Source organism: Dama dama, chromosome 12, assembly GCF_033118175.1.
Source record: "Dama dama isolate Ldn47 chromosome 12, ASM3311817v1, whole genome shotgun sequence".
Taxonomy (NCBI): Eukaryota; Metazoa; Chordata; class Mammalia; order Artiodactyla; family Cervidae; genus Dama; species Dama dama.
Genome location: NC_083692.1, coordinates 94,764,192 through 94,836,280, shown reverse-complemented (window position 1 = coordinate 94,836,280; position 72,089 = coordinate 94,764,192). Strand labels below are relative to the sequence as shown.

Sequence of the window (72,089 nt, the reverse complement as noted above, 5' to 3'; positions counted from 1 at the left end):
CTGGTGGATCAGTTCCAGCCCTTTCCCAGCCTCCAAGCACCCACTGACCACTGAGCCTGGCTCCAAGCCTTGGTTTCTGATCTCTTCTCCCTTCCTTAGCTCACTGCCCCCTGATAACCTTCTGGCTCAGGAACCCCCACCAGGAGCATCGCCCCGGGGGGTAGCCCTGAGTGGGCACTATGTGACCTCATGCATGAGACCCTGGCAAAACATACGGGCAGAGATCTCTGCTCTTCCGTAGCCCTATAGCAATTCCTGTGGTCTTTCCAATCATAATTAGCTGTATTTCCAGCTAAATAATAATAAGAGCTAACATTTGTTGTCCTCTCTCTATTAAAAAGGCATTATACTTTGTATTTTGTATTCCTTCTCTTTTTCAGTTCATTAATGAGGGAGAAGCCATTTTATTCTCCACCTTACAGACAAGAAAACAAAGGTGCACAGTTTTTCTATCTGCATGCAGAACAAAAGCTCTAGGGCAGTAGGACCCTGGCTGATCCTTTGTGCCCTTATCAGCATCTGTCACAGGACCTGACACAGATGCTCAATATGTAATTTATGACTTATCCGTTTATTGATTACCAGAAGAAACATATACCCCCCAAGGCAAATCATGAACGCCTCCCCAGTGGGGTGAGTTAGGTCATGGAGCTCTGAACCAGATGAGTTTAACTCTGCTGAAGGCCTCTCCAGCCTACAGGACTGATGGCTTTAATGTGACACTGGTCAGAGAGGTGTGTCAGTGGAGGTCAGCTGGGGCGGAGTCCTGACTCCGAGCTGGGCTGCACAACTCTGGAATTCCCAGGCAGGGTGCAGAGTCTTGCTGGGGCCCACCTCCCTCTACAGTAGGTCTTAGCACCCTCTATCATAATTTTCTCTCACTCTCTGTTCCCTCTGGAAGACTATGGGTACCTCAGAGGACCGTCTTAGAGTAGAAGTCAACAACAGGAAGGGAGGGTGGGGAGGAGGGAGGGGAGAAAGAAAAAAGGAAGGAAAAAAAAAAAGAAAAAAGGAAGGAAGAAAAGCGGGGAGGGAGGGGGCAGGTGGGTGGTTGTGTGAGTTATGAGAGGGTTCACATATCTGCCTCCAACACTTTGCTCAAAGAACAAGAATCCTGGGACAAATGAGCATAAGGAAACTTCAGGACAGGAGAACTAAGAGAGCTAAAACCATGTTGGGGGAGGGAAGGCAGGCTGGCAGAGACCAACCTGGGGACCCCACCCCAAAGCCACAATCAGTCCTCAGGTCCGGAATGCACCCTGTGTTGAAGTGAGATTTTTCACATTGCTGCTTTACACTCTTCCTAGATTTGGGGCTGATTAACTCCAATAAAAAGCACTGCCAGCTGGTGAAAACTTAAAACAAAGGGTCTATACAAAAGCACCGTGTTCCCCCTCCCTTTCATTTATTTGAAGCAATTTTACCCTCTGTAGTCTCCTATGGTTCCTGCATAAATTACTCTGCAAGACCAGCCTGCTGTGAGCATGCTTGCCTGACTGCCTCTGCTCCCCTTCAAATCTGTCAGTAAATCTTTAAGCATCTTGAAAACGTATTGTCTGGAATGAAACAACCAATTATGCTTTCAGGTTTTGTGGCATAATATCGCAGAAACTAGCAATTACAGAATCAGAGTGGCATCAAATGGGGTAGAAGGGAGTTAGCACGGATTATTCTTTAAATAGCAGTTACATGAACTCATAATAAATAGGTATTAAGTGTTAAATGTATGATAAGTAATTCTTGACAATGCAATTATCCAAACAGAAGAGGGGAAAGTGGCAAGATGGCATTGTCAAAGTCTTTTGTGCATGGCATGTTCAGTTAGACTGAGATGGGGAGGAAATTTGTCTCTGTTCCAACTAGCAATGGAAGCAAGAGTACAGATGTGGGCACTGAAAGGTATTTAGCTGGGTCCTAAGAGCTGGTATGTTTTCAAAAGAGCAAAGCCCTTTCTGCTAGGGCAGGATATGGTTGACCAGAAAACTCTATGGCAATGAGCTCTGCTTAATGCACAACCAGGTAACCAAACATATATATTTAGGAAGCTCTTGTTATGAAATGACATGCAGGTAAGTATATAGACTGGTTCTTAGCAGAAAACAGGTGTATAGGAAATGTTGGTTGAACTTATCTGGCACTCAGAAACAGGGCTGCTATGGAAGGTTGTATAGGTTGTGCACTGCACAATTCCAGGGAGGAACATTTATATAGATGTGATGTGAACAGCTCCCCCTTGGACTGGGACATGCTGTGGCCTTGTTTCAAGTTTCAACTCAATGGTCTTCAACAGTATGATTAAATTATTAAAATGGAGGGCTTGTGACCAGACTGTGTGTGTGCATGCTAAGTTGCTTAGTATGCAACTCTGTGAGACCCTCTGGACTATAGCTCACCAGGCTCCTCTGTCCATGGGATTCTCCAAGCAAAATACTGGAATGGGTTGCTGTGCCCACCTCCAGGGGATCTTCCCAACCCAGGGATTGAACTTGCGCCTCTTACTCCTCCTGCATTGGCAAGCAGATTCTTTAACACTAATGCCAACTAGGAAGCCACTTGCTTACCATTCAGTGCAGTTCAGTTCAGTTCAGTCACTCAGTCGAGTCCGACTCTTTGTGACCCCATGAATCGCAGCACGCCAGGCCTCCCTGTCCATTACCAATTCCCGGAGTTTACCCAAACTCATGCCCATCAAGTCGGTGATGCCATCCAGCCATCTCATCCTCTGTCATCCCCTTCTCCTCCTGCCCCCAATCCCTCCCAGCATCAGGGTCTTTTCCAATGAGTCAACTCTTCGCATGAGGTGGCCAAAGTACTGGAGCTTCAACTTCAGCATCAGTCCTTCCAATGAACACCCAGGACTGATCTCTTTTAGGATGGATTGGTTGGGTCTCCTTGCAGTCCAAGGGACTCTCAAGAGTTTTCTCCAACACCACCGTTCAAAAGCATCAATTTTTCGGCGCTCAGCTTTCTTTATAGTCCAACTCTCACATCCATACATGACCACTGGAAAAACCATAGCCTTGACCAGATGGACCTTTGTTGGCAAAGTAATGTCTCTGCTTTTTAATATGCTGTCTAGGTTGGTCATAACTTTCCTTCCAAGGATTAAGCGTCTTTTCATTTCATGGCTGCAGTCACCATCCGCAGTGAATTTGGAGCCCATAAAAATAAAGTCTGACGCTGTTTCCACTGTCTCCCCATCTATTTCCCATGAGGTGATGGGACCAGATGCCATGATCTTAGTTTTCTGAATGTTAAGCTTTAAGCCAACTTCACCCTCCTCTTTCACTTTCATCAAGAGGCTTTTTAGTTCCTCTTCACTTTCTGCCATAAGGGTGGTGTCATCTGCATATCTGAGGTTATTGATATTTCTCCCAACAATCTTGATTCCAGCTTGTGCTTCTTCCAGCCCAGCGTTTCTCATGGTGTATTCTGCATATAAGTTAAATAAGCAGGGTGACAATATACAGCCTTGATGTACTCCTTTTCCTGTTTGGAACCAGTCTATTTATCATCTACCTATCCCTTATTCTTTACTCTCAAGTCATACCAACCTCCTTGCTTTTCCTTGAACATAGCAAGAATTTATTGTATCAAAGATTTCATGCTTGATGTTTCCACTGTCTGGGATCCACCACCTTTGATATCTGCCCTATGCATCTCTCCTTTCATTCAGGTCCATGATCAAATGCTACCGATCCTCTCATATCTAGAGTATCAAGGTCCTTCACTTTCTACCATCTTATCCGTAGTTTATGTTTACTTCTGCTTTTGTTCATAACATTTGTTGCTATTGAAATTATCACACACACACATACACACACACACACACACACACACACACTGTGCATTTATTGTCTTTCTCCTTTATTAGAAGGTAACTTCAAAGAGGTAGGACACATTGTCTGCACCACTGTAACAGCAGTACCTAGAAGACAGGTGCCCTGAAAAATACTTGTTGAGTGGCCCTTGATAGGTTAATATTAGATGTTGCTGTTTTGTTAAAGTTGTTGTTGTTGTCATTGTCACACTCTGTACTGTGCCTTTTCTCTCCAGAACTAAAATCCCGCCACTCTCCTCCTTCACAAATCTTTCTTGAAATGTCTCTGGTATCCTCTTTTCAGAGGAAATAAACCTCCATATGCACTTCCCAGATAGCACTAATGGTAAAGAACCCGTCTGCCAATTCAGGAGATATAAGGGACAGGGGTTTGATCCCTGGGTCGGGAAGATCCCCTCGAGGAGAGCATGGCAACCACCCCCAATATTCTTGCCTGGAAAAGCACATGGACAGAGGAGCTTGGCAGACGCCAGTTCTGCAAAGTCGACCACCAGTTCTGGGGTTGCAGAGTTGGACAGGACTGAAACGACTTGTTATTCTTTGGAACTCTGCGTTCAAATGAGTATATCTTTCCTTTTCTCCTTTGCGTTTTGCTTCTCTTCTTTTCATAGCTCTTTGTACACCATCCTCAGACAACCACTTTGCCTTTTTACATTTCTTTTTCTTGGGGATGGTTTTGATCCCTGCCTCCTGTACTATGTCACAAACCTCTGTCCATACTTCTTCAGGCACTCTATCAGATCCAATCCCTTGAATCTATTTCTCACTTCCACTGTATAATCAAAAGGGATTTGATTTAGGTCATACCTGAATGGTCTAGTGGTTTTCCCCCCACTTTCTTCAATTTACGTCTGAATTCGGCAATAAGGAGTTCATGATCTGAGCCACAGTCAGCTCCCGGTCTTGTTTTTGCTGACTGTATAGAGCTTCTCCATTTTTGACTGCAAGGAATATAATCAATCTGATTTCGGTATTGACCATCTGGTGATGTCCATGTGTAGAGTCTTCTCTTGTGTTGTTGGAAGAGGGAGTTTTCTATGACTAGTGCATTCTCTTGGCAAAAGTCTGTTAGCTTTTGCCCTGCTTCCTTTTGTACTCCAAGACCAAATATGCCTGTTACTCCAGGTATCTCTTGACTTCCTACTTTTGCTTTCCAGTCCCCTATAATGAAAAGGACATCTTTTTTGGGTGTTTAATTCCAAAAAGTCTTATAGGTCTTCATAGGACCATTCAACTTCAGCTTCTTCAGCATTACTTGTTGGGGCATAGACTTGGATTACTGTGATATTGAATGTTTTGCCTTGGAAACAAAGAAAGATCATTCCGTCGCTTTTGAGACTGAACCTGAGTACTGCATTTCAGACTCTTTTGTTGACTATGATAGATATTCCATTTCTTTTAAGGGATTCTTGCCGACAGTAGTAGATATAATGGTCATCTGAGCTAAATTCACCCATTCTGGTCCATTTTAGTTCACTAGTTCTTAAAACGTTGACATTCACTCTTGCCATTTCCATTTGACCACTTCCAATTTGCCATGATTCATGAACCTAACATTCCAGGTTCCTATCCAATACTGCTCTTTATAGGATTGGACTTTACTTCCATCACCAGTCACATCCACAACTGGATTGTTGTTTTTGCTTTGGTTCCATCTCTTCAAGCTTTCTGGAGTTATTTCTCCACTGATCTCTAGTAGCATATTGGGCACCTACCGACCTGGGGAGTTCATCTTTCAGTGTCCTATCTTTTTGCCTTTTCGTACTATTCATGGGGTTCTCAAGGCAAGAATACTGAAGTGGTTTGCCCTTCCCTTCTCCAGTGGACCACGTTTTGTCAGAACTCTCCGCCATGACCTCTCCATCTTGGGTGGCCCTACATGGCATGACTCATAATTTCAATGAGTTAGCCAAGGGTGTGGTCCATGTGATCAGATTGGTTAGTTCTCTGTGATTGTGGTTTTCAGTCTGTCTGCCCTGTGATGGAGAAGGGTAAGAGACTTATGGGAGCTTCCTGGTGGGAGAGACTCACTGAGGGGGAAACTGGGTCTTCTGATGGGCAGGGCCATGCTCAGTAAATGTTTAGTACAATTTTCTCTTGAAGGGCAGGGTTTTGATTTGACTTGAGACCAAACTATGGTGGAGGTAATGAAGATAATGATGACCTCCTTCAAAAGGTCCCATGCACACACCACTAAGTGCTCTGGACCCTGCAGCAGGCCACCCCCAACCCACACCTCTGCTAGAGACTCGTGAACAGTCATGGGCGAGTCTGGGTCAGTCTCTCGTGGGGTCACTGCTCCTTTCTCCTGGGTCCTGGTGCACACAAGGTTCTGTTTGTGCCCTCCAAGGGTCAGTTTCCCCAGTCCTGTGTAAGTTCTGGAGGCTCTATGGTGGGGTTAATGGCGACCTCCTCTAAGAGGATTTGTGTCATACCCAGGTCTACTGCACCCAGAGCCCCTGCCCCTGCAGCAGTCCACCTCTGACCTGTACCTCCACAGGAGACACTCAAACACAGTTCTCTCTCAGTCTCTGTGGGGTCTCTGGGTCCTGGTGCGATAAGCTATATTTGAATATACCTTCAAGGTCCCAAAGAATAGCAAGGAGAGATAAGTAAGCCTTCCTCAGTGATCAATGCAAGAGGAAAACAATAGAATGGGAAAGACAATGGCAACCCACTCCAGTACTCTTGCCTGGAAAATCCCATGGACACAGGAGCCTGGTAGGCCGCAGTCCATGGGGTCGCTAAGAGTCGGACACGACTGAGCGACTTCACTTTCACTTTTCAGTTTCATGCATTAGAGAAGGAAAATGCAGCCCACTCCAGTGTTCTTGCCTGGAGAATCCCAGGGACGGGGGAGCCTGATGGGCTGCTGTCTATGGGGTCACACAGAGTCGGACACGACTGAAGTGACTTAGCAGCAGCAGCAGAGATCTCTTCAAGAAAATTAGAGATGCCAAGGGAAATTTTCATAGAAAGACGGGAAAAATAAAGGACAGAAATGGTACGGACCTAACAGAAGCAGAAGATATTAAGAAGAGGTGGCAAGAATGCACAGAAGAACTGTACAAAAAAAATCTTCACAAGCGAAATAATCACAATGGTGTGATCACTCACCTAGAGCCAGACTGGAATGTGAAGTCAAGTGGGCCTTAGAAAGCATCACTACGATCAAAGCTAGTGGAGGTGATGGAATTCCAGTTGAGCTATTTCAAATCCTCAAAGATGATGCTGTGAAAGTCCTGCACTCAATATGCCAGGAAATCTGGAAAACTCAGCAGTGGCCACAGGACTGGGAAAGGTCAGTTTTCACCCCAATCCCAAAGAAAGGCAATGCCAAAGAATGCTCAAACTACTGCACAATTGCACTCATCTCACACGCTAGCAAAGTAATACTCAAAATTCTCTAAGCTAGGCTTCAACAGTATATGAACCATGAACTTCCAGATATTCAAGCTGGTTTTAGAAAAGGCAGAGGAACCAGAGGTCAAATTGCCAATGTCCTTGGATCATTGATAAAGCCAAAGTTCCAGAAAAACATCTATTTCTGCTTTATTGATATGCCAAAGCCTTGGATTGTATGGATCAGAACAAACTGTGGAAAATTATTAAAGAGATGGGAATACCAGACCACCTGACCTGCCTTCTGAGAAATCTGTATGCAGGTCAGGAAGCAACAGTTAGAACTGGACATGGAACAACAGACTGGTTCTAAATCGGGAAAGGAATACGTCAAGGCTGTATATTGCCACCCTGCTTTTTTAACACATATGCAGAGTACATAATGCCAAATGTTGGACTGAATGAAACACAAGCTGGAATCAAGATTGCTGGGAGAAATATCAGTAACCTCAGATACGCAGATGACACCACTATAATGGCAGAAAGTGAAGAAGGACTAAAGAGCCTCTTGATGAATGTGAAAGAGGAGAGTGAAAATGTGGGCTTAAAACTCAACATTCAGAAAACTAAGATCATGGCATCTGGTCCCATCACTTCATGACAAATAGATTGGGAAACAGTGGCTGACTATTTTTGGGGTCTCCAAAATCACCGCAGATGGTGACTGAAGCCATGAAATTAAAAGACTCTTGCTCCTTGGTAGAAGAGTTATGACCAACCTAGACAGCATATTAAAAAGCAGAAACATTACTTTACCGACAAAGGTCCATTTAGTCAAAGCTATGGTTTTCCTAGTAGTCATGTATGGATGTGAGAGTTGGACTATAAAGAAAGCTGAGCACTGAAGAATTAATGCTTTTGAACTGTGGTGTTGGAGAAGACTCTTGAGAGTCCCTTAGACTGCAAGGAGTTCCAACCAGTCCATCCTAAAGGAAACCAGTCCTGAATATTCATTTGAAGAACTGATGCTGAAGCTGAAACTCCAATACTTTGGCCACCTGATGTGAAGAACTGACTCATTTGAAAAGACCCTGATGCTGGAAAAGATTGAGGGTGGGAAGAGAAGGGAATGACAGAGGAGGAGATGGTTTGATGGCATCACTGACTCCATGAATGTTGAGTTTGGGTAAACTCCGGGTGTTGGTGATGGACAGGGAGGCCTGGTGTGCTGCAGTACATGGGGTCAGAAAGAGTCGGACATGACTGAGTGACTGAACTGAACTGAATCGACTTAGCACATATGGAAACCCCCATATATACACAGCCTCTTTGATGAATCTCTGTTCCATCTTCCTCTTTAGTGGAGAATTCAGTTTCTCCTGAAGCCACCACTTTCCCAGCAGCCCTCGAAGTGAAGATGGCTCACCCTCCTAGATGTCCATTCCATAGGTGGGAACCAAGCTGAGCATTTCTCCATCCCCCTTTCTTCCACTTTTAGATTACAGCTCTTCAACCTTACATGAAACTCCTGTCCTTCATGGTCTTTTACTCCTCCTCACTGCTGGTCTCTCACCCATCATTCTCTCTCTGCCTAAAGACTCAGATTCCTGGTTCCCACTTTCCCGCTCCCCTCCCCCAGTCCTACCAGTGTCAAATTGATTCCAGCATCTTCATGGGCACCAACTGATCCAACTCCTTGGTTTCACCTCAGATACTCTTTTTGCCAGTGATGTCTACCTTCTCTCCCCTTGACTCACTCACTCCCAAGGTGAGTTTCTGATCTCTGCATGACCTAGAGCTCTTTTTCTTAGGAAGTATTCAGCTCAGGCTTCTAACCTTCTGAACACAACCTCTTATCTTTCCAAGACTCTCAGGTGATTTCTTCTACCACATCTGATCTTTAGGGTTAGAGAGACCTCAAATCCCTCAACGTCTTGGCTTCCTTCTCGTCATCCTTCTTTCTTGTCTCCACTTCTATCTCCACAAGGCTGGACCTTAAAACTCATGACTTTTACATCCCTCATTAGCCTCAACTCACTGAACCGAGTGTGCTTCTGTCACACTTGCCAGACAAGTTCTAACCTTTCCTGAACCCCACCATTTGACTTCTCCCTGCCCACACCCAGGCTGCTGAGTCCTGTGGGAGGAAACTCCACCACATCAAAGATAAGCGCCATGAAAATCCAATGTCTTCAGCCCCACCTGAGGTCTCAGAGCTTCCAGCTTTCTGAGTAAGCTCTCTCCCACCCTCTAGGACAGTTATTTCAAATTTCTCCACACTTTTTAAATTTCTTACCCCACTACCTCCCACTCATTCAAGGCAGATAACGTCACCTCCTACTGCACAGGGGAAAAATAGAAGGCTTTAGATAGGAACTTGCCAAAAGCTCTGATTCTAGACCTGCATCTATACCCTTCCTCTTTCCCTCCCTTGATAGTGAAGGGTGATACCTTCTTCCTTACCTATGCTCTGGATTTCCTCTTCTTTTTCCCCCTCCAGGACCATACCTGACTATCCTTACTCTCTCCCACAACTTTAATTTCTCCCTTTCTTCTTAATTCTTTAGTACATAGCTTAATTTTCAAAGTCTTTCTGATTAAAAACAAACCCACCACCCAACCCTCCAAACCCACACCAGCTGCAGCTTCACTCCCTTACACAGCTAAGATCTTGAAGAAGGTGCTTGCTCTTGCATCCTCATTCCCTCACCTCCTTCTCCTTCCTGAGCCCAGCACAACCCAACATCTACGCCCACCATCCTGCACAGACTGACCTCATCAAGGGTCCAACAACATCCTTAGCAACAGTTTGAATCCACCAAAACTCCTTTGTGCTTCCATACTTGACCTTTCTACTGTTGACAGTATAACTTTGATCCATCACCCCTCCTAGTCTTCCATGGCAATTCACAAGCTGAGTATTCCTCCCACCCCTCTGGTCACTCCATCTTATTTTTCTTCATGAGGACTCATTCCATCTGTCCCTTAAATGTTGAGGTTCCTCAGAATTCTGTTCTGGCTACTCTTAAGTGGGATACAGTGCATCCCTCTGGCCCATTTTGTACATCCCTCTAGCTTCAATGCTTTCTCTATGCTGATGCCTCCAAAGTGAATGTCCCTGGCCCAGCTCTGTCTCAGACTTCCTGTACAAAAGCTTACTGGGCACCTCTGTCTAGATGTCCCATAAGTCTATAAGCCCACCTTAAAACTGCCACTGTCCAGGTATTCCTATGTCAGCTGCCCCAAGGTGTCCAAACAGAACACCTGATATTTCTTTGGTTTACATTTCCCCCTTCATTTCTATGAAAGTTAAAAAGTGTTAGTCACCCAGTCCTGCCCAACTCTTTGTGATCCCATGGACTGTAGCCCACCAGGCTTCTCTGCCCATGGAATTCTCCAGGCAAGAATACTGGAGTGGGTAGCCATTCCCTTCTCCAGGGGATCTTCCAGGCTCAAGGATCATCTCTATACTCATCCTCAGTTCATCTAATCTGTGTCACTACATATTTTGTAAATTTATCCATACCTCTTGAATCCCATTCCTCTTTCCCTATTTCACTAACATCTCTCTCATATACTCCTGGTCTCCCTCTAATTCTTGCTATGGCCTAAGGGATTTTTCTAAAGTGTAAATCTGGCCATGTCGGCCCATTATGTGATGCCCTTCCACAGTTCCTTGTTGCTCTTAGGAAAAAATCTGAATCCATTTAGTGGCTCCTGAGACCAGTCATAGCTTGTGTGGTTCCAAGAAACCTTTTCTAGCCTGACTCTTGCCACTCCAAGTGCATGTTCTAGGTTCTGACCACATAGCACCATTTTCAGATCCTTGAACAAGCCTCGAGTGTCTTGCCTCTGAGAATGTCACCCTCTGCTATTCTTTTATCAGGAAGAGTTGTGTTTGTTTTTTTTTTTAATATAACATTATGTATCTATTTATTTATTGTTTTTGGCTGTGCTGGGTCTTCATGGCTGTGCAGGCTTTTCTCTAGTTGTGGGGAGCTGGGGCTAGCCTCGAGTTGTGGTGTGCAGTCTTCTCATTGCAGTGGCTTCTCTTGTTGTGGAGCATGGCTCTAGGGCATGCAGGCTTCGGTACTTACAGCACATGGGCTGAGTAGTTCTGGCTCCTGAGCTCTAGAGCACAGGCTCAGTAGTTGTGCTGCATGGGCTTAGCTTCACTGCAGCATGTGGGATCTTCCCAGACCAGGGATTGAATCCCATCAGTATCTCCCACACTGACAGGTAGATTCTTTACCACTGAGCCACCAGAGAAGCCTGGAATACTTCTTTGGTACCATCTTTCTCCAGTAATTCCCATTTGTCTTTCTGACCTTGGTCCACAGGCCCCGTCCTCCAGGAAGCTCTCTCTGTTTTGCCAGACTAGATTAAAGGCCTCTCCTCTGTATCCTCACAGCTCTCTTCACTTATCCTATCCTAACAATTGGCACAGGGCTTTGTAAAAGACTCCCTATTCATCAAAATTTTCTATGGGACTGCATCTTCATGAGGTCAACACTTTGACTTCCCACTCCAGAATCCCAGGCACCCAGCACCAGGCCTGAATTGGATAAGGCTGAGTGAGCATTTAGTATAAAAATTAAATCAAGGGAAAAAAGCAAATTAAGAGGGATCCATGGTTATGGAAGGGGCTTCCCTTGTGGCTCAGTCATAAAGGATCCGCCTGCCAATGCAGGATCCCTGGTCTGGGAACATCCTCTGGAGAAGGAAATCGCAAACCACTCCAGTATTCTTGCCTGGGAAATCCCATGGACAGAGGAGCCTGGGTAGGCTACAGTCCATGGGGTCACAAAGAGTCAAACACATTTTAGCAACTGAACAATGAACATGTTTATGGAAAGACTGGACATCGTCAATTTATTCTAGGATTTTCCTTCAGTTCTGTTCACCATCACCAAGAAGGGCTATAAATTGACTATCTTATCCAAACTATCCTTTGGCTTTCACATCACCAAAAGTATAGGGTAGTTTGACCAGTAGTTTTGTGAAAGGGACAAAGCCTTGGAGTCATTTTAGGTACCCCAAATTATTTGTGACATTTAGTGTAATTTTTTTCCTAATTTCAAACACAATATATGCATAAAGTACAATAAAAACTTGCTGAACACAGGGAAATAACAATACAATGAAATCACCCATGTGACACCATACAGTGGAACTTGTTATTAAAATTTCAATGTGTATTCTTTTAATATTTTTTACATTCACTTATATTCACTTTTTTAAGAAAAACATAGGACCTATGGCACACACTGTGTGTAGCCTACATTTTTAAAATTAGCACTGTCAGAGTGAACATCTTTCAATGTCAGTTCATGTTCTTCTTTTTGTCTGTGGTTTTAGCAAACAGGTGAGTTTGTCTCATTAAAAATATATATATCCAATAGGTCCTTGTTGGTTACCTATTTTATATATAGTCATGTATGTATTTTAATCCCAAACTCCTAATTTATCCCTCCCCAAGTCCCTTTTTGGAGAAGGAAATGGCAATCCACTCCAGTACTCTTGCCTGGAGAATCCCATGGACAGAGGAACCTGGTGGGCTACAGTCCATGGGGTCACAAAGAGTCAGAAACGACTTAGCAGCTAAACCACTACCACCACCACCACCACCAAGTCCCTTTTGGTAACCATAAGTTTGTTTTCTATGTCCGTGAGCTCTCTATTTCTGTTGGAAATCATACTCAATATCTAGTAACAGCCTATAATGAAAAAGAATCTAAGAAAGAATATAAATTGTATATAAATGTGTGTGTGTGTGTGTGTGTGTGTGTGTGTGTGTGTGTGTGCTAGTCATTCAGTTGTGTCTGACTCTTTGAGATCCCATGGACTGTAGCTCCCCCAGGCTCCCCTGTCCATGAAATTCTCCAGACAAGAATATTGGAGTGGGTTGCCATTTCCTACTCCAGGGGATCTTCCCAGCCCAGGGATTGAACCCAGGTCTTGCCCTGTGGGCAGATTCTTTACCATCTGAATCACCTGGGAAGCCTATATATACAACTGAATTACTTTGCTATACACCTGAAATTAAGACATTGTAAATCAATTACATTTCAATAAAAATTAAATATATATAAACACATAGCTATTTGCCCACCAACAGGTCATGATTATCATTAAAATTTATTTCTTTTATTACTAGACAGACAAAATACATTAAAATATATTTACCAGGCACACAATGATTCTATACTCTTGACTGTTACAATCACTTTAGCTTAATATTCAGTTGGAGAAAACTGAATTTCCACCACCCAACCTGACTTTCATGAAATTAGGTTTCTGTGTGCAGGTTCTATAAACATCTTTTTCCATAACATGGAAGGGACAACAAGATGGTCCTTTGGCGATAAATTCACTCCACACTCATTCCTAGAGATCTGCCTGGTTCCAGGCCCCACTTGTGACAGGATCACAGCAGTGAATAGAAAGCCAAGGTCCTCATTCACAAGATACTTACCTTGCAGTATAGGACACAGGCAATAGAAAGTCAACAAATAAAGAAAATAAGATTATTTCATCAGTGATAAATAGAGATAAGAAACAAAAGATGTGTTGTGACAGAATGGTTGTGGGTGAGTCTGGAACATTCAGATGATGCCTCTCTGAGAAGGGGACATTTGAGCTGAACCTCAATGCCAAGAGATACCTCTACTTGGGTGTGTGTGTCCCAGACAAAGAGAACAGAAATCACACAAGCTTGGCATATTTGAACATCAGAAAGGCGTCTTTAAAATAGAGAGGGTAGAAGGGAGAGAACGCTAGAAAATCAGTTCTGAGAGGTTAGAAGGGGCTGGAAAACAGAGGGTTTTGGGGTCATGGAAGGGAATTTTGAAAGCCTAGTAAATAACCAGGAGATTTCAGGTTGCTAATTTCATGTTCTTTTCACAAGCCCCTGGAAGTTTAGTATTTATGTACCCACTTTATATGTTCCCTAACAAAATCAAGCACTTGGTCCCTAACACAAATCACTCACTTGGTCAATACTTGTTGAGAGAGGGGGCGGTCCTAAGATGGCAGAGGAATAGGACGGGGAGGCCACTTTCTCCCCCACATTCATTGAAAGATCATTTGAACACTGAGCAAATGCCACAAATCAACTTGTGAACACTGGTGGAGGACACCGGGCACCCAGAAAGGCAGCCCATTGTCTTCAAAAGGAGGTAGGGGAAAATATAAAAGATAAAAAGAGAGACAAAAGAGTTAGGGACAGAGACCTGTCCCAGGGAGGGAGTCGTGAAGGAGGAGAAGTTTCCACACACCAGGAAACCCTCTCACTGGCAGGTCTATGGGGAATTTTGGAAACTCGGAAGGCAACATAACGGGGAGGAAAAAGTAAACAAAACCCACAGATTACACGCCTAACCACAACTCCCAGTGGAGAAGTAGCCCGGACGCTCGTGTCTGCCACCAGCAAGTGGGGGCTGAACAGGGAGTCGTGGGCTGCATTCCTTAGGGTAAGGATCAAGCCTGAATGCCCTGAGGGCAATCTGAGGGAGCCAACGTGAGATAGCAACCCAAACTGTGGGCTAGCCAGAGAGAGAGAAAAGAAAAAAAGAGAGAGAGAGATTGAGAAATTTCCCGTGAAAATCTCTAACCTAAGGCGCTGCCGGCTGGCTCACAGAACAAAGGACTGAGTGAATACCAGAGGAGAGCTAGCCGGCTGCAGACCGGCCCATCCATCGCCAGAGGCAGGGAGGCAGGCGGGAGGCAGCCAGAGCCAGAGAGGGGCAATCTCGCCCCAGAGAGGCACCCTCTACCAAACTGCGAGCAGGCTCCCAGTTACTAACCAAGTCTTCCTGGGATCCTGGCCGGTTGACATCTGCCAGGAGGGTCACAGCTAGAGGTCAGCTCCCCAGAGGAGACACGCGGCACACCTGAGACGGTGCTCCCATGGCGCACCCGGGAAACCCAGCGGCTGGGACCAGGGAGGTGATAAGACGCACCACCCACCCGGGGAGAGTGCGCTCACCAAGCACCTGGTTGCCTGAGCTGCTCAGACCTGGGAAGGGCACAAAACGCAGGCCCTACTGAGTCTGTGACTTTGTGGAGTACCCGAGAACCTGAACCTGAGCGGCTTAAACCTGGGAAATGCTTGCAACTTTAGATAGTTCCCTTGCAGAGCCACCTGGAGCCTGAGCAGTGTAGACTGGGAAAGCACACAGGCCGTGAGCGGGGGCAAACCCAGTGTGGCTGAGACACTGCGAGCACTTCCCACACACACCAGTGAGATTTGCAGTGTTCCTCCCTCCCCACAGCACAGCTGAACAAGCGAGCCTGAATAGGTGACCACCTTTGCCCCCTGTGTCAGGGCGGAAATTAGACACTGAAGAGACCTGCAAACAGAAGAAGCCAAAATGAACAGAGGGAACCGCTTTGGAAGTGAGAGGTGCAACAGATTAAAACCCTACAGTTAGCACCAACTACACTGGAAGGGGCCTATCGACCTCAAGAAGTATAAGCTGGAACAAGGAACTATCTGACACTAAACTGACCCCACACTGCCCACACAGCTCCAGAGAAATTCCTAGATCTATTTTACTATTACTATTTTTTTAATTTTTAAATCTTTTTTATTTTTAAGTCCTTTATTACTCCTTTAATTTTCATTTTTATAACCTACTATTACCTTGCAAAAAAAAAAAAAAAGACCCTATTTTTAAAGCGAATCTCATATATACTTTTTATAATTTTTGTGATTTTGTTTTGTTTTTTAATATTGTATTTTTGAGAGTCTAACCTCTACTCTAGATTTTTAATCTTTCCTTTTTGGTATTTGTTATCAATTTTGTACCTTTAAGAATCCAATCTTCAGTGTCCATTTTTACTTAGGAGTGTGATTTCTGGCTTGATTGCCCTCTCCCCCTTTCGACTCTCCCTTTCCCCCGCAGGTCACCTCTATCTCCTCCCTCCCCCTTCCCTTCTCTACCCAGCGCTGTGAATCTCTGGGCATTGCAGGCTGCAGAGGACACTTAGGGAACTGATTACTGACTAGATCTGTCTCTCTCCTTTTGACTCCCCTCTTCTCCTCCTGGTCACCTCTATCTCCTCCTCCCTCTTCTCTTCTCCATGTACTCTGCAAACCTCCCTGGGTGTCCCTCACTATGGAGAATCTCTTCTCCATTAACCTAGATGTTTTATCATCAGTGGATGTTTTAGCACCCTCAAGAAGTTTTGAGGCTACTGTAAGATTAAGACTGAAAACCAGAGGCAGGAGGCTTAAATCCAAAACTTGAGAACACCAGAAAACTCCTGACTCCAGGGAACATTAATCAACAATAGCTCATCCAAAAGCCTCCATATCTACACTGAAACCAAGCTCAACCTAAGAGCCAAAAAGTTCCAGAGCAAGACATATCATGCTAATTCTCCAGCAACACAGGCACATAGCCCTGAGCATTAATATTCAGGCTGCCCAGAGTCACACCAAACCCATAGACAACTCAAAACTCACTACTGGACACTTCATTGCACTCCAGAGAGAAGAGATCCAGCTCCACCCACCAGAACACCAACACAAGCATCCCTAACCAGGAAACCTTGACAAGCTTCTCGTCCAACCCCACCCACAGGGAGGAATCTCCACAATAAAGAGGAACCACAAACTTCCAGCATACAGAAAGGCCACCCCAAATACAGCAACCTAAACAAGATGAAAAGGCAGAAAAATACTCAGCAGGTAAAGGAACATGATAAAGGCCCACCAAACCAAACAAAAGAGGAGGAGATAGGGAGTCTACTTGAAAAAGAATTCAGAACAATGATAGTAAAAATGATCCAAAATCTTGAAAACAAAATGGAGTTACAGATAAATAGTGTGGAGACAAGGATTGAGAAGATGCAAGAAATGTTTAGCAAGGACACAGAAGAAATAAAAAAAGAGTCAATCAATAATGAATAATGCAATAACTGAGATCAAAAACACGCTGGAGGGAACCAACAGTAGAATAACTGAGGCAGAAGATAGGATAAGCGAGGTGGAAGATAGAATGGTGGAAATAAATGAAGTAGAGAGGAAAAAAGAAAAAAGAATTATAAGAAATGAGAACAACCTCAGAGACCTCTGGGACAATGTCAAACACCCCAACATTCAAATCATAGGAGCCCCAGAAGAAGAAGACAAAAAGAAAGACCATGAAAAAATACTTGAGGAGATAATAGTTGAAAACTTCCCTAAAAGAAGGAAAGAGCCACCCAAGTCCAAGAAACCCAGAGAGTCCCAAACAGGATAAACCCAAGGCAAAACACCCCAAGACACATATTAATCAAATTAATGAAGATCAAACACAAAGAACAAATATTAAAAGCAGCAAGGGAAAAATAATAAATAATACACAAGAGGATTCCCATAAGGATAACCACTGATCTTTCAATGGAAACTCTTCAGGCCAGAAGGGAACAGCAAGACATACTTAAACTGATGAAAGAGAAAACCTACAAACGAGATTACTGTACCCAGCAAGGATCTCATTCAAATATGAAGGAGAAATCAAAAGCTTTACAGACAAGCAAAAGCAAAAGCTGAGCACCACCAAACCAGCTCTCCAACAAATGCTAAAGATTTTCTCTAGACAGGAAACACAGAAAAGGTTTATAAACTCAACCCAAAACACCAAAGTAAATGGCAATGGGATCATACTTATCAATAATTGCCTTAAATGTAAATGGGTTGAATGCCCCAACCAAAAGACAAGGACTGGCTGAATGGATACAAAAACAAGACCCCTATATATGCTGCCTACAAAAGACCCATCTCAAAACAAGGGACCATACAGACTGAAAGTGAAGATATTTCACACAAATGGAGACCAAAAGAAAGCAGGAGTAGCAATACTCATATCAGATAAAACAGACTTTGAAATAAAGGTCATGAAAAGAGACAAAGATGGACACTACATAATGATCAAAGGGTCAATCCAAGAAGAAGATATAATAATTATAAATATATATGCACCCAACATAAGAGCACCGTAATATGTAAGGCAAATGCTAACAAGTATGAAAGGGGAAATTAACAGTACCACAATAATAGTGGGAGACTTCTCACACCTATGGATAGATCAACTAAACAGAAAATTAGCAAGGAAACACAAACTTTAAATGATACAATGGACCAGTTAGACCTCATTGATATCTATAGGACATTTCACCCCGAAACAATGAACTTCACCTTTTTCTCAAGTGCACACAGAACCTTCTCCAGGATAGATCACATCCTGGCCCATAAATATAGCCTTGGTAAATTCAAAAAAAAAAAAATTGAAATCATTCCGAGCATCATTTCTGATCACAATGTGGTGAGATTAGATGTCAATAACAGGAAAAAGCTATTAAAAATACAAACATATGGAGGATAAACAACATGCTTCTGAATAACCAACAAATCACAGAAGAAATCAAAATAAGCATAGAAACAAATAAAAATGAAAACACAACAACCAAAAACCTATGGGACTCAGTAAAAGCAGTGCTAAGGGGAAGGTTCATAGCAATTCAAGCTTACCTCAAGAAACAGAGAAAAGTCAAATAAATAACCTAACTCTACACCTAAAGCAACTAGAAAAGGAATAAATGAAGAACCCCAGGATTAGTAGAAGGAAAGAAATCATAAAAAATAGGATAGAAATAACTGAAAAAAGAAATAAAGGAGACCATAGCAAAAATCAACAAAGCTAAAAGCTGGTTCTTTGAGAAGATAAATACAATAGACAAACCATTAGCCAGACTCATCAAGAAAAAAGAAAAAAGGAGAAGAATCAAATCAACAAAACTAGAAATGAAAACGGAGAAATCACAACAGACAACACAGAAATAGAAAAGATCATAAGAGAGTACTACAAGCAACTCTATGCCAATAAAATGGACAACTTGGATGAAATGGACAAATTCTTAGAAAACTATAAATTTCCAAAACTGAACCAGGAAGAAATAGAAAATCTTAAGAGACCCATCACAAGCACAGAAATCGAAAATGTAATCAGAAATCTTCCAGCAAACATAAGCCCAGGACCAGATGGCTTCACAGCTGAATTCTACCAAAAAGTTAGAGGAAAGCTAACACCTATCCTACTCAAACTCTTCCAGAAAATTGCAGAGGAAGGTAAACTTCCAAACTCATTCTGTGAGACCACCATCACCCTAATACCAAAACCAGACAAAGATGCCACAGAAAAAGAAAACTACAGGCCAATATCACTGATGAACATAGATACAAAAATCCTTAACAAAATTTTAGCAAACAGAATCCAACAACATATTAAAAAGATCATACATCATGACCAAGTGGGCTTTATCCCAGGGATGCAAGGATTCTTTAATATCCACAAATCAATCAATGTGATATAATCAGTCAATGTGATACACCACATTAACAAATTGAAAGATAAAAACCATATGAATATCTCAATAGATGCAGAGAAAGCCTTTGACAAAATTCAACATCTATTTATGATTAAAACCCTCCAGAAAGCAGGAATAGAAGGAACATACTTCAACATAATAAAAGCCATATATGATAAACCCTCAGCAAACATTATCTTCAATGGTGAAAAATTGAAAGCATTTCCCCTAAAGTCAGGAATAAGACAAGGGTGCCCACTCTCACCACTACTACTCAACACGGTTTTGGAAGTTTTAGCCACAACAATCAAAGAAGAAAAAGAAATAAAAGGGATCTAGATTGGAAAAGAAGTAAAACTCTCACTGTTTTCAGATGACAAGATCCTTTACATAGAAAACCCTAAAGACTCCACCAGAAAATTACTGGAGCTAATCAATGAATATAGTAAAGTTGCAGGATATAAAATTAACACACAGAAATCCCTTGCATTCCTATATGCTAACAATGAGAAAACAGAAAGAAAAATTAAAGAAACTATTTTATTCCCCATTGCAATGAAAAGAATAAAATACTTAGGAATAAATCTACCTAAAGAAACAAAAGATCTATATATAGAAAACTATAAAACACTGATGAAAGAAATCAAAGATGACACAAATTGATGGGTAAATATACCGTGTTCATGGATCAAAAAGATCAATATAGTGAAAATGAGTATAGTATCCAAAGCAATCTATAGATTCAATGCAATCCCCTTCAAGCTACCAATGGTATTTTTCAGAGAACTATGACAAATAATTTCACAATTTGTATGGAAATACAAAAAGCCTCGAATAGCCAAAACAATCTTGAGAAAGAAGAATGGAACTGGAGGAATCAAGTTGCCTGACTTCAGACTATACTACAAAGCTACAGTCATCAAGACAGTATGGTACTGGCACAAAGACCGAAATATAGTCAATGGGACAAAATAGAAAACCCAGAGATAAATCCACACACCTATGGACATCTTATCTCTGACAAAGGAGGTAAGAATATACAATGGAGAAAAGACAATCTCTTTAACAAGTGGTGCTGGGAAAACTGGTCAAGCACTTGTAAAACAATGAAACTAGAACACTTTCTAATACCAAAAATACACAAAATAAACTTTCTAATACACAAAAATAAACTCAAAATGGATTAAAGATATAAATGTAAGACAAGAAACTATAAAACTCCTAGAGGAAAACATAGGCAAAACACTTTCTGTCATAAATCACAGCAGGATTCTCTCTGACCCACCTGCCTATTTTTGCTTGGAAATAAAAGCAAAAATAAACAAATGGGACCTCATTAAACTTAAAAGCTTTTGCCCAACAAAGGAAACTATAAGCAAGGTGAAAAGACAGCCTTCAGAATGGGAGAAAATAATAGCAAATGAAGCAACTGACAAAGAATTAATCTAAAAATATACAAGCAGCTCCTGCAGCTCAATTCCAGAAAAATAACAATGCAATCAAAAAATGGGCCAAAGAATTAAACAAACATTTCTCCAAAGAAGACATCCAGATGGCTAACAAACACATGAAAAGATACTCAACATCACTCATTATCAGAGAAATGCAAATCAAAACCACAATGAGGTACCATCTCATGCCAGTCAGAATGGCTGCTATCAAAAAGTCTACAAACAATAAATGCTGGACAGGGTGCAGAGAAAAAGTTGGTGGGAATGCAAACTAGTACAGCCACTATGGAGATTAGTGTAGAGATTCCTTTAAAAACTGGAAATAGAACTGTGATACGACCCAGCAATCCCACTGCTGGGCATACACACTGAGGAAACCAGATCTGAAAGAGACACGTGCACCCCAGTGTTCATTGCAGCACTGTTTACAGTGCCAGGACATGGAAGCAACCTAGATGCCCATCAGCAGACAAATGGATAAGAAAGCTGTAGTACATATACACAATGGAATATTACTCAGCAATTAAAAAGAATACATTTGAATCAGTTCTAATGAGATGGAGGAAACTGGAGCCTATTATACAGAGTGAAGTAAGCCAGACAGAAAAACACCAATACAGTATACTAATGTATATATATGAAATTTAGAAAGATGGTAATGATGACCCTATATGTGAGACAGCAAAAGAGACACAGATGTAAAGAACAGTCTTTGGACTCTGTGGTAGAAGGCGAGGGTAGGATGATTTGAGAGGGTAGAGTTGAAACGTGTATATTATCATATGTGAAGCAGGTCACCGGTCCAGGTTCAATGTATGAGACAGGGGCACATGTGCACCCATGGCTGATTCATATCAATGTATGGCAAAAAAAAAAAAAAAACACTACAATATTGTAAAGTAATTAGCCTTCAATTAAAATAAATAAATTATTTTTAAAAAATACTTGTTGAGAGAAAGAATGAAAGACAAAATGAATAAAGTGGATGAACTGAGGTGGTCCCAGCCCAGCACTTGCTCTGCAACCCCCGTTGTTGGCATTGAAGAAAGTGACACTATAGTTACCCAACTACTGAAAGAACTTTTCAGGCTTTCAGAAATTGCAAGTTTCTTTATTCAAAACGATAACCTGACAGCAACAATTCTGAGAGAAAGAGAAGTCATAGCAAAACATAGGATTTGATAGACTGAGTTAAATACAGCACAGCACAGCACCCCCAGTGCACTCATTTGGTTAATTGTGGGCGGAATTATTTGAGCAAAACATTTTGTGCCTACAAGCAACTGCAGGTTCAGGCAGAGAAGATTGTAAGAATCTTTACCCAAATTTGATCCTTGCAGTTCCCCCAGAAGCTGGCACTGGTTCTCTTTGCTTGTGGTTCCTTCAGTCCCTGTTTTGATGGTGGAAACACTATGACAGCTGTGAAGTTTCTTTGGCGGGTGTATCCACTCAGGCAGATTCCCTGTATCCTTTCCTCCTCAGCAGAGGCAAAAAAACTGAACATGTGTCCCTGAGTTTATTATTTCAGGAACTTCATAGATCAGGGACCAGAACTTCAGGAATCCTCTATCCATTGTAGCATTCATTCATGCATTCATTCACTCTTTCATTTTATTTATTTTTATCTCCAATGACTGTCTTAGAAAGCAAAGATGGGCACAGTCCTTACCCTCACAGAGCTTATAACTAACTGTGTAGGCAATCGTTAAGTTATAATTGTGATAAAGGTTATAAATAAAAGGTACAGAGTGTTAAGATTGGGAAATGTTAACTTTAGCATAAATATCAGAGAATAGTTCCCTGAGGAAACTAATTTTGAACTGTATTTGGGACAATGAATAGCTACTAACTGTGGGAACCAGACTAGGGCGGAAAAAGCTGGAAAGTACTTCAAACAAAGGGACCTACAAAACCCTGGCACGGGGAGGATGTGATATGTTGGGGAATTGAAAGACTAGTGTGGCTGGCGCTTAAGACCCTAAGGAGAACATGTAAGAGATAAAGTTCAAAAGGAGGTATATCCATTAGGATATTTTAGGTCATAGTGAGGAGTTAAAAGCTTTATCTAAGGAGCAATGAAATATCAGCAAGCTATTGCTGCATAAGTTCCAACACTTTGGCCACCTGATGTGAAAAGCAGGCTCATTAGAAAAGGCCCTGATGCTGGGAAAGATTGAGGGCAGGAGGAGAAAGGGACAACAAAGGAAGCGATGGTTGAATGGCATCACCAACACAATGGACATGAGTTTGAGCAAGCTCCAGGAGATGGTGAAGGGCAGGGAAGCCTAGTGTGCTGCAGTCCATGGAGTCGCAAAGAGTGGGACGTGATTGAGTGACAGAAAACAACAGCATTGCTGCATAACAAATCACCCCACATCTCATTGACTTAAAGCAATGATCAGTTATACGTCACATGTTACAGGTCAGGTAGGAGTAACTGATCTAAGCTGTGTTCAGTTACTGTGGCTGTGCTCAGCTGATCTTTGCTATGCTCTCTCCTATGCTTGCAGGTCAGCTAGAGGCTCCTCTCCAGAGTGAGCTTGGCTGGAGCACCTTACCTGGGGTGGTCTCCTAACCCAAGGACCACCTAGGCTAGTCCTCTTTACGATGATGGCAGGAGCACAAGTGAGCAGGGAACGGCATCCCAGGCTGCACTGTCACTCCCATCTCAAGTTACTGGGCAAGGCAATGCAGGTGGTACAGGTCAGAATCAAGAGGTAAGAAAATAGCCTCTTTATTAGGAGGAACTGAGCAGTCACTTGGAAAAAGATGTGAATACAGAGAGAGGTAAAGAATGTAAGAGATCATGAATGTCATGAAAGTAATAAACTATAAGTGAGAAGCTAACAAAAGTTTGTAAACAGGAGATTGACTTTGTTACTCAAGGGAATTCTCCACAGAACCAAACATTTATTCCCAGAAGGGCCTCAAAATGGTTCTGTAATATATCCAGACACTTATCTATCACCCTAAGCTCTATCCCCACTCCAAACTTGTAGAATCTTAACTTCTCCATTTTAGACTTTCCAAACCATCGCCTCTCCTCCATCACTACTACTATTCTCCTTGGTTTCTACCCCTGTCATCTCTTCCCTGACTTATCTTAGTTCAATTCAGTTGCTCAGTCATGTCTGACTCTTTGCGACCCCATGGACTGCAGCACACCAGGCCTGCCTGTTCATCACAAACTCCCAGAGCTCACCCAAACTCAAGTCCATTGAGTCGGTGATGCCATCCATCCATCTCATCCTCTGTTGTCCCCTTATCCTCCTGCCCTCAATCTTTCCCAGCATCAGGGTCTTTTCCATTGAGTCAGTTCTTCGCATCAGGTGGCCAAAGTATTGGAGTTTCAGCTTCAACATCAGTCCTTCCAATGAACACCCAGGACTAATCTCCTTTAGGATGAACTGGTCCAAGGGACTCTCAAGAGTCTTCTCCAACACCACAGTTCAAAAGCATTAATTCTTCAGCACTCAGCTTTCTTTATAGTCCAACTCTCACATCCATGCAAGACTACTGGAAAAACAATTACTTGACTACATGGACCTTTGTTGGCAAAGTAATGTCTCTGCTTTTTAATATGCTATCCAGGTTGGTCGTAATTTTCCTTCCAAGGAGTAAGTGCCTTTTAATTTCATGGCTGCAATCACCATCTGCAGTGATTTTGGAGCCCAAGAAAATAAAGTCTGCCACTGTTTCCACTGTTTCCCCATCTATTTGCCATGAAGTGATGGGACCAGATGCCATGATCTTAGTTTTCTAAATGTTGAGCCTTAAGCCAACTTTTTCACTCTCCTCTTTCACTTTCATCAAGAGGCTCTTTAGTTCTTCTTCACTTTCTGCCCTAAGGGTGGTGTCATCTGCGTATCTGAAGTTATTGATATTTCTCCCAGCCATCTTGATTCCAGTTTGTGCTTCATCCAGTCCCGTGTTTCTCATGATGTACTCTGCATGTAAATTAAATAAGCAGGGTGACAATATACAGCCTTGACATACTCCTTTTCCTATTTGGAACCAGTCTGTTGTTCCATGTCCAGTTCTAACCATTGCTTCCTGACCTGCATATAGGTTTCTCAAGAGGCAGGTCAGGTGGTCTGGTATTCCCTTCTCTTTCAGAATTTTCCACAGTTTATTATGATACACACAGTCAAAGGCTTTGGCATAGTCAATAAAGCAGAAATAGATGTTTTTCTGGAACTCTCTTTTTTGACGATCCAACGGATGTTGGCAATTTGATCTCTGGTTCCTCTGCCTTTTCTAAAACCAGCTTGAATATCTGGAAATTCACGCTTCATGTATTGCTAAAGCCTGGCTTGGAGAATTTTGAGCATTACTTTACTAGCATGTGAGATGAGTACAATTGTGCAGTAGTTTGAGCTTTCTTTGGCGTTGCCTTTCTTTGGGATTGGAACGAAAACTGACCTTTTCCAGTCCTGTGGCGACCACTGAGTTTTCCAAATTCACCGGCATATTGAGTGTAGCACTTTCACAGCATCATCTTTGAGGATTTGAAATAGCTCAGCTGGAATTCTATCACCTCCATTAGCTTTGTTTGATGCTTCCTAAGGCCCACTTGACTTCACATTCCAGGATGTCTGGCTCTAGGTGAGTGATCACACCATCGTGATTATCTGGGTTGTGAAGATCTTTTTTGCACAGTTCTTCTGTGTATTCTTGCCTCCTCTTCTTAATATCTTCTACCTCTGTTAGGTCCATAACATTTCTGTCCTTTATTGAGCCCATCTTTGCATGAAATGTTCCCTTGGTATCTTAACTTTCTTGAAGAGATCTCCAGTCTTTCCCATTCTGTTGTTTTCCTCTATTTCTTTGCACTGATCGCTGAGGAAGGCTTTCTTATCTCTCCTTGCTGTTCTTTGGAACTCTGCATTCAAATGGGTATATCTTTCCTTTTCTCCTTTGTTTTTCCCTTCTCTTCTTTTCATAGTGATTTGTAAGGCCTCTACTAATAATATACCCCATTAGTGTCTCCTCCTCCAACTTACCTTCCGCCTAACCCCCAGAGCAGCCTTTGACCTTATCTCTTCCACAAGGTAAAATTCCTCCTTGGAATGGCATTCAAGGTCCCATTTAACATGGTTCTATGTTCCTTTGCGGACCTCTATTCTTCATTCTCTCTCCTTTAAGCACTGTCATTCAGATATAACTGACCCCCTGTCTCCCTCAGCTGACTTCACCCTGGCAAGATTCTGCAACCCTACACACTTTTATTTCTGCTATTTCTGTCTAGAATTTCTTTATCTGGAATACCATTCATCCTTCACAACCTGACTTAATGATCATCACCTGCTTATATCTGCCTACCTTCCAGACACCTATTACAGTGTGTGCAATGTTTTGTTTCCAGTCCTGTCTCCTCTTATAGAGCTGGGGGAATCCATCACCCTTAGCCATGTGTAACATAAATCAGATGTGAGAAGAAAAGTTTAAAATTATTCTTACAAAATGCTTATTTTAATTTAAAATGCTTTGTATTTCTTATGCATATTTTATAATATGTTAATGTAGAAGTACAAAATATAATTTAGAAATCAAAAATAGAAATTATTATTGAAGATACATGTTCAAAGTGTTTTTTGCAAATTGGTGTGTCCAAGGAAAAATTTTGGAGAGCGTACTTCTGGACAATATACTTCTTGATAATAGATGGGACCGTGATGTCAAAACCAGCCTTGAACTTGCTAAGTTCTAATTCACAGCCCAAAGTGCTAAATCTCCCAGGAGATTTTTATTGCAAAGCTGAGCAAAACTGTCAGCTAAAAAGTAGAAGGACCATCCCCCAGGCCCTGACACACAAACAAGCGACTACTGAGGAAGATTTTACAGAATGTTGTAGTTTTCCTGGACTCCTGGTAATAAATCAAAAATTGTTTCTGGGTAAGTAGGAAATAAATGTCTACTGCTTTTGTGGGATGTATCAAAGGTTTCTATCCCCTTGAATCAAAACAAATCATGCCTGAGGAAGAATTCTAGGAAAAGACTAACACAGGTAATTCTCTTTATGATTTATTCTGAAATAGTTGTTTGTATAGGGGAATCCCACAGTATCTACATTTCCAGCATAAACAGAGCAGAGTTGAGAGAGTGTGGATTTACACTGTTTGCCAATAAACAGTCCTCATTCAAGAAACTTTTGCCACTTCTGGTCAGTAGCTTGATCTTTGTCTATTGCCAGAAATAAAAGTGATTGCTTAAATGTCCTTGTCACTAGAACAAAATGACTTTCACTACATTTATTTTTTTTTCCATTTATTTTTATTAGTTGGAGGCTAATTACTTTACAATACTGTAGTGGTTTTTGCCATACATTGACATGAATCAGCCATGGGTGTACATGTGTTCCCCATCCTGAACCCCCTCCCACCTCCCTCCCCGTCCCATCCCTCTGGGTCTTCCCAGTGCACCAGCCCTGAGCAATTGTCTCATGCATCCAACCTGGACTGGCTGTTTATCTTATCACTACATTTAAAAACAAGTGCTGACTGCTCCAAAAACAGATTATTTCCAACAATAATAGTTGAGCTTTTCCAAATTCACACTGTGTCCTGGGCACTCTGTTACCTACTTAATCCTTGTAATAACCTTACATCCTCAGTGTTTTCAATATTCCCATTTTATAGATCAGAAAACTCAGAGCTTGAATGGCTTGCCTAAGAGTTGCAATTAGTCACTTGCGGAGCAAAGATTAGTGCCCACGTCTGTCTTCAACTACACTGAAAGCTTTTAACTATCTTGCTAAACCAAGTCTAAAAATAAATCAATTAACCCAAATGAAGGGGCTGGAGAACATTAAGAATTTTTCCCTGTTCTCAAATTCTAAAATTACTTGAAAAAAAGTTCTGAAATATTATGTAATATATTCTGAAGTCAAAGAACCATGTCTTTGTTTAACAGCCACTGTTCTGGAAGCTCCATTCCTTAGCACCCCATCTAGCCAGCCAAATACTCAAGCTTGCCCATACAGATCACATGCCACTAAGACAAAAACGAAAGTCCAAAATCTGTGGTTATACCAAAAGACTGTGGTGTCCCCGCCATCAAAGCACATGTGACTTCCTGCTGTTTTCTCCTTGCCAGATGTAGAAATGAATGTCTTAATCCCGGGAAATTTTTATAATTGCTGAAGATGACTATTGCAGCTTTTTTCAGAAACATGGGCTCATTTTTAGAAAAGAAAAAATAAAAAAGATTGCATAATGGCTGAGTGGAAATTCACAAGCAGATCGTCAGGCAAGCGCACGTTGGATACACATTCCCACTGTAGAAAAGAGGAATGCATTTAAGTTTAAATACTAGTTCTGTTATGTTGCTAGATGAGAGATAATTTTTAAGGAGTTTAACTTTTTAAACAAATTGTGTATCAAATAAATATTTCTAGAGATCTCATCATTAAAAAGAACAAAGATAAAATGTTTCGGTAGAATGTCTAATTGTAAAAGAATGGCATGGACAAAAGTTGTTGACTAATTAGAGGGAAATGAAAAAAAAAAAAAACTGATGAAAATCTTGAGCATGTGTATATTTCTCTTCAATTTGCAGATTCTGCCTAGATCCTGGCCATCCCCTTTTCCAGAACCATTCAGTTCTTGACTAGCTCCTCCCTCTGCTCTTCTCTCCCACCCCATCTGACCCCCTACAGGAACTTCCTGAGATTCATCCTTAATACCACCTTTCTTTCTTCTACCCTCTGTCTTCTTTTTTCAATGTAATTTTTACTGAAGTATAGTTGATTTACAATGTTGTGTTATTTTCAGGTGTATAGCAAAGTGATTCAGTTATATATATATTTGTGTGTGTGTGTGTATATATATATATGTATGTATAAGAATGTATATATATATATATATGTATACAAATATGTATAAGAATGTGTGTATATACATATATATATATGAATGTTATCTATCAGATCCTTTACCAGCTTCTTTATCAGATTCTTTTCCTATGTAGGTTATTACAAAATACTGACTGTAGTTCCCTGTGCTATAGAGTAGGTTCTGGTTGGGTATCTGTTTTATATACAGCAGTGTGTGAATGTTACTCCCAAGTTCCTAATTTATCTCTCCCCTTCCACCTTTCTCCTTTGATAACCATAAGTTTGTTTTCTACGTCTGTGAGTCTGTTACTCAGCCATAAAGAAGAAGGAAATAATGCCATTTGCAGCAATATGAATGGACTTAAAGATTGTCATACTGAGTGAGGTAAGTCACACAGAGAAAGACAAATATCATATGACATCCCTTCTGTGTGAAATCTAAAAAAAAAAAAAAAGATACAAATGAACTTATTTAACCCCTCTCTTTTGCAGGGACTCTTATCACTGCCCATGTTCCAATTTTCATTTCCACATATATAGCACTGTCAGTCTTTAGCTGGCATCTCTCTTCCAGGCTCCAGCCTCATTTTTCTAGTTGTTCACTAAAACTGTTTACTTTGAAGTATTCAGCAAATTCATTCAGTCGTTTAACAAGTGAATGTTTGAGAGCTGTTCATGGGACTGACAATGTGGAGATGCTAGTGAATGAAGCAGCCCTTGTGGAGGTACCTGCTTTTGTGAATCTTAAATTCTAGAGGCAAAAGGTAGACCAAAGAGTAAACTGAAGTTAAATCTATAGTTGGATGGTGATAAGTGCTTCTCAGGGAAGGGAAACAGGGAATTTTGAGGGGAGAGTGATGACTTTAAAAATGGTCATCAGTGCGGGCCTTGCTGAGAAGGTTCTTTCTGAATTAAGACTGAAGGAGGTGAGGGAGCAAGATTAAGAATTGAGGTCTGAAATTCTCACGTTTTTTTCTTAATTTATCCCTCTCTGCATCTCCCCTATGGTAACCATAAGTTTATTTCCTATGTTTGTCAGTCTATTTCTGTTTTGTAAATAAGTTCATGTGTATCCTTTTTTCAGATTCCACCTATATGTGATATATATAATATTTTTCTTTCTCTGCCTGACTTCACTCAGTATGATAATCTCTAGTTGCATCTGTGTTAATGTAAATGACATTATCTCCTCCTTTTTATGGCTAAGTATTATTCCATTGTATATATGTGCCACATCATCTTTATCCATTCCTCTTAGGTTGCTTCCATATTGGACACTTAGGTTGCTTTCAAGTCTTGGCTATTGTAAATAGTGCTGCTATGAACATTAGAGCGCACATATCTATTCAAATTATTTCCTCTAGATATATGCCCAGGAACAGGATTGCAAGGATTTTGTGGTAGCTCTACTTCTAGATTTTCAAGGTTTGAGAGTCTTGCAAGAAATGCAGGAGGAAATTTTTTTAAAAAGGAGGCAGTGGATGTGTATCAAGCATCCATACCAAGGAGCTCTGAGACTAGCTCTCACCAGCACTTCAAGGTCAACATGCCAGAACCTAAACTTGTCACCTGCAGAAGCAGCACAACTTTTTCCACCCAGTGATTCCTTCCGTCACCATCACCAAACACAAGACCTGGTTCAGGCCAGCTACTTACCGTGCTTTTTAGAAGAACAAATGATCAGCTACTCTATGCTCTAGACAAACAAGGATTAATAAAAGAGTCCCCCCACTGAAGGAGCAAACACCATGAGTGCAAAGACAGCATCTTAGTTTTGGTTCCCGCAGATGCAGGCCCTGGGTTAAGGATTTGGGTACGAGTCAGTAATTTGGAAGGTTAAGGGAAATACTGGTATGGCAGTAAAAAAGGGAGACTAGAACAGGAGAGCAGGCAATCAGAGTGTATTGTGGAGCCAGCTAGCACTTGTCAAGTCAGGGAAGCTCCAGGAGGCCAGACGGACACAGCTCAGACCCTGCCCCAAGACAGGCAGGCTAAGGTATTACACCCCAACTCCTATCATGCTTTGGATGAGGGCTAATCCTAGAGGGTTTCATTTCCTGAGACCCAGTAACAAGAGAAAGCCTTTAGGCAGCTGCAAGATGCACATCGAAAGGATAAGGGGAAGCATCTACTGCAAATACAGTGGAATATTTATGACACCTAAGGTGACCTCTGCATAAGTGTGGAAAAGCAAATGCAGTATAATGTGATAAGTCAGTAACAGGGCTCAGCTGATATGAATCAGTCCCCACCACGTGACTTGGCTCAGCATGTCTATAAATGAACATTTGTTAAACAAGTGTACAAAGGACAACAAGAAATAGACCTGAGACAGCAACTATTTCCCAAAATGCATGTGCCACAGAAACTGGCTAGCATTTTACCTTTTTCTCTTTTTTCTTAGGAAAACTACATTTCCCAGCCTCCTTTGCAGTTAGGTGAGGTCATGTGATTGAGTTCTGACCAACAGGATGTGGTCAAAAGGGATGTCACCACCTTCAGGCCTGGTCCACTAGACCCTCTCAAACACAATCCTTTCTGCTTTCTCATCTTCTGTCTTCATGAGATATTCTGAGGGCCTAAAGGATGGAAGGATTTGGGGTCCTTGAATTTGCTACCTGGAGAACTGCCTTGAGGAGCAGTTTCATCAGGGGATAATTCATGTTGGACATTCATTGAAAAAGAAGTAAATTTGTATTGGATGAGGCCACTGAGATTTTGGAACTGTTTGGTGGCACAGCTAGCCTACCCCAACACAGTGGGTATTCAGTATATATTTGTGAACACATGGCTGAATGAATGCTAATTGGAAGGGATGGTCTATTTCACTCTGCTTGAAGTTGGCAATGCTAGCGGGAAGCTTGAGAAAAGTGGGGTTTTGACAATAGCTGAAGGGAAAGGTGAAATGACATGAATAACCAATTTCATTTCACTCCCGGGGTCGCCCAAGGCCAAGCCTGCTATCACCCTATAAGCAAGGCCTGTATTATTTAAATTTCCACTGCAAAAAGATGAGCCCGTTTTGCTCTATCTTATCCCCAGTAAAAGTGGAAAAGGTTTGGCTTCCTGCCTGCATAAAATTACCTCTCATACACTTCATGGTTATTGTTAAGTCACCCTCTCAGCACTCCTAAGTTCTCATTTCATTTCATAAGTTAATATGGAAACTAGTTTTGCAATTTCAGCCCTTTGGAAAATTCTCTTTTGCAAGAGAATCAGTGGCTGAGGTTAAATTTACATGGAGTGGTTTTTTCCGGAGTTGGTTGGCTGATCCTTCTCTTCTTCCTTGACTCCTCCTTAAAGGAAGGAGGCTGTGGCACATGACAGCCTAGAGATTTTCAAATGGAAATACAGAGCTTAGAATAATAGAACTATTAGACATTAGCTTTGTGCTTGTCACTTTACACTATTTGTCTTACTTGATTCTGGCAACAATCCTATAAATAAATCTTATTATTCTCATTCAACAGATGAGGCAGAAATACATAGATGAAGTCATGGACAAAAGGTCACACAGCTGATACGTTGTGGGAACCACACTTTGAATCCAGTGCTGTTCATTTTCACTATAACGTGTTATTCTGGTGCCACAAGCAGGTTATTTACTTTTATGGTGTCCCCTCTTTCCTCCAAAAAAGATAAAGTCCTAACCCCATTACCTAAGCGTATGAGCTTATTTAGAAATAGCATCTTTTGCAGACAGTCAAGTTCAGATCAAGATAAGGTTTGAGGAAAGGTGCTAATCCAATATGGCTGGCATCATAAAAAGGGGGAATTTGGACACAGATAGGTACACAGGGAAGATCACGTGAAGACAGAGTGAAAGTTATCTATAACCAAGGGAATCCAGAGGTGACTAGGAGCTAGGTGAGAAGGAGGGAGAAGATTCTCTGTCACAGCTCTCAGAAAGAAACAGCCCTGATTTCAAACTTCTAACCTCCAGAACCATGAGACGATACATTTCTATTGGTAAGCCACCAATCTGTGGTCCTTGGTTGCCCCACCCCCAGGAAACTCATGCACTTAATGAGTATATCTTGGAATCTCAGTGTTCTCATCAGCACAGAAGGAAGACGAGCAATGTCTCGTTTAGAAAGTTTCAGGGTCTGTTGAATGAGATAATACACGTGCTGCGCCAAGAAGGATGCAGTATACAAAGTGCACTCAAAGGGCCCAGTAAACAGCAGCGGTTATTATCAACATCGAAAGTGAAAGTCACTCAGTTGTGTCCTACTCTTTGCAACTCCATGGACAGTAGTCCACCAGGCTCCTCTGTCCATGGGATTTCCCAGGCAAGAATACTGGAGTGGGTAGGCATTCCCTTCTTCTGGGGATCTTCCCAACCAACCCAGGGATCAAACCTGAGTCTCCTGCATTGCAGGCAAACTCTTTCCTGTCTGAGCCACTAGGGAAGCCCAATTATTGTGTATGAAGAAATCTCCCTATGACATTGCAGAAAAGCCACCAATGGTTTTGTCCCCACCCCTTAGTCACTCATGACTGAACAGCTAACACTTCATTAATTATTTAACAAAATGAGTATAAAGTCATTTATCTCACCTTTGCATGAGGAATAAAAGAAAGCATCTAAGTTAAAGTTATTACTATGGTGTCTATTTCGGTTCAGCTGCAAAGAGACATGATTATTTTCCCACATGGTCTTATTTCTTGCTGATGAAATGTTTGTGAAGCTGTGACCCATGTGTCCTGTCTCTAAGCAGGGTTTCAGTCTCACAGACACAGTCCAACAACCTAAAGCCATTCTGATTATAACCCAAGTCCTTTAAACGTGTTTCTCCGGGGCATGTGCAGCAGCATCTTTCAAAGGTCCCTCTCTGTTCCCACATTCTGCAGCCCACTCCCCAGCTTCCAGCTCCCAGTTTCTCCAAAAAGCACCACCCTCTGCCCCTTCCTCTCTATTCTGTCTCCCTTGTGTCTCTTCCTCCCCATCCATATTCTGTGTTCCTGTCCCTACTCTGACCATGAATGATAGAAGTTAAATCAGGAGGCAAAGATGAGAGAAGGCAGGGTCCCACCGCTCTCTCTAGCGGCAGGGGAAGATGAAAGACCGCGAGCACTTGAGGCTTCATCATTCTCTGTCCCGTTACAAGGAGTGCATCCCCCTCCAGCCATGCAATGAGGTAGGGCCAATTTGATGAGAGGACAATGTCAAAAGTACAGTCAATATGATCTGAATTTAAATCCTATATCTGGAAAATGCTAGCTGGGCATGGTGCTTAACTTCTCTGAACCTCTGAATGCTTATCTGCAAAATGAGGCTACAAATGCACATTTCACAGGGTATGCTGAGGATTAGAGGAGATCACAAATGTGAATCACTTGGCCAGAGCAGACACAAGCTTGCTGTTAATAATAGCCTCCAATTTATGAAACAAGCTTGATTCAGAGGATAACAGCAGCATGCAAGTATAGTTTTATTGGTGGTGTCCCTTTTTTATTTTAAAAAATGTATTTATTTTTTAATTGAGGGATAAATGCTTTACAGACTTGTGTTGGTTTCTGCCAAACATCAGCTTGAATCAGCCATAGGTATACGTATGTCCACCCCCTCTAGAACCTCCCTCCCGTTTCCCGCCCCATCCCACCCTCTGTGTTGTTACAGAGCCCCTGTTTGGGCCCCCTGAGTCGTATGCAAATTCCCAGTGGCTATCTATTTTACATATGGTAATATAAGTTTCCGCGTTACTCTCTCCATACATCCCACCCTCTCCTTGATCCAGAGGATAACAGCAACATGCAAATTTAGTTTTATTGGTGGCATCCCTTTAAATCTATCTTTTAAGGTGAGTTCTCTTCCTTCCCCTGGAAGAAATTCAGGATGGGCTCCAAGATTTTTTCTGGTCATTCTTAGATAATAAAATTCCTTCAATCAATCTGATTACCCAAACAACCTGATTACAGTGGTTTAAATGTTTAGTCCAGTGCATGGATCATAATTTTTCCCTCTTCTCTGGCAGGCTAGCTACTTATAGGGAGAATAACAACTTAGGTACCCTTTCTCCTGCCTGCTCTATGCATCCATCCCTCTCCAGTCTTGCTGATCTAGGCTCTGCTCCACAAGGGGTGGAGCTAATGGAGGAGGAAGGAGGAAGATACGTTTGATTTGCTTAGAAAAGGAATGCTTTGATTGGTGTTGCAAATGGACTCTTACATGGCAATTCTTCAGAAGTCCTCCCACTTTTGTTGCTGGGAACAGCAACCTCATTGTCCAAAGACCTCTCATGACCTTCCCCTTCCTAGAGACAAAGCCAAGAAACGAAAGCATGGCCTTCAAGAATCCAATAGGTGGCCCCATAATACACTTCCAGGCTTACCTGCCATTCTTCCAGCTCCCATCACGTGGTCTCCACTGCAGCCTCACAAAACCTCCAGCTCTTCCCAGAACATATCAGGCTCTGTTACACACTCCAGGCTACATATTTGTAAAGGTGAATCCCTCCTAGAACCCATGTCTCTTTCCTATTTCTGGCAAAGGGCAGCCCTTCTGTGAAGAGATCAATTAAAACACTGTATGACAGGGTTTCCCTGGTGAGTCAGTGGTAAAGAAGCCTCATGACAATGCAGGAGACATGGGTTCAATCCCCCATCCAGGAAGATCCCATATGCCACGCGGCAAAAGCCACCACAACTATTGACACTGTGTTCCAGAGCCCGAGAACCACATAATTGCTGAGCCCAAGTTCCATAACAACGAATCCCATGTGCCCTACAGCCCACGCTCTGCAGCAAAAGAAGCACCTCAATGAGAAGTCCATGCACCATCAAAACCCACACAGCAACAAAGACCCAGCACAGCCAAAATCAGATAAATAAACAATATTAAAACACTCTTTGACAACGAGCCCTTTCACCTGAGTGAGGCAATACATAAATTAATCAATAGTGTTAGGGCAGCCAGCTAGCCATTTGAGGAAAAACACTTGATGCAAAATTTCTACCCCAGTATTTAATTGTGGAGTGTTGTTTTTCTTTGATGACTAGTGAAGCTGAATATATTTTTCACTTATTCATTGTTGGGTTTTTACTTTTGTGGCTTGCTTCCTTTTCAAACCAGACTTGACTATTTATTGATTTCTTATTGATTGGTAAGAGGATTTTGAACACTGAGGATATTAGTTCTGTATCTGTTATGTATGGTGCAGACCCCTGCCCCACCTCCATCTGTGCACTTTGATTTTAATTTTGATCATGGTATTGTTTAATAAATTACAATGTTAAACTTTTATGTCACCAGGTCTATTAATCTTTTCCTCCATGATTTTTGATTTTGCTGTAATGCTTGGAAAGTCTTTATCCAACTCATGGTTATATGAATATTCTTCTAAATTCTCATCTTATGCATTAATTATTTACTTTCTCTCCAGTTTTATGGAGATATAATTGATATATAATATTGTGTAAGTTTAAAGTATACAATGTAATCATTTGATAAATGTACATATTTTGATATGATTACCACAATAAGGTTAACTAACATTCATTATCTCACATAGATTTTTTTTCTTGTGATGAGAACTTTAAAGATCTACTCTCTTAGCCATTTTCAAATCTACAATAGAGTATTGTTAACTGTAGTCACCACGGTGTATATTATATCCCCAGAACTTATTTATCTCGTAGCTTGAAGTTTGTACTTTTTGGCTCCCTTCACTCATTTACCACATCTTTCACCCTCTGCCCTTGCCAAATACCAATCTGTTTTCTGTTTCTAGGAATTCATTTTTTAAAGATTCTGCTTAAAAGTAAGATCATACATTCTATGTTCTTCTCTGTCTGACTTTTTTTACATAGCATAATGCTCTCAAGGTACAACCTTGTTGCAAATGGTGGCATTTCCTTCTTTTTGTGGCTGAGTAATATCCCTGTGTGTGTTATATTTTCTTTATCTGTTCATCTGTGGATGTACACTTAGATTGTCTCCATATCTTGGCTATTGTGAATAACATTGCAATGAGCATGGTGGTACCAAGATATCTTCAAGATGGTATTTCTAATATACCCAAAGGCAGGTTGCCTTGATCAAATGTTTTTGAGTTTTTGAAGAACTTCCATAGTGCTTTCCATAGTGGCTATACCATAATTATTTGCTTTTGATTATTTAATTCTTCAGAGATAAAAGGACCTAAGCAATACTAAACTCTGCTAAGAAAATCACCCCACCATACACAGCAGCCCTAGCATGTCAGCAGAGGACCCCAGTAGCCAACAGGATAAAACAGACCAAATAATGGTACCCTGGTGGCCTCCCTCATCATGATCAGGTGGGAAACTGTGAAACATGAACTCTTCTTCCTTCTTCAATCATTCCTGGTCCCTATCCCAGTCTCAGGAAGATTAGATACAAAGATAAAAAGAATGGGATGTCCCAGGGGCAGACTGCTTGCACTTCCTCAACCCCACATAGCGGCAAAAGACAAATAAAAAAACAGACTATCCCCTGATCCTCATCTTGAGGTCCTCAAGTCACAGGCCTGGCATAAATTGAAAGTGGGAGATAATTTTGAATCAGACACTACATTAGAGTTTTTGAATGGACTGTAATATGTAACTACACAGGGAAACTACGTCATCTGTTCAAAGTCTCTTCAAAGGATCTGATCTCCATCGAGAGAGGGACTACAAGCATATTTCAAAGGTGACATCATTTCATTTGTGTCCCTCCTTTGATTGATAACATTTTTAAAAAGAGAGTACAATGCAAAATAGCTGGAGAGTTCCAGACTTTACATGCATACCCAAAACTGTCCACAGGAAAAGAGGGATTTTTACTTCTCCTCAGTTATTAAACCAAAATACCAGGCTTCACTCTGATTATACTAACTTGATTAGGCCTGAAACAACCAGTGTTGCCAAGACAAAACTTGGTCCTGCTCCCTCCTCCAGCCTGTCTCTGAGAGCAGGCGCAAGCACAGTGGCCACTGCCGGACTTGGGGTCTGCTGGTCAGTTGGTGAGTCTACTAAAAAGCAGAGACATTACTTTGCCTTCAAAGGTCCGTCTAGTCAGAGCTATGGTTTTTCCATAGTCAAGTGTGGATGTGAGAGTTGGACTATAAAGAAGGTTGAGTGCCGAAGAATTGATGCTTTTGAACTGTGGTGTTGGAGAAGGCTCTTGCAAACCCCTTGGACTGCAAGGAGATCCATCCAGTCAGTCCTAAAGGAGATCAGTCCTGAATATTCATTGGAAGGACTGATGCTGAAGCTGAAGTGCCAATACTTTGGCCACCTGTTGGGAAGAACTGGCTCATTGTAAAAGACCCTGATGCTGGGAAAGATTGAAGGTGGGAGGAGAAGGGGACGACACAGGATGAGATGGCTGGATGGCATCACTGACTTGATGGACATGAGTTTGAGCACACTCTGGGAGTTGGTGATGGACAGGGAAGCCTGGCGTGCTGCAGTCCACGGGGTCGCAAAGAGTCAGACACGACTGAGCGACTGAACTGAACTGAACTGGTATTTGGTGCTGGTCGGTTGGTGTGTCTCTGAAAAGTTGATGCCATTGAACCTCCTGTCATGGCAGAGTAAGATCTGTTCAGCACCCCCTCTGATGGTCCCACCCCGGGGATCCGAGGGGCCAGTGAAGAGGACCCTGCTGCAGCCTTCTTGGCATAACAGGAGAGTGAGATTGCAGGCATCGAGAACAACGAGGTCTTCACCATCCTGGACGGCGGCACCGCCGGACCCAGGGCGGGGGAGGAGGGGGAAGGGGGCTGGTACAGATACTGATGATGGAGTGATGAATGGCGAATACTGCCAAGAGACTACTGGCCCGACAGACAGTTACACAGCTATTCACAAGTGGATCTATTGCACTCAGAGCCTGAAAGTATCCCGTAAAGGGAGGGAAGAGCAAATGGAATGCTTGGAAGCCCTTGATGCCAATTCTTGGAAGCAGGAAGCAGAGTGGAAAGAAAAAACAATCAAGGAGCTGGACGAGTGGCATGTGAGGCAGGTTGGCAGCTCCAGAAGACAAACGCCAACAGCAAGGCAGCAGCAGAAGTCTTTGCACATGACATTGAGGAGTTGTCCCCAGGCACTGAGTGGGAACCGGTGGCCCGGCTGTGTGACCTTAACCCCAAGTCCAGCAAGCAGGCCAAAGACATCTCCTGCCTGTGTTCTGTCCTCATCTCCCTCAAGCGGGGCCCCCTGGTGCACTGAAGAGCCACCCGTCTACAATATCTTAATCCTACTCAGTGACTGCTCTTCACAGTAATTGGATTAATTATGTTGAGTTGTTTTGGGCCAAACCTTTTGTCTTTGAGCTGGTCATTGTTTGTGATTGAATGTTTCCTTCAACTGTGTTCTCCCTGGCATTCAAAGAGGTGGGGAGGTGGCGGCAGAGGAAGGGAGGGAGGCCTCCCAAGGACAGCCTCAACCTATGCTCTTGTGCATTATTTTGAAAATAAATTTGTTTCAAACAACTTAAAAAAAATAAACAACTCTGACCTGATTGGCTTAAGCTGGGTTTCTACCATCTCTGAGCCAATCACCGAAATGAAGCAGATGTCTCCAGTCCTGTAAGGATTCACCCCTGGAGAAAGTGAAGAAAGTGAAAGTCGCTCAGTGGTGTCCGACTCTTTGCAAACCCATGGACTGTACATGGAATTCTCCAGACCAGAATACTGGAGTGGGTAGCCATTCCCTTCTCCAGGGGATCTTCCCAACCCAGGGATCAAACCCAGGTCTCCCACATTGCAGGTGGATCCTTCACCAGCTGAGCCACCAGGGAAGCCCCTGGAGAAGGGAAGGGCTAATGGGGAATGGAAGAGGTAATAAATAGAATTCCTGCCTACCTATCCCTCTGGTCAATGAGGTCTCTTGGCCTTCCCTATTTCATTTTCACTCAGTTTGAGGCCTGGAGCACAGTGTAATTCTAGCTGAAATCATGTTTAGGAAGCTGTTTATTTAATCAGTAGGGAGGCCAGCTATTACAAGCTAACAACCCAAAGAAACATTTTCTTTCCCCATTGAAATCCAAAAACCCTGCCAAAGGAAGCTTGGCTGGGTCCCTAGGCCTTTCTGCCCAGCTCAGCCCCGCTCTCTGCAGGCAGCAGTGTCCCATAATATGTGATAACTCACATTTGTAAACTACTTTGCAATTTGCAAAGGGCTTTCACATCCATTATGCCATTTAATCCACAAGGGGTGCTGGGGGAGGATGCTGGTTTGGATGCTGCTCTCAGGATTTCATAAGCAAGCTGTATTAGGAGTGGAAAGAAGGAATTATGCATGAGATTCTGTGAGGCTAGCATGGCGAGTGTAGTTGGAGGGCCACAAAGGGGCATTAGAGTTTGTGTCTCGCCTCCGCCTTTGTTCATTGACTCCATTCCTTTGAAGTACTCAGTAGCCACTACTGAATATGGTTATAGGTCTTAGTGATTTGTTACCCAAGATGTGTGCCCTGGCTATAAAAATGGCCCCTGACCTAAGGAAGACGAACTCATTCTCCTGAGAATCTGAAATATCATGAGAATCACACAAAAAAGGGGGGCATTCTGATTATGCTTGACCTTGCTGCTTTATAATCCAGTTTTCTCTATGAGCTTCCTGTCTTTAAATTGGATGAATTGGACATTGTGAGTACAACAGGCATAGTACTGAAGAATCCCCAGATGTCCTCTCAAGGAGAAGCCTAGGGATAAAAAGCACAAATTGGAGACAAGAATGGAAGGGAGACAGAACCAAGCAACAGAGACCTACAGATACTAAATAACTGCCGTTCAGTTGCTCAGGTGAATCCGACTCTTTGCAACCCCATGGACTGCAGAACGCCAGGATTCCCTGTCCTTCACCATCTCCCAGAGTCTCCTCAAACTCATGTCCATTGAATCGGTGATGCCATCCAACCAACTTCTCATCTATCATCCCCTTCTCCTCCTGTCTTCAATCTTTCCCAGAATCAGTGTCTTTTCTAATGAGTTAGTTCTTGACACCAGGTGGCCAAAGTATTGGAGTTTCAGCATTAGCATCAGTCCTTCCAATGAATATGCAGGGCTGATTTCCTTTAGGATTTACTGGTTGGATCTCCTTGCAACCCAAGGGACTCTCAAGAGTCTTCTCCAACAACACTGTTCAAAAGTATCAGTTCTTCAGCTCTCAGCCTTCTTTATGGTCCAACTCTCACATCCATACACAACTACTGGGAAAATCATAGCTTTGACTAGACAGACCTTTGTTGGCAAAGTAATGACTCTGATCTTTAATACACTATCTAGCTTTGTCATAGCTTTTCTTCCAAGAAGCAAGCATCTTTTAATTTCATGGCTGAAGTCACCATCTACAGTGATTTTGGAGCCCAAGAAAATAAAGTTTGTCACTGTTTCCATTGTTTCCCCATCTATTTGCCATGAAGTGATGGGGCCAGATGCCATGATCTTCATTTTTTGAATGTTGAATTTTAAGCCAGCTTTTTCACTCTCCTCTTTCACCTGCAGCAAGAGGCTCTTTAGTTCTTCTTCACTTTCTGCCATAAGAGTGGTGTCATCTGCATATCTGAGGTTATTGATATTTCTTCCAGCAATCTTGATTCCAGCTTGTGCTTCATCTAGCCTGGCATTTCTCATGATGTACTCTGCACATAAATTAAGTATACAACCTTGACATACTCCTTTCCCAATTTGGAACCAATCTGTTGTTCCATGTCCAGCTCTAATTGTTGCTTCTTGACCTGCATACAGGGGAAGGCAAGGTGATCTGGTATTCCCATCTCTTTAAGAATTTTCCACAGTTTGTTTTGATCCACACAAAGGCTTTAGTGTAGTCAAGAAGCAAATGTTTTCCTGGAATTCTCTTGCTTTTTCTATGATCCAGTGGATGTTGGCAATTTGATCTCTTGTTCCTCTGTCTTTTCTAAATCTAGCTTGAACATCTGGAAGTTCTCAGTTCATGCACTGTTGAAGCCTAGCTTGGAGAATTTTGAGCATAGCTTTGCTAGCATGTGAAATGAGGGCAATTGTGCAGTAGAACATTCTTTGGGATTGCAATGGAAACTGACCTTTTCCAGTCCTTTGGCCACTGCTGAGTTTTCCAAATTTGCTGGCATATTGAGTGCAGCAATTTAACAATAGCATCTTTTAGGATTCAAAATAGCTCAGCTCGAATTCCATCACCTTCACTTGCTTTCTTAAAAGTGATGCTTCCTAAGGCCCGCTTGACTTCAGACTCCAGGATGTCTGGCTCTAGGTGAGTGATCACATCATCGTGATTATCTGGGCCATGAAGATCTTTTCTGTATAGTTCTGTGTATTCTTGCCATCTCTTCTTAACCTCTTCTGCTTCTGTTAGGTCCATACCATTTCTGCCCTTTATTGCACCCATTTTTGCATGAAATGTTCCCTTGGTATCTCTAATTTTCTTGAAGAGATCTCTAGTCTTTCCCATTCTATTGTTTTCCTCTGTTTTTTTTTTTTTTTTTTTTTTTTTTTTTTTGCATTGTTCACTTAGGAAGGCTTTCTTATCTCTCCATGCTATTCTTTGGAACTCTGCATTCAGATGGGCATATTTTTAAATAACTAGATAACCATCATCCAGTCAGAATCCTAGAGATACAGATAACTAGATAAACATCATCCAGCTGACAAGAGTTCAAGTCCAAGGCCAGAGATCTCCTCCCACCAAAATTACCTGCCCAAATTTTTCTCTTTGAATGCTGTCTAATATCCATATCCCTCATACAGATTTCCACCTCCACCAGGGCCCATTCCTCTCTAAACAGATCGTGAAGGTAGAGACCGTGCTGTTTCACCCATCACAGAGGAACGTTAGTGTCAGACACATGGATGAAACTTGACCAATAGTTGTTAAATGAGTGGGCACAGACATAAGAATCAGTTGACTATATGTGGAGGTAAATCTTTAAAATACGTTAAATTGATAAAAATACTTTTAATCATGATAATCATGATTTGAAACTATTCCGCTCAGTGATTTTGAGTATACTCACAAATTTGTGCAATCTTCATCACTGTCTAATCCCAAAACACTTACATCACCCACAAGACACCCTGTGCCCCTTAGCAGTCACTCTCCATTTCCCGATCCTTTCAACTCCTGATAACCACTAATCTATTTTATGTCTGCATAGATTTTTCTCCTTCAGACCTTCGATACAAAAGGAATCATACAATACATGATGTTTTGTGTCCGACTTCTTTCATTTAACACGTTTACAAAGCTCAACCATGTTGTAGCATGTATCAGTACTTTATTGTTCACTTTTTTGCTGAATACCGTTCCATGGTATGGATACACCAAATTTGATTATCCACTCATCATTGAGGAATATTTTGGTTGTTTCCATTTTTTCAGCTGTCATGAATAATACTATGAATGTTCATGTAGAAGTTTTTGTGTGAACATCAGTCTCAATTTTGGGGGGGATATATAGCTAGGAGTGGAATTGCTAGGTCATATGGTAACTAAGTTTTTGAGGAACTATTTTTCAAAACACTTGCACCATTTTACATTCTCACCAACAGTGTATGAGAGTGTAGTTGCTGCACATCCTCATCAATATTTGCGATTTCCATTTTGTTAAAAATCACTGTTACACCCATCCTAGTGAGTTTGAAGTGATACCTCATTGTGGTTTCTGACTTGCGTTTTTCTGATGACTAATGATCTTCAGCATCTTCTCATGTACTTCAGTTCAGTTGCTCAGTCGTGTCTGACTCTTTTTGAAACCATGGACTACAGAACGCCAGGCTTCCCTGTCCATCACCAACTCCCAGAGCTTGCCCAAACTCATGTCCATCCAGTTGGTGACACCATCGAACCATCTCATCCTCTGTCATCCCTTTTTCCTCCCACCTTCAATCTTTCCCAGCATCAGGGGCTTTTCCAATGAGTCAGAGCTTTGCATCAGGTGGCCAAAGTATTGGAGTTTCAGCTTCAACATCAGTCCTTCCAATGAATATTCAGGACTGATTTCCTTTAGGATTAACTGTTTGGCTCTCCTTGCAGTCCAAGGGACTTTCAAGAGTCTTCTCCAATGCCACAGTTCAGAAGCATCAATTCTTCAGTGCTCAGCTTTCTTTATAGTCCAACTCTCACATCCATACATGACTACTGGAAAAACCATAGCTTTGACTAGATGGACCTTTGTTGGAAAAGTAATGTCTCTGCTTTTTAAAATGCCGTCTAGATTGCTCATAGCTTTTCTTCCAAGGAGCAAATTTCTTTTAATTTCATGGCTGAAATCACCATCTGCAGTGATTTTCGAGCCCCAAAACAATGTTTCCACTGTTTCCCCATCGATTTGCCATGAAGTGATGGGACCAGATGCCATGATCTTAGTTTTCTGAATGTTGAGCTTTAAGCCAACTTTTTCACTCTCCTCTTTCACTTTCATCAAGAGGCTCTTTAGTTTTTCTTCTCTTTCTGCCAGAAAGGTGGTGTCATCTGCATATCTGAGGTTATTGATATAACCAGCAATCTTGATTCCAGTTTGTGCTTCAACCAGCCCAGCATTTCTCATGATGTACACTGCATATATGTTAATTAAGCAGGGTGACAACATACAGCCTTGACATACTCCTTTCCTGATTTGGAACCAGTTCATGTACTTACTGATCATTTATACATCTTGTAGGGGGAAATGTCTATTTAAATCATTTATATCTTCTTTAATTGTGGTATTTGTTTTCTTATTGTTGAATTGGAAGAGTTCTTTAAGTATTATGAGTGACAGACTTTAATCAGATATGTATGAAAATAATTTCCCCCATTAGTATGTTGTCTATACTGGAGTTGGTTGCCAGGCCCTCCGCCAGGGCATCTTCCCAACCCAGGGATCAAACGCAGGTCTCCTGCATTGCAGTTGGTTCTTTACCATCTGAGCCACCAGGGAAGCCCTCTTTGACATTAAAGTCTGATTTTGATGAGGTCCAGTTTATTTATTTATTTGTTGCAGATGCTTTGTGTCATATCTAATACACTTTTGCCTAATCCAAGCTCACAGAATTTACACCTGTGATTTCTTCTAAGAGATTAATTATAGCTCTTACAATTGGCCTTAAGTGTATGGGTTTATGTCTGAACTCTGTTTTCTTCTTCTGATCTGTATGTCTAGACTTTTCCCAGTGCCACACTCTTTGAATTACTGTAGCTTTTAGTATATTTTAAAGTTAGAAAGAACTTTGTTTCACTCTTTTGAAAAGGTTTTGGCTCTTTAATTTCTACATGAATTTTAGGATCAGTTTATCCATTTCTGAAAAAAAGACTTGAAATTTTGAATCTGTAGATAAATTTGGAGCATATCGTTATTTTAACAATATTATATCTTTCCATTTATGAACATGGATGTCTTTGTATTTATGTAGGTCTTTAACTCCTTACATTGATATTTTATCATTTTCAGTGCACAAATCTTGAACTTTTGTTATGTTGTGAAGACCATTCAATGGGAAAAAGAAAACCCCAGTCTTTTCAACAAAGAATGCTGAGACAACTCTATCCATATGAGAAAGTGTGAAGTTGGACCTCTTCCTCACGTATATAAAAATTAACTCAAAATGGACCAAAAACCTAAATATAAAAGCTATAATTAATCTCTTAGAAGATTATGTCTATTAGTATACACTCTTCTGTTATGTTCATTCTTAAACATTTTATTCTTTTTGGTGTTATTATAAATGGAATTGTAATTATATGGATTACATATATTACTACATATATTATTATATGGATTATATATATGCATATATTATAATAATAAATGTATTATAAGTAGAATTCTTAATTTTATTTTTGGATTGTTCATTTTTAGTATATAGAAATACAATATTTTTAATTTTAAATGCTGTTTTAGTGCTTTCAATTTTCTTATAATATTAATTACTTCCACATATTTATTTTGGAGATGTTTTATATATTATTTTTATTATTATATATCTGAGTTACAGTATCATATTAGTTTCAAGTGTACAACATAGTGATTTAATATTTTTGCAGGTTATATTCCATTTAAAGTTATTATAAAATATGGCTATATACCTTGCACTCTACAATATATCCTTACAGTTATGTTATGTATAGTATTTTGTTGGGCTTCCCTGGTGGCTCAGACGGTAAAGAATCTGCCTGCAATGCAGGAGACCAGGGTTCAATTCCTGGGTTGAGAAAATTACCTGGAGAAGGGAATGCTACGCATGCCAGAATTCTTCTTGCCTAGAGAATTCCATGGACAAAGGAGCCTGGCAGGCTACAGTCCATGAGGTCACAAAGAGTTAGACAAAGTAGAGCAACTGACAAGATAGTATTTATGCCTCTTAATCCCCTGCCCTTAACTCACCCCTCTCCCATCCGCTCTCCCAACTAGTTTGTTCTCTATATCTGTGAGTCTGTTTCTGTCTTCTTATATCCATCCCTTTGTTTTAATTTTTAGATTCCTCATGTAAGTGAAATATATGGAATAACATATTTGTCTTTTTTCTGTGTGAATCATTTCACTAAACTTTATACCTTCCAGGTCCATCCATGTTGATACACACACACACACACACACACACACCCAGGAGTTGAATTGCTGGATTACATGTTACTTCTACTTTTAGTTTTTTGAGGAATCTCTATACTGTTTTACATAGTTGCTGAATCAATTTACACTCCCATCAACAGTATACAAGTGTTCCCTTTTCTCCATATTCTCACCAACATTTGTTATTTGTTGTCTTTTTGATGATAGCTATTCTGACAGAAGTGAGGGGATATGTCATTGTGGCTTTGATTTGCAAATCTCTGATAATTAGTAATGTTAAGCATCTTTTCATATGCCGTTGGCCATCTGTATATTCTTTGAGGAAATGTCTATTCATATTTTCTGCACATTTTTTAATTGGGTTGTTTTCACTTTTTAGTTAGATTGTATGAGCTGTTTATATATTTTAGATATTAACTCTTTATCAATTATATCATTTTCAAATATTTTCTTCCATTCAGTAGGTTGTCTTTTCCTTTTGTCAGTGGTTTCTGCCTACATTTTCTTCTAGGAGTTTAATGGTTTCTTGTCTTACATTTAGGTCTTTAATCCATTTTTGAGTTTATTTTTGTATATGAAGTGAGAAAAGTTCTAGTTTCATTCTTTTACATGTAGCTGTTCAGTTTTCCCAGCACCACTCCTTGAAGATACTGTTTTTCCCCATTGTGTATTCCTGCCTTCTTTATCATAGATTAATTGACCGCAGGAGTCTGCGTCAATAGACCACAAGGGTTTATTTCTGGACTGTATTGTGTTCCATTGATCTTTATCCCTGTTTTGTGCCAGTATTATACTATTTTGACTATTGTACCCTTGTTGTACAATCTGAAGTCAGGGTACATGATACTCCTGGCTCTGATCTTTTTCCTCAAATTTACTTTGGCTCTTCAGGGTCCTTTGTGTGTCCATTCATGTTTTAGAATTATTTGTTTTAGTTCTGTGAAAAAATGCCCTTAGTATTTTGATAGGAATTGCATTAAGTCTGTAGATCGCCTTAGGGAGTATGGGTCATTTTTTGTTAATTGAGAGGGTTTGCAAGATCCTCTAGAGGAGGGCATGGCAACCCACTCCAGATTCCCTAGAGAAAGGCATGGCAACCCACTCCAGACCCCCTAGAAGAGGGCATGGCAATCCACTCCAGTATTCTTGCCTGAAGAATCCCATGGACAGAGGAACCTGGCAGGCTACAGTTCATGGAGTCACAAAGAGTCAGCCACAACTGAAGTGACTTAGCATGCATGCATGATGTTAGCTATGGGTTTGTCATATATGGCCTTTATTATGGTGAACATGTTTACTCTATGCCCACTTTCTGAAAGGTTGTTGTCATGAATTGAGGTTGAAATTTTCTAAAGATTTTTCTGCATGTATTGATATAATCATGTGATTTTTATTCTTCAATTTGTCAATGTCATGTATCACATTGATTGATTTGTAGATATTGAATCATCCTTGCATCCCTGGGATAAATCCCACTTTATCATGGTGTATAACACTTTAAATGTATTGTTAAATTGATTTGCTAATATTTTGTTGGGATTTTTTGCATCTCTGTTCATTAGTGATGTTGGCCTGTAATTTTCTTTTCTTGTGTTATCTTTGTCTGAGTTTGATACCAGGGAGAGGTTGGCCTTCTACAATAAGTTCAGAATCATTCCTTCCTCTTCAACTTTTTGGAATATTTTGAGAAGGACAGATGTTAATGCTTCTATAAATGTTTGTTTGTTGGGAGTTTTTATTGGTTCAATTTCATGTTTGGTATGCAATTCATTTCTCTTAAGGTAGAATGTTACATTATTGATTAGAGCTCTTTGATTTAGCATCGACATTTATAGCTATAAATTTATCTCTGAATGCTGCTTTTGCTGCATCCTGTAAGTTATTTTATGTTATGTTTTTATTTTTATTTATCTGTGAGGAGCAATATAAACCACTAAAATTACATATAAGCTCAGATAAATGACTGTATATTCTAAAGAGCTAACTTTTTCTAGACTGGTATTTCTACAATCACTTGTGACCCCAAGGACTGTATAGTCCATGGAATTCTCCAGGCCAGAATACTGGAGTGGGTAGGCTTTCCCTTCTCCAAGGGATCTTCCCAACCCAGGGATCAAAACCAGGTCTCCTGCATTGCAAAAGGATTCTTTACCAGCTGAGCCACAAGGGAAGCCCCATTGTATGTTATGCTTTAATTTTTATTTATCTGTGAGGAGCAATATAAACCACTAAAATTATATATAAGCTTAGCTAAATGCATATTCTAAAGACTTAACCTTTTCTAAACTGGTATTTCTATAATCATTTGTTAAATACCAGTTAAAGTTTGTTTTATTTACACTAAAAAAGAAAATTTTGTGATTAATAAGACTAAGAGAGATTTGTACATATTGATATAGAAAAGTTTCCATGCTAAGATAAATGACAAAAGCAAGTTGCTCAACAGTTCTGTGGAGTAGAATCTCACTGGGGTTATCAAATGCTATTTCACCTATATACTTGTTGAAGCACAGAAAAATTTTAATAATGTTATATAAAAATCTGCCCATATTGTCTCCACTGGGAGTTAGAATAGAGAATGAGAGGGTGTTCTTTGAGATAAACTCACATCAGCTGATATTGCTTATCTTGCTTTTATTATTTTTAAAAAATATTTTCACTGCACAAGTAGGATATAAAATTTGTAAAATTTTGTTTGTAAAGGAAAATAAAAATTTGTTTGTAAAGGAAAAAAACACTCACACAAAGAAAACAAAAGTGAATTGTCCCACCCATGTTGTATCAAAGATGCAACTTTTACTAATAGTTTGGTATGAGTCCTTCCAGAAACTTTAATAGCTTCTATAGTAATAAAAAGAATGAATAAAATAGTAAAATTTTATTTTCTATGTTCCTTCATTTATACTTTGCAAACATTAGTGTTGCATTTATCCATCTATTTCATCATAAATTCAGTCACATATTTCATTTTCTAAAAAAGAAAAAGGATCTAAGTATTTCTGGATAGAAACTTTCCTGCTACTTTTTATCCATATTTATAAGAGGATTTAAGACTGTTACTGCCAGAGCATTTTAGTGTCCTCCTCTCAGGAAAGAAGAGTCGAGAGATTCATCAGTTTGTAGGCCCCAGTGGAAACAGTGTGAAGACATGGTACAAATCTATGCGGAGAAGCCTAAGGGTTTATAAACACAGATCTACTATATCTACAATTTGGAGCATAAAATATGCACCTAATGTTGCCATTGAGTGAACCAATATCTTTCTTGCCATTCCATATTGGCCTCTCACTACAAGTATTATTGAACATTTCTTATGTACCAGGCATTTTTCTCAGCACCTTACACACATCAACTTATTTAACTTCAACAACAACCCCATCAAATGAGCACCATTGTTATCCTTGTTTTTCAGGTGAGAAAACTGAAGTGACTTAGGTGATATATCCCCCAAGGTCTCACAGCTAACAAGTGACAGAACAGAGATTCAAACCCAGTTTTGTTTGGTTCCAGAGTCCTTGTTCTTAGATATTAAACTGACTGCTTCTGGAGAAAGGCAGAGCATAAATACAGGATTGCAAGATTCAGCAAATAAAAACATGAAGCAGTTAAATTTGAAATTCAGATAAACCAAATTATAGTGCATGTAACATGCAATGTTTGGAATATGCTTACATTAAGAAAGTAATTGTTAATCTGAATTTTGAATTGAAATAGGTGTCTTACATTTTAATTGGCAACCTTACACAGATATATAGAGAGAGAGCCAGACTTGGAGTTGGAGAACAAGGTGGAGGGTTAGAGACTCAAAGTAGGTTTTCTTGACTGATGTCCCTACTTGTTCTATTCTCTGTAAAGATTTTCTTTTTTCCTTTGCAAAGATATTAACATGCAGAACAATAGAAAAAATATATTAATGTATCACTCACGGAAGGTAGAACAGACAGCCCATCTTCATTCCATCTCCTCTCTTTCTCCCTTCTCTCTCTCTTGCACACACACACACACACACACACACACACACAATGGTAGTACAGGGCTCCCTGGTAAATACTGAATTAAAGAATGAAATTTGAGACTGAGGCATAAAACCTCTTGCTTCTTTCCTGTTTTTAAGTCTTGTGACCTTATACTAAATCATATTTGCATGGGTAGCAGGAGGAGGCAGAAACCTTGGCTGGAGGCAGGGCACAGTGGAAAGAGATAGCTGGGACCCCAGGGGCACCAAACCCCTAAACTACCTGTATCTCACTGGGGACACCTCAGCTGACCCAGCCCCAAGGGACAAGACCCACACAGGTAACCTTGATGGGGAAGGGGAATCCAGGAAGTAAAACCTTTTTCTGACACTCTGTGGCCCCATCCTGCCACTGGCCAAGGGTAGCCCTATAGAGGCCTTAGTCTCTGACCAGTCAAACTGGTCACTTTTCCCTTCTTGGAAGAGCTGGTGTAAGAAGAGGAAAATATAGAGGTGGAACATGGGAAGAAAATATAAAATCTCCCTCCTCCAAGCTTTCTACTTCTAATTCGGTAATAGAGCTAGTCTCTTACAAGAACATCATTCATTACAACATACAAAGCACTTTCGCTTTAGCCTCCAAATTGTCTATTGATTTTTGCCTAAAAGAAATTAGCCTCTAATGTGACAACTTTCCCATTAACAGTCTAAAATGCTTGCCTTATGGAATTAGCACCCTATTAACCTGACCATCTCTTTAAGTATTTTTCTTCTTCAAAAATTATAATTAAATACCATTGCCAACAAGAATTATTTAGACAGCAATTTGCACATTAATGTCTACTCAATTATCATTTCCCATGGCTAGAATTTTAACCCGCAGTGAAGCTCAGAAACATGTAATTTCTCTCTTTAAAATTGTTTTGTTGTTGTTGTTGTTGTTTCCTTATTTTTCAACTTTGTTTATTCCAGGTGTATCCTCTAAGCTCCAAGACAGGGGAATAGGGAAAACATTGGCATGATCATCACAGAATAAAGTGACTCATTTTTTTAAGGGTGAGCAAAATGAAGGCTATGACACATATGTTAAAGTCACAAGCACAAGATAGACTTGAGAATGAGAATTCACGGAAGGTCAAAACCAGAGCTCGCCTTCCATTAGGACCAGAACTTTTGCTCTGACCCAGCTGCAAGCAAGTGCAGACCTTGACTCAGTCCATATGGGTCAGCCTCCCAAGCACAGAACAGTGGGGAGGAGAGAGGACAATGGTCTAGAAAGGAAGATAGAAAATATCCAGTGAAGAAGGAGTGACCACTATCAACTTTACTCCACAGGGTCAAATTGTTTTCCAAGGCAGTTGAACCAACCTTACTCCCATTAGCATGGGTAAGAACACCTGTAGCTACATACGATTGTCAGCCCTCGATATTGGAGACTTAATTTTTTTTTTTCAATCTGATAGATATAAAATAGCATAACATTGACGTTTTAATTTGCATTTCTCTGAATATTGATGAAATTGAGTGACTTTTTATACGTCTGTAGGCTATTTGATTTTCCTCTTTAATGAAATATATGTTCATGTCTCTTGTCTATTTTCCAATTGGATTTTTGTCCTTTCGTTATTGATTTGAGAGCATTCTTTATTTATTTTAGATATCAGTTCTTTGTTAATTATGTGTTTCTCTCCATTTGTGGCAACCATTTTCATTTTAGGGAAGTTTTATTAATCACAGATCTTAGTTTTAATACCATGGAGTTTAGTGTGTGCTTTTATTTTTTTTCCATTTATTTTTATTAGTTGGAGGCTAATTATTTTACAATGTTGTAGTGGTTTTTGTCATATATTGACATGAATCAGCCATGGATTTACATAGTGTGTGCTTTTAGTGTGTTATTTAACAATACCCCACTAAATCCAAGGTCAAAAGGTGCTTTTTCTAATAATGTATAAGTTTAATTGTGAAAAATATTACAACATGGAGAAAAGCAAAGATAAGAAGAAAAATCACACATAATCCTATTACCAGAAATAACCACTGGCATTTATTTTTACAACTTCCAATCTCACATAGATAGTTAACGTGATACCTAAATAATCCTCAAGAAGAAAAATATCCATGATCAACTTTGAATTCTTTCTAATACATCAAATATCCAATCCTATTCAAAACTAATTTTTTCCTTGAATTACTAGGTTTTTTGTTGCTCTAATAGCAACCTAACTTTGCACTGAGGTATGTTTCATGCTTTAAGCAGAAAGAAGAAATGTTTGAGTTCAGAGGGGAGACAAATAAAGAAAGTCAAATGTTGAGGTATGGCCTCAAGGCATCAGTTAACAGAAAAGTCATCTTGAATGCACCATATGGAAACCAGGCCAGACCTTCTGCCCAGCCCCCACACAATTCTCCAAAACTAAGCTTGACAGCATCTTGTTTACAGCGAAAGGAAATAATTCTCTTTGCTGTTGAAGAAAATCTGTAAATATCTCATGGCTTTTCTGACTTGATCCTACAAATGCAATGTCATTTTCTTAACTAATGAAATGGAAGGCAGTCCTCTCAGTGAGACCATAGCTTACAAAGCAGATGCCTCTGATATCTATTGCTAACATAACAAATTGCCGAAAAATAATGACAAAATAACAGCAACTATATTACTGTCTCTCAGGGTTTCTATGGGTCAGGAATTCAGAATGGGATCACATGAACAGTTGAGGCTCAGGACCTCTCACTGGATGCAGGCAGATAAGAAGGCTGGAACCCTAGGGGTCTGAGGCAGCTGGGAGCTGACCTGGGATCTCTTTCTCTCTTCGTGTGTTCCCAGGGCCACTGATGTGGTCTCTCTGTGTGGTGGTGTCTTTGTTTGGGCTGAAGTTTGGGCTTTCTCGTAGCATGTTGGTCTCAGGGCAGCTGGACTGCTCTTACGTGGTGACTCCAAGAATGAATGTTCTAGCAACTAAGGTGGAAGTGCCTTGCTTTTATCAACCAGTCTCAGAAGTTATATAGTGTCATTTTCACCATTAAAGAGTTGCAGAAACCCACCCAGTTTAAATGGGGAGGGAATTTTTCCATAAAAAAAAGAAGGCTTTATTTGCAGTCTATTTCTTTTGAAGAAAAGATTGAGAAACCAAAGATCTCTTTTCTTCTTGCACTCTCTGCCCCTTTCACTCCAAGATGATATGATTCCTTTAAAAATGTTGTGGGTTTCCTGTGTACCAATTTATGATCCACTCCATTAGATAAAGCCACAAAGATCTTCTGGAAAGGTCTCTCCTTACTTTAGACCTCTTGTGAAGCAATTGTGGGATAAGTTTTTTAAAATTCTTAGAAGTTCTACTGCCTATTATTTAACAAAGAGGGTTTGCAAAGCATGCTTATGAAATTCTTTGGAGGATGTCTCTGTCTGAAAAGGTTTGTAAGGTGCAACCTTAGACTTGGGGTATCCTAACAAAGGGTTTTGATGCCATACCTTTAGCTTCATCTTTACCCTGAGGCCACATTTTCCTTACAGTATCCTGGATTTGGTCTTTTCCCTGAGGTCTTTTATTTCTTTGACAATCTTCTGCTGGATGGAAAGACTGTCAGGATCCCTCCATCTTTTCTCCTAAATTCTACTCAAAAATTGAACTCTTTGTTCTTTGATTTATCTCTCTCTTTTCACACCATGTTACAGGCAACTACAAGCCACATAGCACCTTTGGCACTCTCCCCAGAAATCTCCCCAGCCACATCACCAGGTTTATTAGGTACATTTCTATTTTCCACATTACCACAGATAACAGGTTCCAGTGTTGCTACACTTTCCACCACTACACAGCAAAGCTTCCTTTCCTTTACTTCCTAATCATATTCTTCCAACTTTCATTTAAACCCTCACTGACAGCCTCAAGGCTTCTACTAAGAAGCTCCTCAAAGCCCTTCTAGCTTCTACCAACCACCTAGTCTCAAAGCCAATATCATGCAACACCTCACTAGCAGGTACTACAGCATTCTGTTCATCTCTTAAATCACCATCCAAACTAGTGGCTCAAAGCAATAGCAATCACGTTACTATCTATCATGGATTCTGTGGGTCAGGAATTCAGAAAGGGCTCAGCTGGGCAGTTCTGGATCAGGGTGTTTAGTGCAATTATAGTCAAATGATGACTGCTTTGGGATAGCAGTGGGTTGAAGCAATTAAGGGTTAGCTGGATCCCATCCTCTCTCTGCCTGTCTTCTCCACATTCCCCACTAGCTTCAGCTACTCTCCATGTGGTCTCACTCCATGGACGAGTTTAGACCTCCTCTCGGCATGGTGGTCTCACAACAGCTGAACTACTTACCTGGTGGCTGAAAGCTTCAGAAGCAAATGTTCCAGTGAGCAAGGTGGACTTTTTATGACTCATATCAGAAATCATATAGCTTTGCTTTCACCATATTCTACAGAATGAAATAGTCACAAAAGTCCATCACAGAAGACATTTCAGGGGAAAGGGCACATTAAGGAAGGGATGTCAGAGAATTTGTGAACACGTTTTAAACTGTCCCAACAGATTCCAAGCATTTCTTGTGTGCCTACTATGGGTCAGCTATTATGTATACATAGATGGATCTGATAAAAGGCATGCTTGAGGAGCTTACTATCTAGTTAGGGTGAGGGTAGAAGACCAAGAGATAAGAGAGCATTGCGCTCTAGTAGGGTAGGTATTTTAAGAGTGCTGGCAAAAAGGCTGAGGGAAAACATAGACGGAGAAAGTAATGCCACAGCTACAGTTTGGGAAGGAACCATGGAGACCTCAGCATTTGAGCCACACCCTGAAGGGCAAGCAGGAGTTCTCCAGTCATGCGGGGACCAATGTGCATGCATGGGGGCATGAAGCACCTTAGTGCAGTCTTTTCATTCCAGTTGAATGACGGTGACATTCTAAGTGCCATTTTGTTGGTGACATTTGTCAAAAATGTCACAAGCTGGTGACATTTCTAAAATAAGAAACTCAGGAGAGATTGCAATGAGCTCAGTTCTGAACATGCTGACATTTTTAGGTGCTGCCAAGACATGTGGAAGTTGAGGAGTTCAAGCGGGACCCTTGAGTCCCCTAACAAACAACGTGCTGGCATGCTGGTAGGCTTCCGCTTTATTCTGTTTTCCAACAGGGTGTTAATTGCTCCTGCAAGAGAGTCGGTGGCTGCAGATGCTGACTCTCCTACCACCTGGGCTGCCTCTCCCAGCTGCACTAGCCATTAGAGTTCAAGATACGAAGGAATTCTCTAGAAATTGGTTGCTAGTTATGGCTTACAAGCTCACCTGAGGCACTCAGCCCAACCCAAGAGACACAGATTCTACCCTGGAGTGGCTGTAGTTACCGGTCCTGAGAAAACGTTTGTTCTAACCTGTACACTTGGGCATGTAACTTGCCGCTTTGTGATGACTTGGCCTCTACCTGATCAGGGGCAAAAGGAGCCTCTGCAATCACCTCCCCAGGAGTTTGCCAACTGGGGGCAGGGAGACTGAAAATGGCTTGCAGAGAGTGTTTATTTGAAAATGGGATAAGTTGAAAACATTTAAAAATCAGGAGATTTTATTTAAAGTGCCTAAATGTCAGCCTCTCCTGAAAAATCAGAAGATTTTAATTTTGCCACCAGGCATAAATTCCCACATGGCAACAGTCAGCTGGAGCCAAGCCGGGGCTGTGCCTCCAGTTTGTCAAGTATTGGGAAGAATGTGGGGGAAACATTCTCATCCCCAGCTGCTAAATTGGTACAATTTGAAGGGCAATTTATAAATTTCTACCCAAATTTAAAATTCACATGATATTGTTCTGGCAATTGTCATTTTGAAAATGAAAGCTATGGAAATACTCAAATGTGAGCGTAAAGTTGAGGCTATGTGGTGTTATTATTAATTTACTTATTTTTAAATATTTATTTGTCTGTTGGCTTATTTATTTGGCTGTGCCTGGTCTTGGTTTCAGCTCTTGGGATCTTCACTGTCTCGTGCTGGATCTTTCATTGTGGTGCACAGACTCTCTAACTGTGCACGGGCTCCGGAGCACACGGGCTCAGTAGTTGCCCCATGCAGGCTTGCTCCACAACAAGAGGGATCTTGGTTCCCTGACCAGGACCAAACTCACATCCTCTTCATTGAAAGGCAGATTCTTAATCACTGGACCACCGGGGAAGTCCTGGTGGTATTATTTATAACTAAAAAAAATGAAAGCAACTTGCATTTCTATCTATAAAGAACTGGCTAAACAGATAAATATATGTATGTCAAAAAGTCGCTTGCTCCTTGGAAGGAAAGCTATGACAAACCTAGACAGTATGTTAAAAAGTAAAGACATCACTTTGCCAACAAAGGTCCATATAGTCAAAGCTATGGTTTTTCCAGTAGTGACGTACAGGTGTGAGAGCTGGACCATAAAGAAGGCTGAGCACTGATGAACTGATGCTTTCAAATTGTGGTGCTGGAGAAGACTCTTGAGATTCCTTTGGACAGCAAGGAGATCAAACCAGTCAATCCTAAAAGAAATCAACCCAGAATATTCATTGGAAAGACTGATGCTGAAGCTCCATTACTTTGGCCACCTAATGGGAAGAGCTGACTCATTGGAAAAGACCCTGATGCTGGGAAAGAGTGAGGGCAGGAGAAGAAGGGGACCACAGAGGATGAGATGGTTGGATGGCATCACCAACTCAAGGGACATGAGTTTGAGCAAACTCAGGGAGATGGTGAAGGACAGGGAAGCCTGGAGTGCTGCAGTCCATGAGGTGGCAAAGAGTCAGACACAACTTTTCAATTGAAAAACAACAATGTATGTCAATGCAATTAAATATTATGTAGCTATTGACAGGAATGATGTGGTTCTATATTAACTGACCATGGAAAATGCGTAAAATATATTAAATTTTTAAAAAAGCAAATCACAGGATGGTACGTACAGTATTACCTCATTTAGGCTAAAACCAAAACTGTACTAGAAAATGGTCCAACTAAAGACAAAAAGCAGAGGGCTTTGGGCTTAGACAACTTGGTTACTACTGAGCTCTCCAAAATACCACAGGAAACTTGTTAGGGCAAAGCTAAATTTACTAGAACTTGTGGTCAGAATCTTAGTCATATCTCAAAGAGGGAAATTAGCAGTAGAATAATTACAGGACCACAGGGTCTTGGCTTAAATGGTCTAATGTTTTTATCCAAGACAGGGATCTTATTTGAGCTGGACAGAGTTGATGGTTCCATAATTTAGGACTGGTGGCCACCAGGTCAGGGAGCTAAAGGGAGGTTGACAAGGAGGCTCTTGATCAGTGAGCAACTCAGAACTGTCTTCAGTAACTTAAAGGAACTTCCTGAAACAAACAATGAAGTTACTCAAGGATGTACAATCTCATCTTCATCAGGAAGAAGTTTTCTGGAACAACCCACCCATCCTCCTGATGCAAGTGGGTCATGGTATCTTCCTTATGACTAAATTGCAATTTAGATGCAGATCGTCTGGATTCTCTATGGAATCCCTAGCTCTGCCATTTTCTAGCTGTAGGAATGTGGGCAGTTTCTTTAAAGTTTTAGTTTCTTTATCTGTAAATGAAGAATACTGGTGGCAGGTTATGGTTAGAAATAAATATGATTCCTGTGCCCATCGTATAGAAATACTATTAGCAGCATTGATTACACCTGGATATACAGGCATAGGAAAAGGGATAAACGAGAACCTCTCAGCCTTGGCACTATTTTCAGGCCAAATAATCCTTTGTTGTAGGAGCTTGTCCTGCGTATTGCACTGTGTTCAGCAGCGTCCCTGACCTGTGACCACCAGAAGCCAGAAACACCAGCTCCTCCAAGTTGTGACAAACAGAAGTGTTCCCAAACATTGCAAAGTGTCCTCACTTCAGAGCCATTGACCCAGAGGCAACCACTGTGTGGGCTCCACGAGAAAAGAGTGGGAATTCATAAAAATGTAAGAGGAAATGGTGCATAGCTCCCATCGTAAGCCACCTGTTGGCAGACTTATCTTTGCCTCTTCTGTAAGCACTAGTGATCTGCAGACCACAAGAGTCAGAGAAATACTTCTTGTGATGGAACTTCAGCAGTTGCTTCCAGGCAGGGTAAAATGTGGCTACTGACCCAGGCATGGGTCCTGGAAAAGAGAAAATTGAAACCTATTCATTTTAGAGATAAGTTTATCAGACATTAAAATTTGAAGATGCTGAATGTTCTGCCTTTAGGCTCCAGGATGGGTTCCAGAAAATTCAGAATGACTGCAAATGATTGGGAAAGGCTATGGGCCAAGGGAACCTGAGTCTCCAACAGAAATTATTTTGAAGAGCCTCTACTTGGCAGCTTTGGCCATCCGTCCTCACCCATTTGGAGTGGCTGGTTTTCCCCAGGGCCCGGGAGAGCCATCGAGAGAGAGGCCCGTTTCCAAATGTCCCACTGACCTGGCTCCCACACTCAGGGCTTCCAGCAAAGTGAGACATGCTCAGCCTGCCTCTGTTGTACTTGGCTGCCCTGCAGGTAATTCAACCTGCACAGTTCTTCTTGAACTATGGAGGGAAGGAAAAAAGGCTGGGGTAACTCTCCCTTTTTTTTTTTTTTTTTTTTTTCCTGTTTGGCCAAACCATATGGCTTATGGGAGCTTAGCTTCCCAAGCAGGGATCAAAGCCAAGCGCCATGTACTGAAAGCGCTGAGGCCTAAGCACTGGGCCACCAGGGAATTCCCTTGCTCTCATTTTTAAAAGCGGTTTTGCAGTATGAGAGTTGTGCCAGAAACCAACAGCCACACTGCAGCCAGAAGTGTCTTCCCAAAGCACCGTCTGGCCTGAAAAGTGGATCAGCATCATTCCTTGTCCCCATGCAAACAGTTCTGGGACTCGGCACACTTTCTTTTTCTTTTTTTTTTTTTTTTATCTTTTCATTATTTTTTTTTTTTTTCCCAGTGGGTTTTGTCATACATTGATATGAATCAGCCATGGATTTACATGTATTCCCAATCCCGATCCCCCCTCCCACCTCCCTCTCCACCCGATTCCTCTGGGTCTTCCCAGTGCACCAGGCCGGAGCACTTGTCTCGTGCATCCAACCTGGGCTGGTGATCTGTTTCACCATAGATAGCATACATGCTGTTCTTTTGAAATATCCCACCCTCACATTCTCCCACAAAGTTCAAAAGTCTGTTCTGTATTTCTGTGTCTCTTTTTCTGTTTTGCATATAGGGTTGTCGTTACCATCTTTCTAAATTCCATATATATGTGTTAGTATGCTGTAATGTTCTTTATCTTTCTGGCTTACTTCACTCTGTATAATGGGCTCCAGCTTCATCCATCTCATTAGGACTGGTTCAAATGAATTCTTTTTAATGGCTGAGTAATATTCCATGGTGTATATGTACCACAGCTTCCTTATCCATTCATCTGCTGATGGGCATCTAGGTTGCTTCCATGTCCTGGCTATTATAAACAGTGCTGCGATGAACATTGGGGTGCACGTGTCTCTTTCAGATCTGGTTTCCTCAGTGTGTATGCCCAGAAGTGGGATTGCTGGGTCATATGGCAGTTCTATTTCCAGTTTTTTAAGAAATCTCCACACTGTTTTCCATAGCGGCTGTACTAGTTTGCATTCCCACCAACAGTGTAAGAGGGTTCCCTTTTCTCCACACCCTCTCCAGCATTTATTGCTTGTAGACTTTTGGATAGCAGCCATCCTGACTGGCGTGTAATGGTACCTCATTGTGGTTTTGATTTGCATTTCTCTAATAATGAGTGATGTTGAGCATCTTTTCATGTGTTTGTTAGCCATCTGTATGTCTTCTTTGGAGAAATGTCTGTTTAGTTCTTTGGCCCATTTTTTGATTGGGTCATTTATTTTTCTGGAATTGAGCTGCAGGAGTTGCTTGTATATTTTTGAGATTAATCCTTTGTCTGTTTCTTCATTTGCTATTATTTTCTCCCAATCTGAGGGCTGTCTTTTCACTTTACTTATAGTTTCCTTTGTAGTGCAAAAGCTTTTAAGTTTCATTAGGTCCCATTTGTTTAGTTTTGCTTTTATTTCCAATATTCTGGGAGGTGGGTCATAGAGGATCTTGCTTTGATTTATGTCGGAGAGTGTTTTGCCTATGTTCTCCTCTAGGAGTTTTATAGTTTCTGGTCTTACATTTAGATCTTTAATCCATTTTGAGTTTATTTTTGTGTATGGTGTTAGAAAGTGTTCTAGTTTCATTCTTTTACAAGTGCTTGACCAGTTTTCCCAGCACCACTTGTTAAAGAGGTTGTCTTTTTTCCATTGTATATCCTTGCCTCCTTTGTCAAAGATAAGGTGTCCATAGGTTCATGGATTTATCTCTGGGCTTTCTATTCTGTTCCATTGATCTATATTTCTGTCTTTGTGCCAGTACCATACTGTCTTGATGACTGTGGCTTTGTAGTAGAGTCTGAAGTCAGGCAGGTTGATTCCTCCAGCTCCATTCTTCTTTCTCAAGATTACTTTGGCTATTCGAGGTTTTTTGTATTTCCATACAAATTGTGAAATTCTTTGGTCTAGTTCTGTGAAAAATACCGTTGGTAGCTTGATAGGGATTGCATTGAATCTATAGACTGCTTTGGGTAGAATAGCCATTTTGACAATATTAATTCTTCCAATCCATGAACACGGTATGTTTCTCCATCTGTTTGTGTCCTCTTTGATTTCTTTCATCAGTGTTTTATAGTTTTCTATGTATAGGTCCTTTGTTTCTTTAGGTAGATATACTCCTAAGTATTTTATTCTTTTTGTTGCAATGGTGAATGGTATTGTTTCCTTAATTTCTCTGTCTGTTTTTTCATTGTTAGTATATAGGAATGCAAGGGATTTCTGTGTGTTAATTTTATATCCTGCAACTTTACTATATTCATTGATTAGCTCTAGTAATTTTCTGGTAGAATCTTTAGGGTTTTCTATGTAGAGGATCATGTCATCTGCAAACAGTGAGAGTTTTACTTCTTCTTTTCCTATCTGGATTCCTTTTACTTCTTTTTCTGCTCTGATTGCTGTGGCCAGCACTTCCAACACTATGTTGAATAGTAGTGGTGAGAGTGGGCACCCTTGTCTTGTTCCTGATTTCAGGGGAAATGCCTTCAATTTTTCACCATTGAGGGTGATGCTTGCTGTGGGTTTGTCATATATAGCTTTTATTATGTTGAGGTATGTTCCTTCTATTCCTGCTTTTTGGAGAGTTTTAATCATAAATGAGTGTTGAATTTTGTCAAAGGCTTTCTCTGCATCTATTGAGATAATCATATGGTTTTTATCTTTCAATTTGTTAATGTGGTGTATTACATTGATTGATTTGCGGATATTAAAGAATCCTTGCATTCCTGGGATAAAGCCCACTTGGTCATGGTGTATGATTTTTTTAATATGTTGTTGGATTCTGTTTGCTAGAATTTTGTTAAGGATTTTTGCATCTATGTTCATCAGTGATATTGGCCTGTAGTTTTCTTTTTTTGTGGCATCTTTGTCTGGTTTTGGAATTAGGGTGATGGTGGCCTCATAGAATGAGTTTGGAAGCTTACCTTCTTCTGCAATTTTCTGGAAGAGTTTGAGTAAGATAGGTGTTAGCTCTTCTCTAAATTTTTGGTAGAATTCAGCTGTGAAGCCATCTGGTCCTGGGCTTTTGTTTGCTGGAAGATTTTTGATGACAGTTTCGATTTCCTTGCTTGTGATGGGTCTGTTAAGATCTTCTATTTCTTCCTGGTTCAGTTTTGGAAAGTTATACTTTTCTAAGAATTTGTCCATTTCATCCAAGTTGTCCATTTTATTGGCATAGAGCTGCTGGTAGTAGTCTCTTATGATCCTTTGTATTTCAGTGTTGTCTGTTGTGATCTCTCCATTTTCATTTCTAATTTTGTTAATTTGGTTTTTCTCTCTTTGTTTCTTAATGAGTCTTGCTAATGGTTTGTCAATTTTGTTTATTTTTTCAAAAAACCAGCTTTTAGCTTTGTTGATTTTTGCTATGGTCTCTTTAGTTTCTTTTGCATTTATTTCTGCCCTGATTTTTAAGATTTCTTTCCTTCTGCTAACTCTGGGGTTCTTCATTTCTTCCTTCTCTAATTGCTTTAGGTGTAGAGTTAGGTTATTTAATTGGTTTTTTTCCTGTTTCTTGATGTAAGCCTGTAATGCTATGAACCTTCCCCTTAGCACTGCTTTTACAGTGTCCCATAGGTTTTGGGTTGTTGTGTTTTCATTTTCATTCATTTCTATACATATTTTGATTTCTTTTTTGATTTCTTCTATGATTTGTTGGTTATTCAGAAGCGTGTTATTTAGCCTCCATATGTTTGAAGTTTTAACAATTTTTTCCCTGTAATTGAGATCTAATCTTACTGCACTGTGGTCAGAAAAGATGACTGGAATGATTTCAATTTTTTTGAATTTTCCAAGACCAGATTTATGGCCCAGGATGTGATCTATTCTGGAGAATGTTCCGTGTCGGCACACTTTCTTGATGCCATGTAAAACAATACTGAGGATAAGAAAATAAAAATAACTTAGCTACTTGCTTCAAGAAATACATTTTCCTAGACTTAAACAGATATTTGTACTCCTGTGTTCTTAGCAATATTATTCACCATAGCCAAGATGAAGAAGCAACCCATCAGTGGATGAATGGATAGGCAAAAGTGATATATCCTTACAATGGAACATTATCCAGCCTTAACAAGGAAGGAAATTCTGACATATGCTACAGCATCAATGAAACTAGAGGACATTATGCTAAGGGAAATAAGCCAGTCACAAAAGAACAACTATTACATGGGTATACCTATGGCTGATTCTCATTGATGTTTGAGAGAAGACAACAAAATTCTGTACAGCAATTATCCTTCAATTAAAAAGTAAATAAAGTGGTTAAAAAAAAAAAGAACAATTACTGTGTGATTCCACTTACATGAACTACCTAGAATTATCAAATTCATACCGACAGAAAGTAAAATGCAAATTACCAAGGGCTTGGAGGGAGGGTGAGATGGGGAATTATTGTTTAATGGGAATGGAGTTTTAAATTGGAAAGATGAAAAAGTTCTGTGGATGGATGGTAGTGATAGTTGTATAGCATTGTAAATATACTTAATGCCACTGAACCAGACATTTAAAATGGTTATAATGATAAATGCTATCTTATGTATATTTTATTACAATAAAAAAGCTTTTATAAGCGAAGACAAGGAACTAACTAAAATGATTTACCTGTCAAGACTAGTAATTCTCTCATCAAGACTCACCTCATGACCCCTGCCATCCCCTCCACAGCCATCCATTCCAAAGCTATGGGGTCATAGCCTCTGCTCAGTCCAGCTTCCTGCTTTGTAAAATCCACTTTCAAATCACCCAGACTGGATCCTAAAACTATAAATATCTTACCTTTGTCTCTCTATTTTGAGATACAACCAAGACTTTGTCACAGTGCTGTTCCCCCTTATTACAGAAGGTTTGATCATCTTAGCTTTGCTTTATCAACAAGTTTTTTTCTGGTGGTTTTGTTTGAAAATTGACAACAGATAGATCATGGGTTTCCCTCATTAAAATTCTTCTGAGGTCACTCATTGCCAATATTTGAGTTTGCAAATGGGCAGCTGGCATGGCCTCCAGTTATATTTTATTTGGCTTGCAAAGTGTATTGAAAAAAATTTGAATTTTCTGCCAAATGTTAAATATTGGGAGTTTTCCCAAAGAATATGAATTTTTTTCCCTTCTGTGGGAAATTCAGTACCAAATCCATTTGCTAGTCCAGTCTCAGACATTTGGGTCCATTCATCCAGGGTGTTCTCTTAAGCAAAGATAAAATGTTTGATCTGTCTTGACTCTTGGTGTGCACACAACTGTGTCAGGCACAGGTATTTTCTAGTCTAACACGGTATCATCCAGAGGCACTTGCTCTAACGAAATGACAAAGGCCTTGCAAGCCCTGACACTGGGGAGGGATGCCATTGCTTTGGAGCCGGAGAGAGAAGGCCCACGTCTGACCTCTGCCAATTACTTCCAATGCGGCATCAGGCAAATACTGCATCTTCTAGGAACCGCAATTCATTTGTAAAAAGGGGTAGCATGTGACTTTGGGGGAATTTAGTGAGTTACTAAGTGTCCTGAGATGCAGTGAACACCATAGGTAAAGGTTATCGTGACTACGGTTTTCTCATGACGTGTACTGTGCTTCGCTCAGTCGTGTCTGACTCTGCCACCCCGGGACTGCAGCCCGCCAGGCTCCTCTGCTCATGGGGATTCACAGGCAAGAATGCTGGAGTGGGTTGCCATGCCTTCTCCAGGGGATCTTCCAACCCAGGGATTAAACCCAGGTCTCACACATTGTCGGAGGATTCTTTACCATCTAAGCCACCAGGGAAGCCATGAATACTGGAGTGGGTAGCCTCTCCCAACTCCAGGGGATCTTCCTGAACCAGGAATCAAACCAGGGTCTCCTGCATTGCAGGCGGATTCTTTACCAGGGATTCTGTGGTGGCTCAGACGGTAAAGCGTCTACCTGCAATGCAGGAGGCCAGGGTTCCATCCCTGGGTCAGGAAAATCCCCTGGAGAAGGAAATGGCAACACTTCACTACTCTTGCCTAGAAAATTCCATGGATGGAGGAGCCTGATGGGCTACAGTCCACAGGGTCACAAAGAGTCAGACACGACTGAGCGACTTCACTTTCCTTTCACTTTCTTTACCAGCTGAACTACCAGAGAAGCCCACTCGTGACTTACGTTGAAGCTTTTATTTCTATGAAATCTTTCTCATTTTCCATCCATTTAAGGCAGAAGCCAGTTTCAGTCCCACATTGAAATTACAAAATGTGTCTCTAAGCTTTGAAGACAATGACCGTTACCATGGAAGTATTTCTAACGAGAGAAAAAAAGAGGGGAAAAAATTTCAAAGCTTGGGAGAAACTTGTATCTTGAGCATCTTTAAACTGCTTCCAAAGCCCATGAAATTAATTGTTCCGTGATTCTATATGGAGAATATTTTTGGACACACTTCTCTTTTAAATGCATCTGATGGAAAACATAAGGGCACTAAAAACTATACAAGCAATGGGAAGGGTGTCTGGAGATGGAAAAAGATTGCTTTATAACTCTGTTTTCAAAATATTCTTCAGTTCAGTTCAGTTCAGTTCAGTTGCTCAGTCGTGTCCAACTCTTTGTGACTCCATGGACTGCACCATGCCAGGCCTCCCTGTCCATCATCAACTCCCAGAGTTTACTCAAACTCATGTTCATTGAGTCAGTGATGTCATCCAACCATCTCATCCTCTGTCGTCCCCTTCTCCTCCCACCTTCAATCTTTCCCAGCATCAGGGTCTTTTCAAATGAGTCAGTTCTTCACATCAGGTGGCCAAAGTATTGGAGTTCTCACTATGAATATTTACTATGAATTCCTTCTGTAATATTTTTAATAGAGAGAAAATTTAGGGGAGATAGTTTAACCCAGGTGGCTCAGTGGTCAAGAATCGGCCCCAGGGCAGGAGACAGAGGAGGCATGGATTCAATCTCTGGGTCGGGAAGATCCCCTGGAAGAGGGCATGGACACCTGCTCCAGTATTCTTGTCTGGAGAACCCCATGGACAGAGGAGCCTGGCGGGCCACAGTCCATGGGATCACGAAGAGTTGGACACAGCTGAGCGACTGAGCACACACATGCACACACACATAATGGATACCTGGCCATAAACATCTCACCATTTAGTCATTTGCTTCAGATCTTTTTACTATTTATGTAGAGAAAGAAAAACTTGTGGATACAATTAAATCATCTTGTACATCCCTTCTTGATCTCACGTCTTCTGTCCTTCCCTAGGGAGACCCACAATCCAGAAACTGTTGGGAATCAGTCCAGGAATGATGCTGTATTTTTACTATATGTAGCATGTAGCTATAAACAATACACTATATTTTTGTCGTGTTTTTAAACTTCAGAGAAATAATATCATGCTTGTATCATCTCATACTGCTTGCTTTTTATGTTTTATGTAGCCCTGGTTGAATCATTTTTGAAGTGCTATATAGTAGTTCATTACTTTTGATTGATAGCACTACGGTAACACCCTTGGGGGAACAAGAGGATTATACATTTTCTCTTTCCAAGGTTTCTCACTCCCTCCAGGACAAAGTCCAAGTTCAGTCTGGCACTGGAGAATCTCCATGATCCAGCTTGTCTCCTCTCCCGACCAACCAGCTGCAAGCTGTTTCCCAAGCATATCACAAACCAAGAATCTTTTCACCCCAGTTTACTCCTATTTATCCCTCAAAACCCGTTTTGTTGGGGAGCCATTCCCTTTAGACTAAGTGAGGCAGCATTTCATTGGCTTCTCATAGGCCTTTTCACGAATCTTGATTATGATTCTTAAGTCATAGCATTGTCATTTGTCTGTTCCCTCCTCCCCCACACACACAGCTCAGAGTTTCTTAACTGCGGTTTATTAAACTATGTATCAACTATGTATCACTGACATTGAACACAGCCCTGGATACATTAGAGCAGGTGCCAAAATAAATGATGGCTGAATTGAAGAAAATTACTATGCATACCAGCTGGGGAGATAGAGTGGATTACACCAGCGTCAAGGGAAAATGACTCCTCTCTAATGAGCTCACTGTGAGCACTTCCTCACGTTCTTCTTCCTTGGCAGCACAAATTAGCCCTTGGGTCCGAGTCTCTTTCCTGCCCTGCTTCCAGACAACTCCAAGGAGCTGCCCCACCTGTTAGCCAGATACTGTATGTGGCTGAGAGCCTGATCTCAGCTCAATCTTAAAGACACGTCCCACCCAAACTGGGGGAAGAAGAATTTTCTAAAAGGATAAGTGCCTTGGATCATAGATATTCACACTTGGTTCTACGTTGGGGGGTACCCAGAGAACTTTAAAAGACTCTGATGCCTGGTTCTCACTCCCAGAGATCCTGATGTTGCTGGATGAACCTTGGGCCCTGGGGTCTTTTGAAAACTCCCCAGGTGCTTCTTACAGGCCATGGAGTTTACAGAGCTTTCCAACCCCTATGCCAGAGTGAAACTGAGCAGGTTGCAGACATGCCAAGATGTTCATCCTTCCATCCCCAGCGAGGCTGGGTGTGGCTGGAGCAGCTGGAGGACCACCCCCCTCCCTTTCCCTGCAGGCAGTCTGTTCTGATTAACTCACAGCAGGGAACAAATGCAACGACTGCCCCATTGCTGCATTTTGAAAGAATCGGGATGCCTCGCTCTACAGAACAGGAGAAGCCGAAGCAGCCTAGAGTTTCGTAAGCAGCATGAGGCTCGGTTTCCGTTGCAGCCTCTTCCTGGCCATGTTCCCCAGTCAGTGGAACATGCACATTCCCCCAGAGACTGGACTCTGGTTTCTCATCATCGTGTCCCTGAATCAGTCTCACGACAACCCTAAGAGGTCAACCTGGTGACCCCATCTTACAAATGAGGAGGCTAGTGCTCTACAGAAGAGAAGGGCTCAGCAAAGATCTGATGCATGGCAGGGACCAAGATCCTCATTAAATACAGAATTGTCTTCTCTGTACTTCCAGGAGGAAAGCAAAGGTAAAAAGCGCTGAGGTGACTGAGGGAAGGGGATACAGAAAGGCCTGGGTGACCCACGTGAAGTGAGAGATTTCAGGCTGGAGATCCTTTGAGGCACCAGTGTTCACATCACCAGTTCAAACCATGGGTTTGAATCCCAGCACCTCCCAGAAAAAGTGATGCTACCTTTCTGTGCCTCTGTGGCCTCACTTGTAAAGAGGGGAGAATCACAGGAGATAATAAATGTAGAGGGTACAGAGCATAGAGTGTCAGGCTGAGATTTTACTTCCAGACTTGTCACTTCCTAGCTATGGGATCTCTGATGAGAAAATGTAATCTGTCTGAACCTCAGTTTCCTCATTTGGAAAATGGGTATGATACACCCACTTTTCAGGGACACAGGAGGTTGGATGTGTCCCTCTTGTAAAGTGTTGACTGTGATATCTAGGATACAGTGGTCACTATTATGACGAGTATTCAGTGGAAGGACTGATGCTGAAGTTGAAGCTCCAATACTTTGGCCACCTGATGCAAAGAGTCAACTCACGGAAAAAGACTCTGATGCTGGGGAAGATTGAAGGTGGGAGGAGAAGGGGATGGCAGAGGACAAGATGGTTGGATGGTATCACTGACTCAATAGACATGAGTTTGAGCAAGCTCCAGGAGATGGTGAAGGACAGTGAGGCCTGGTGTGCTGCAGTCCGTGGGGTCGCAAAGAGCTGGACACAACTTGGCAACTGAACAACAGCAGTTATGGTGATCATGGAGCCAAGTAGAGCAAATCAGTTCTTCCTTTTTGCCAGTATTGTCTAGAACTGGTCCCTCCTTAGTAGTTCTCCAAGTCCCACGCAGGAGACCCATGAGCCAAGGTAGGCCCCTGTAGGTATCATTGTGGGGGAAACCCTGGGTTGCAGGAAGGCCAAAGCCTTGAGCAAGTCCCTCCCAGTGTGGAGCCTCAGGCTTCCCATCTGTAAAATGACCAGATTGGACTCATGGGTCAGGGCTGTTCTGGTTGAACGATTCAGTAGTCAGAGGCACCACCATGGTCTGGGTTGGACAAACTGGATCCCGAGACCCAGGATGGGTTCCGTGGTCATCATCATAATACCCACTGCATGAAACATCCCACAGAAACAGCTTCTGCAGCTTGAACTTGCTTCTTCAAGGTGGGTGTTACTATCCCCATGTGGCACTTTGTAGAGATGAAATTTTCTTGCCCAAGAGCACACACCTGGCAACTCTGGAAATGAAACCCCAGTCTGTTGAGGGTAATGTCTGATCTCACCACAATGTCTCGGCCCTGTTCAGCCTTGTATCCGCTCTCTGATCACAGAGAGGCATCGTGTAACTTTTCCTCCTCACGCACGGCTCTCTTCATGATCCCTCCTATCTAGCTGCCCAGAAGACTTTCTGGAAGAAGGCAGATGATGAATCCGTCTATTCATCTTTCTTCCCACCCTCCTTCCCTCCATCATTCTCAGCTTTGTAGACCTGAAATTCCCCATCAGATCGATAGATACACACACCCTAACTGTAGCCCCTGCTTCATTCCTCCCCTTAATCCAAACTGAGTTACTGAAGAATAACGAGAAAAGCACAAGGGCAGGACAAGCTGGAGTTATTTTGGAAATATGGTTTTGATTTTTGAATTTGAAAAGTTTCAATAAGCCTGACTGTCCAACCATCTCTCCCTCAGCTCCGCCCTCCACCTGCAGGCCTGCTTTGAACTTTACCATACTCTTTTCATACCCAGGACCTCCCTACATCTTCCTCTCTAAGTTTAGAAGTCTCCCTCCCACCCCACCTCTCTTGGTTACCGTGTTCATCAGAACAGTCGGGTCCCTTAGGCAACATGAGACCTTCTCTCACAGTCCTAGGCTGCAGTGGTCTGTTTATCTGTGTGGTCATTGGTTTAATGTTCACCTTTCCCCAGTAAGACGTCAGCTCGCTGAGAGTGAATTCTGGATCTGTCTGTTCACCGCTGTATCTCCAGTGCTGAGCGCAGTGCCTGGTACATACTACGTTTTCATAAATATTTAAAGGATGTTTAGGAGGTTGGATGCGCGGATGGGTGTGTAGATGGACGGATGGATAAGTGGATAGGTAGATGGAGGATCAAAGGAGTTTACTCAGGGGAGGGGAAGGCCAGGTTTGTTTAAATAAGGCCCTGGTTGCAAAAGAGGAATTGTTTTAGAAAGAGAAGAAGTCTCTTTTGCCTTCAAACTTCAAAGCTGTCAAAAAGTGAACTTGGCCGTGATGTCTGCTTGTGGAGACTCTGGCTCTCCAGTCGGCCTGCCCTGGGATGTTTGGCTTCACAGCTCTGCCACCTAGTGGCCCCGGCGGGTATCCCGAGAGGGAAGAGATGTTTAAGGCAGCAACAGCAGGCTTGAGAGAGCCCTTCCTGCTGCTGGAACCTCCCCCAACTAGTTTGCATCAGGGATTCTCATTTTCTAAAAAGATTTTTTTGATGTGGACCATTTTCAAAGTCTTTATTGAATTTGTTGCAATATTGCTTCTGTCGTTTCTGTTTTGGTCTTTTTGGCCACAAGGGATGTGGATTCTTAGCTCCCTGATCAGGGATTGAACTCATACCCCCTGCATTGGAAGGCGAAGTCTTGACCCCTGGTCTACCAGGGAAGTCCCCACACCTGGCATTCTTAATCCTCGCAGTTATCACATTTTTCTGACTTATGAGAAAAGAGAGGAATGAGGCAGGGAGATACGATGCAGGAGTTGGGGGACCATACAGGATTAAGTCAGAGGCCAAGGTTTGGATTCCAACACCACCACTTCTTGCCGCTACAACCTTGAGCAGGTCACTTAACTTCTCTGAGGCTCATTTTGCTCATCTGTAAAATGAGGACTATTAGCGTCAGATATAATGGGTATTGTTATGTCTATTTTACAGCTGAAGAAATGACTGGACAAAGGAAGTCACAGCCATGCCTGGAGATGGACAGGTAGAAAGCTCCAGAGCCAGTATTCAGGCCCTGACCTCCCCCATACATGAACCCTGCTATGCTGGATGAATGAGCACATCGCGCAAACAAATGGCTCTTGCATCATTTGAGAGACAACACACACTTCCTTGTCTGCCTGAATGTCAGCCTCAGTCCCAGGACAGATTGCTGAAGCCCCTCATTCTTCCACCTCCAAGGCTAACCTGGTGGTGCTTCTCCTTTAATTGGTATCTGTTTGGCAAAAGGGCTTCCCAGGTGGCGCAGTGGTAAAGAATCCGCCTGCCAATGCAGGAGACCCGAGAGACTCGGGTTCGATCCCTGGGTCAGGAAGATCCCCTGTAGTAAGAAATGGCAACCAACTCCAGTATTTTTGCCTGGAAAATTCCCATGGGAGTCGCAAAGAGTCAGACACGACTGATCACATACACACACACACACACACACACACACACACAGCAAAAGGTTAAAAAAATTGCTGAATACTTTGAGATCTCTGAATGAAAGGACCACTTGAAATACTACAGTTTTTAAGAATTCAAACATCAATGTTGCTATTTTCTGTTTTTGCATTTTTAACCCGCTTGCCAAGCAAAGCTAAAGGAGCAACTCTGTTTTCTGATTTCTCATTTGTGAGACCCAAATATTTCAGATCCAATTTATCTTACCTCCATCTCTACATTCTGTTTTCTGCTGTTTCTTGCATTTGCTCGGTTTGCTTCTTTGAAGTCATTCATGTTACATCTTGAATCATTTTAATCAGTAATGAAATGTGGGGGATGCGCTGTTTTCCTGCCCAGGTGCCCTTTGCTGTAAACACATTAAAATGCAAAGTAGAAACAATAAGCAATTAATATTATCTGCTCTCTACACAGGAGTAAACTTCTGCCTCCAGTGTTTCCTGGGCTTGCTCACTCATCTGTGTATTCATTTTTGCTTTCATTCATTCACCAAATATTTATTAGGGTCTACTATGTACTTGGCTATGCATCGGCTGTACTCAGCTGCACTTGACTCATTAGAAAAGCCCCTGATGCTGGGAAAGATTGCAGGCAGGATGAGAAGCAGGTAACAGAGAAAGAGATGATTCAATGGACATGAGTTTGAGCAAGCTCCAGGAGATGGTGAAGGACGGGGCAGCCTGGCGTGCTGCAGTCCACTCAGTTGCAGAGTCAGACATGACTGAGTGACTAAACAACAACAATGTATTCAGCCGTTCCAGACTCTGGGGACCTAGAGATGAGTAAGACAGAAGCAGCGCAGAATAGTACAAGTTTAGAATGAGACAAACACAGATTTTTCATCTTGGTTCTACCATTTTCCAGCTGTGTGACCTTAGCAAGTTGCTA

General features: G+C 41.4%; 1 pseudogene; it reads left to right on the top strand.

The window, feature by feature from the left end:
- Positions 1-38,356: 38,356 nt before the first annotated feature.
- Positions 38,357-39,001, top strand: LOC133067456 (clathrin light chain A-like; annotated as a pseudogene).
- Positions 39,002-72,089: the final 33,088 nt, after the last annotated feature.